Source organism: Cololabis saira, chromosome 15 (genome assembly GCF_033807715.1).
Source record: "Cololabis saira isolate AMF1-May2022 chromosome 15, fColSai1.1, whole genome shotgun sequence".
In the NCBI taxonomy this organism is placed as follows: domain Eukaryota; kingdom Metazoa; phylum Chordata; class Actinopteri; order Beloniformes; family Belonidae; genus Cololabis; species Cololabis saira.
In genome coordinates, this window is record NC_084601.1 from 33,118,048 (window position 1) to 33,190,136 (window position 72,089).

The following is a 72,089-nucleotide window of genomic DNA, read 5'->3' on the forward strand; positions in this document are numbered from 1 at the left end:
GACATTTTATCGCTATGTTGGTCTGTCCTAAGCCAGTAGGTCAAATAAAAGGAATAGCTGAGACTTAGCTCAGCCAGATTATTGCGGTCTTTGCTGCCAGAGGTCGGGAGTTCAAGCCTGGCTTGATATGCCAAAATTTTTGTCAGCAATTTTTGTGTTTTTTTTACATCAAAATGTTCGTCTCTGTCCTGTGACGGCGCACATTACTTTTCTCTTTCCCCTTCTTCTGATTGGTTGTCCCGATTTTCTGCCATAACTTTTGAATTTGAGTGGAGTTTGCGCGCGCAGCTCCCGCGGGGGGAGGGGCTGATGTTCAGCGCGGCCGCCATCTTGGTCGAGGCGCCGCATTGACTGCCTGAGAACGTCGGACGTGGCCGCCATCTTGGATCGGTATCGCTTTAAATCTAGAGCGTTCACTTCTATTGTGGAAGGAGGTGTCTGCATAAGTAAAATAACTATAACTCACTTGATTTTCAACCGATTTTCACGCGGTTTGTTTTGTTACAAACGGCAGACATGTAGCTATGATACAGGATGCTTGATGTACGTTAAATATGCAAGCTTTCATGCTAAAATACGTTCTGCAGGTAGTCACACTTCAGGTATACACACACACACACACACACATATATATATATATATATATATATATATATATATATATATATATATATATATATATATATATATATATATATATATACACACACACACAGACACACACACACACACACACACAATATACACAATACAAAGTACAGTATAGCATATTAATGAATGTATAAATATATTTGAATAACAGAGATAACAAGCTTAAAAACAAAAAACATAACGGATGACAGCATACAATTGTCATAATGGAGAAAAAAAAGAAACATTTGGAAGGAGTGTGTGTGTGAGGAATTGTATATTAGTGTTATAAATTGAAATTATATAATAATGCAATCGCTATGATATATAATTTTACAATATAATATAGTCAAAAATATATGAAATGAAGCAACATACAATGCAATAATACAATATGCTATATTACTGGGTACGCTAATATGAAATAACAACATGTAATATAATATGGTATAATAGATTAATATAATATCATACATTCTGGACCATGAGATACAGCTGTACTGTATGATCGTCGTTCATTTGAGTGATCTGATTTTTTTTTTCATGGTTTGCATTAATGGGCGTGTCCTCACGGCTCAACAGCGCCCCTTAGAATACTTTTTTCTGCCATAACTTTTGAAAGGTTTGACATAGAGAGTCGTGGTTGGTGTCATGGGACTCGGCATTGAGTCCTTGACCATAATTGGTGACAATTAGCCCAGTCCCTTTTTCTGATTGGTTGTCCCTATTTTCTGCTATAACTTTTGAATGTTTTGACATAGAGAGTCGTGGGTGGTGTCATGGGACTCCGTAATGAGTCCTTGATCTTCTTTGCCCTGAATTAGCCCCGCCCCTTCTTCTGACTGGTCGTCCCTTTTTTCTGCTATAACTTTTGAATGGTTTTACATAGGAAGTCGTGGGTGGTGTCATTTCTGATATGCTTATGGGGGGCGGTTGACGTGAGTGCGAGGGCCCGTTCATTGCTGCTTGCAGCTTTAATTATTATTATTATTATTATTATTATTATCTTTATGGCTTCTATGCAGGTGAAAATCTCTGGTTGACAACAGGGATTTTCACCTGCACTTTATCAACTTTCCTGCAGCGTGATACGAATTCCACCAATAGGTGGCAGTAGCGGTTTAGTCGTGTGTAACTGGGTTGTAACCACTGCGTAGAACAGTAGGAAAGCAGCGTAAACGTAGAGCAGCAGCGTCAGCAGCAACACAGCAGTTTCTGCTTATTTTGGGCTTTTATTTGTTGTCGTTTGTAGTTCAACCTGCAATCGATTCAGTTGCAGCCTGAAAGAAAAGTCTCCTGATTCAGCGTGTGCAACACATGCATATGACAAATACAGATACAATATATACACACACACACATATACAAATAAAACATAAAAATTAAGCGTGCAGCAGTTCATAAAAGGCTTTCTTGAAGAGGTTAGTCTTCAAGGTCTTTCTAGGTTGGATATGTGTCTGTAATCAGCAGGGGCTTCCTGGTCCAGGGTGGGGGAGAGGAGACGGTGACTGAAATTGTTGAAGAGTGTCTGCGTTCACCAGACTCACCATGTGCTGTTGCAGGGAGGCAGCAGTGGTCCTGGTCCTGCGGGGATCATGGAGATCGGGTGCTGGACTTGGACTGTATTGTAACGAGCGGTCAAGAACCCCTGACCTGTCCCTGCAACGTGGAGTTGAGACCTGGAAGATCCCTGGACAAGACTACATTTAGAGAACCGTAGTCTTTACAACTGATTGTAAACCACTGGTGTAGATTCTAGTAGAGGAAAAACAACTGTCTATGTTTAAGAAGATTAAAAATGAATTCAACTTACTTTAAAACAGAAAGATTTAGATTATTAAAAACTTAAATGAAAGTTAAATGGAATTTAAATGATTTTTCTGATCCATTAAGACCTTTAGACTCCTCGATGAACGCAATTATTTATCTTAATTATTCACAAACATTCATGACAGTAGACAAAATTGCGGGTAAATTAAGATTTAGACGACTTAAAGTATAAATTAATCAAATAATGTAGGAGATAGGGTCGGATCTGACCATCTAACTATTTATTGCTCCTCAAAATAACAAGACATGAAAATAAAACCAAAATGTTTGAAGGTCATAATTCAAAGTCCCTAGAGATGTAAAATGTGAGGATGTTGTTAAAATGATGAGGTTCAGATCAGAAATGTGATGTCACTGATGTGATCTTCTGCATTTTCAGGTGTTTACATCGTACATGGAAGAGAAGCCTCAAGCTTTTAGGTTTTATTCTAACATTACAGAACATTTAGAAGAATATTTTATCCAAAGTGACTCACATCAGAGGACAACAGTCAAGTCACAGTAACATGGTAAAGTGAACAATAAGTTAATAAAGCATTCAGGGGTGAGTTAAGACATTACAGCGTTTACATAGTTTACGAAGGATTCCTGCAACAGTCAACAAAACTCCCTAAAATAATAATCATTACAAACAAAGTTTAATATTCCATGTAAACTGTAGTCATCAGCTTCTAAACAGTTCTTGATGGCAGTGGTGGGATTTGAACCCACACCCCTTTTGAGACTGGAGCCTTAATCCAATATAATATCCAATAATCCAGTACTTTTACAGGAACATAAAAAACTGGATAACGGTAGAAAAAGAGCTTCTTTATCTCGTTTCTGATGTTCTTTGTCATAAAGTCATTTCTAGATGTTGGAATCACATTTTCAGATCAATTCTAAGTCTGAGGAAAGTCCATAAAATCTCCTCATTAAAAGTTAAAAGACAGATAAGTGTGTGATTCCCTACCAGGTGCGGTGGCGCGCCTGTAATCCAGGTTACCAGGAGGTTGAGGCTGCTGGATCGTTTGAGCTCAGGAGTCTGAGCTGTAGTGGACAAACCACCAATATGACACTTTACTTTTGCATTTTTTGTTTCACAGAGAAAAGGTCTGCATTTCAGAGAGAATCTTTGCGCCACATGATTATTATCAGGATCATAGAAATTAATTGATGACTGAACTTTTAAAGACACCAAAGTGATTTTACATGTTTTATTTAGTGTAGGCTGGATTACTGGAACAGCCTTTTTACTTGTCTTAACCAAAACTCCCTGGACAGACTACAGACAGTTCAGACCTCTGCTGCCACGATTTTAACCACAACAAGGATATTTGATCATATTACACCCATTTTAGCATCATTACGCTGGCTGTCGGTATATTTTTAGGATTGATTTTAAGATTTCATTGATTACTTTTAAACACTAAATGGTCTTTATAACCGAGAAACTGAAAAAGTGGCTGTGATGTTGTAGCTGATCAGTTTAAGTTTTAAACTCAGCAACTTTCTTAGAAATGGAAAAAATAAAACAGGTAACACACTTAAGTTGAAGATGGCTTCTTTATTACAAATCCTTGAACATTACGAGTTCAAATAATATAAACTTGATGTCAAACTGACAAAAGAGAGTTTGCTCATCCACATGTTCTTGTATTTCAGTATCTTTAATAAACACTTTCATGTTAAAAACATCTAAATTGTAACTTCAGACTTTGTGTCCTGCAGAAACATTTAATACAAACGCTGTTGTCAAGTTTCCTTGTTTATTGATTTTTTTCCTTTGTTCCTGAAATACACTTTGCATTTTGTTGATATCATTTCTGATGTTTTTTTGGGGGAAAATGAAGCAAGACGACACATTTTTATGTAAATGTAGCAGAATACAGACAATTATTTTAACTGATAACTCTTCATTCTTTGCACATCAAATTAAAACAACACAAATAAACAAAGTGAAGTAAAGCTGCATTTATACTTATTTACAATAATTATATTTTACTTCAGCATTATCAAGTTCTCCTGTAGTTCTGATGACAGCTTCACTACCCTGTACACATGATGAAGGTCAGAATAACACATATATAAATGACACACGAAACAAATTAAAGAATTAAATCTTATTTTTTCTTCTCACAGATCCAGTTTTTATTGTTATTGTAATATGAATGTTTCCATTTCCCTTCATTAGTACAACACACTGCAGGATATTGACGTAGGTCATGCGGATTTGGAGACCATTCTACAGCCCAGAACCTGTGAAGTATTAAAACAACATGTTAAGTTGAGAGGAAAATCAAGATTATTTTCATTTTCTTTCTTTCTTTCTCAAACGGACACTTTCTTTAATTGTTTTACATAAATGTTCACTTTTTAAAGATCACAAGGAACTTTTGGTCTGATTCCAGATGTTTGATGAGGTCTTCATTTAATACTCCAACATGGTATCCATTCATTTATTCCAGTGAAAGCAGCTCAGTCTGCACATCTTCCACAAATCTCTTCTCTCCTGCTGATCTGCTTCCTGGTTTTTCATCTCCCTGCACATGCTCATTAGTGTCTCTGTTCCCAACCACACTCAGCTCTGCTGAAGACGTCCTACTGTGAATCCTCTCAGACACTAGAAACACTGTCAAGGTTTTCAGTCTCTAAATGTTCATGTTTCATTGGTGAGAAAGGAGTCATAGTTGAGCTGTTGTTTTACCAGTTTGTGCAGCAGTTTTACAGACAAAACCTTGAAACGGTTGTCCGTTGATGTTGGTTGAACCAGTTAGTCTGCAGGAAAACTTTGTGCTGAAGCTGCTCTTTTATTTCATCCCAGGTTCTAATGTTCACGTTCATGTGTTTCATGTTTAATGTTCTTAAAGTCACCAAAGAGGTAAAGACCTGAATTCTGTCATTCTGCTGTTGTTCTGATGGGTCAAAAATACAGAAACACAAACTAAATACACTATTTTAAAACTGTTGAGAACGAAGGTTTGAAGTCTCTTTCATCAGAATTCTTGTTGAGTTTTTATGAAATAAATTCATCACAGACTGCAGATGAAGAGTTCACGCAGCTGTTCATTTGAATAAATGTGTTATAGAAATCCTGATGATACAGTTTTTAACATGATCTGCTGTTTTACTTGTTAACAATTTGAAACAAAGACTTTGATGAAATTGTAAAAGAAACACTGTCTTACGTTGTTGTCAGCGGTGATCCGTCCACCCATTTCCATTCAAATTCCTGTTTACTTCTCGACCGTTCAGCTTTCAGACCAATCCAGGAGGTTTCATTTGTGTTCAGTCGTCCCACAAAATCCTAAATGACGAGACAAAAGTAGTTTCTGCAGTAATTAATCTGCATATCTGTATCAGTATCCTGATGATTGTGTTTGAAAACAATCTAAATTATTTAAAAACACATTTCTAACTGAAAACCATAAGGATGGAGACAGAAGCAGCACACAGACTGACAGCAGGTGGAGAATACAAGTAACAGAAAACTGCAGTAACATCAAATACACTGATACAAACACCCACCTGCTCCTCTTTGCTGTTTATGATCACCAGATCAGCTCCTCTTTTCACACACTCCCTCCTGCTCTCAGACCAAGTTTTACTCTCAGTGAATTTTTTGTAAAAACTGGATCCAAATCTTCTCCATCCATCAGGACACTCTCCTTCATATCAGATATCAGACAGACAAGTTTTTAGAAAGATTTAGCATCACATTTATGAGTGTTCTTTCAATATTCAGATATCTCTTTCAGGTGTCACTTTTACCTTTCAGATTATTTGTTCAAACATTTTAGCTCTAGATTTCTGTCTTATTTATTTTTAATTAAGTTACACTAATAGAAATAAGAAGTTATGAAGGCTAACACTGAAGTTCAAATTTATTTATTTGGTAATAAATCTTTCTTACCATCAAGTTCATTTTTGAGCTGGTTATAAGTGTTGATCAGTTGGTCGTGTTCCCTCTGCAGCTGGTCTTTGTCCAAAGTCATATCTGGTTAGAAGTATAACATGAAAACAACTCAGTAAAATATCAAAACTTGTTTCAACCTGTGTAGGTTAAATATCTGATAACATGTGTTGTGGTTGAGGAGCAGGTGGTAGAGAGACTGGATGTTGGAAGGCTGATAAAACATAAAATAAATTAACAAGAACTGGTCAAACAGACATTATGTTGAAAAAATTAATAGATGATAAAAAAAATTGACAAATACTATTATACATTACTGAAGAACAGAAATCAGACTAAATGTAAAAAATGAATATGAAAGATGTAAATAACAGAAATAACGCAGCAAAACTGTAACCCAGTGTTCCCAAATCCAGGTCCCCGAGGGCCACAGACCTGCATGACCTGTTCATGTGAACATGTCAATAACAGGATTGTGTAGACTTTGATGATAAGATGATGGTGAGCTTTTAATTTGAATCAGTGTGTTGGAGAATATAAACATTTAAACGTAAAGGGAAGTGGAGTCCTGAGGACCTGGATTTAAGAAAACGGATCTATGAAGGAGAAACATGAAATAAAAAGGAAAAAGTGTCATGTTGTTGCATATATCGACCGTTAGATGGCAGCGTTGTAACTGAATACAGTTTCAGCCTCCTGGACATGTGCTCGCCCCACATGTGCACGTGTGACCGCGCACACATTCAGAAAGTAAGAGAGGAAACAACTGAACATCTATCTCTGTTACTATCACTCACTTTCAGATCTTTTTTAACATTATCCTCTGATGTTTGTCTATATTTCTAAAATGTTTTCATCGTATGGGATGAAAAAATATCACAAATTTATCATTCAGTCCGTTTTCTGACTCTTTTCTCTGCTGTTTGTCTCTTTCGTTGGACAAAATGATCATCATAATTACCATGCCATGAAATTTTGGTAAACAAATTAATGAAAGTTAAATATTTTAGGTGGTGATTGTGTAGCTTGAGTTTTTTTTTGCTAATTTAGCCATTTTAAATTTTTCTTACCAGAAACATTGTTGAGCAGCTGATTGTAGGTGTTGTTCAGTTGGTTGAGTTTGGTCTTCAGCTGGTTGACTTCCAAGGTGACTAAAAGAGCTGTAACACACATTAAATTTGCTTTTAATAAACAGAAATAACTTACGTTAAGGTTTTTATTGGATAATGCTCTACTGTTACAAATTGTAGTTATATGTTTTAATTCAACAAGCAGTGCGGCGTAATGTCAGTGAATCTGATATGCTGAGGAAATTATTATGAACTGAAATTTTATAACTGATTATTTTCATCACTGGGATGTAACGGTGTGTGTTTGTGTGTGTGTATATACAGTATATGAAAGTCAAGCATTTTCTCAGATGTTACCTTCTACAGCAGTGGTTCTCAAATTGGGATATGCGTACCCCTGAGGGTACGTGAAGGCACTCCAGGGGGTACGTGAAATTTTAAAATATACATATATTTAAAAAGTAGCATCCATGCAAAAATCCTTTAAAAATAAATATTTCATAAATAATTGAGGAAAATATAAGTCTAATATAAGTAATAAAATTCATAAAATGAATTTTATCTTCAGGAGTAGGCTATTCAACTTATTATCCTAAAACCGCAGAGTACCAGGATGGTTCCACCTAACCTGTCAATCACCTGGCTTCACCTGTCAATCACTTGGACCAACGATGGAGTCGTGGTTGAAGCGTAGCAGCAATATTTTTATGTTTAATAAATCAGTTACTGATGGCACAGTGCTCTGTTTAAGGTCTTTTTTTTAACAACCAAAAGTGCTTTGCGCTGGATAGGGGGTACTTGGCTGAAAAAATATTTCACAGGGGGTACATCACTGAAAAAAGGTTGAGGACCACTGTTCTACAGGACTGTCTCAGAAAATGTCTCCTGATGACACAGGGCCACTTGATGCCCTTTTTTTTTTTTTTTTTTATTGATCTTTTTAGAAAAGAAAACAACATACAATGACAACATGGACACAAATAATCAAAAATACGAATTATGCATTATACATTGTCCCCTTTTTTTTTTTATAAACACACAGAACTAAGAACAGAGTCTCTGTAGAGTTAAATAAAAAAATAAACAGATGAGCAACAAATGAACAATGGAGGAGAGTATGGATGAGCAAATGCGGCATACAAAAACAAATGCAGTGATAAATGCAAATGCCCATCACTAATATCCCATTAACTGGAAATAATTAAAAAAAAGCAAGCAGCATAAAATGCAGCATAAATAACAATAATCAAAACAAATAAATAAATGAAAGAAATGAAAAGAAAATTAAGGTAAGGGGGAGGGATCAGTCGGTGGGTAGAGTCTTCAATGAGTTAAAAAAATCTACGAAAGATTGCCATTTACGAACAAATTTAGATGAGTTGCCTTTTACTGAATATCTCACCTTTTCAGATTTTAGAAAAAACATAACATCACTAAGCCAAAGAGCAATAGACGGAGACTTGGGGGATTTCCATGAGAGTAGGATACGACGTCTAGCTAAAAGAGATGTGCAAGCCAATACTTCTGACTGTACGGGGCTGATATGTGAGGAGTCAACCGAGAGTCCGAATATTGCTATGAGGGGGGCCATAACAACATTTTTCACCAGAACTTTAGACATGATCGCAGAATAGTCACTCCAAAATTTCTGTAATCTAGGACAGGAGAAAAACATGTGACTTAAATTGCAGGGAGAGCCCTGGCATCTCTCGCACAAGTCTGCAGCATTGGGATATATTTCGGATAATCGGGATTTTGATAGGTGGGCTCTATGCAGTACCTTGAATTGAATAAGTTCAAGTCTAGCGCAAGGCGTGCTAGATCGTATGCTACGGATAGCTTTATCCCACAGCTCCCCTGTGAAGTCCAGGCCCAACTCCCGTCCCCAACCCTCCCGAGCTTTATCTACAGAATGACCATCAAATGTCATACACAGTGCATATATCCTAGATATGAGAGACTTTTGACTAAGTTTCATTGTTAGAAGATCATCCCACGGTTGGTTAGCAGGAAGGGAAGGGAAGCATGGAAACAGAGCAGAGGCACAGTGTCGAAGCTGGAAGTAGCGAAACAGATGGGAGGCAGGCAAATTGAACTTTGACCTCAGATCTGAAAATGTGGAAAAGATCCCATCCTTATACAGATCCCTGAAGTGCTTAATGCCCCGGCTGTGCCAAATCATAAAGTGGTGTCTATTAGTGATGGAGGGAACAGATGATTCTTAGTAACAGGTGTATAGGCGGATGGAGAAGCAAATTTAAAATGGCGCCTAAACTGTGACCAAATCTTAAGGGAGGAAAGCACAGGGCTATTTGTAAACTTAGAGGGATTCAATGGTAAAGAGGAGGAGAGTAGGGCCGTTACAGAGGATGAAGAGAGTGACTGAGCCTCCAATCTGCACCATAATAACTCAGGAGACTGAAGCCAGTAAATTAGTTTGTGAATATGCGCTGACCAATAGTAAAGCAAAAAGTTTGGTAGTGCTAGACCCCCATTAAATTAAAATTTTTGGAGAAGCGAATACCTCACTCTGGGTGTCTTACCAGCCCATAAAAAGTTGGAAACAATTTGGTCAAGTGATTTAAAAAAAGATTTTGGTAGAAATAAAGGAGTGCATTGGAACAAAAAAAGAAATTTAGGCAGTACAGTCATTTTCACTGTGTTAATTCTTCCTATCAGCGACAATGGTAGGGAGTTCCACCTCTGTAAGTCCGCCTTCACTCGAGTTACCAGTGAGGAAAAATTAGCGGTGAAAAGAGAGGGCAGAGTGCGGGTCACATTAATCCCTAAGTATCTAAAGCCCGACGGGCTGAGTTTAAAGGGGATATCAGATTGTTTGAGTAGTTAAGCAGAAGTGTTTATGGGGAAGCATTCACACTTGTGAAGATTGACCTTATAGCCGGAGAAGGATCCATAATTCTTCAACAAAGATAATATTGGTGCAATGCTGGTTAAAGGGTCAGATACATATAAAAGGAGGTCGTCTGCATAAAGTGACAATTTGAGTTCCACATTGGACCTAGAGATTCCGCGAAATAGAGGAAGAGTTCTTAAAGCAATTGAAAGTGGTTCGACGGATAGAGCGAAAAGCAAAGGGGAGAGAGGGCAGCCCTGTCTCGTGCCACGTGATAATGTAAAATAAGTGGAGTAGTTGTCATTGGTGTGAATGCTGGCCTGAGGGGAAGTGTAAAGAAGTCTAATCCAAGATATAAACCTGTGTCCAAATCCGAATTTATGAAGTGTTGCAAAAAGATAGTTAAATTCGACACGATCAAACGCTTTTTCAGCATCAATCGCGATAACAACTTCAGGAAGTGGAGAGGAATCTTTAGAGAAAATCACATTTAGAAGTGTACGAACATTATAAAAGAGCTGGCGTCCCTTGATGAAACCATTCTGCTCCTCAGATATGATGCTAGGAAGGATCTTATCAAGACGAATTGCTAGTGCTTTGGATAAAATTTTGACATCCACATTCAGTAAAGACAAGGGCCTGTAAGAAGTGCATGATTCAGGGTCTTTGTCCTTCTTCAAAAGGAGGGCAATGGATGCCTGCATTAAGGAAGGAGGCAATGAGCCATGATCAAGGGACTCATTGTACATTGAGAGTAGAAGGGGGGCTAATTTGTCTTTGAATTTTTTGAAAAACTCAGCGCTGAACCCATCGGGACCAGGGGCCTTGTTGCTTTGCGTAGCTTCAATGGCGGCAGCAATTTCTTGCAAGCTAAAAGGAGCATCGAGGCCATTAGCCACATCCAAATTGATAGTAGGGACAGTGATACTTTCAAGAAAGGAGGTCATTTCTGCTGTGTCAAGTGGAGATTCTGATTCATATAGAGAGGAGTAGTATGACTTAAAAATTGTATTGATGGCGACTGGATCGGTGGTAAGTGTGCCAGTAGAATCTCTAATGCTGGGAATCAGTCTCGACGTTGCTTGCCTTTTTAATTGATGAGTCAATAACCTGCTTGGTTTATCGCCGTGTTCATAATAGTTGTCATGAGCGCGTAATAGGAGCCGTTCAGAATCGGCTGTCGCTATAAGATCGAATTTTGAATGCAAATCAAGCCGTTGTTTCAGTAAATTCGGACTTGGGTTAACTGAATTTAGTCTGTCTATGTCCTGAATTTTAGATGTGAGCTCCTGTAATTTAGCCCTGCGGATTTTACTGGCATATGCTGAATAAGAGATAATCTGTCCTCGCAAATATGCTTTGAGTGATTCCCATACTAGCGAAAAACTGGTAGAATCTGTTTTGTTTAATGCAATGAAATCATCTATTGAAGCAGATATAGAAACATTAAATGCATCGTCGGATAAAAGCAATGGATTAAACCTCCAGGGAGAAGAAAAACGGGGGCGCTCAGACAATGTTAAATTCAAAGTTAGAGGGGCGTGATCTGAAATAACAATTGGGTGGTATACGACAGAAGTAACTTTGGAAAGAAGAGAGCCATCAACAAAAAAATAGTCAATACGTGAATATGACTGATGTACTTGTGGAAAAAAAAGAAAATTCCTTATCTCCAGGATGTGAGAACCTCCACGGATCAACAAGCCCGTTCTTGACTGTAAAATCGGTAATAGATTTTGACATAGAGGATTGAGTCAAAGTACGAGGATTCGAACGGTCCAAAGAAGGATTAATAACACAATTCAGATCACCGCCCAGAATTGTAATATACGTATTTAAGAAAGGGAGGTTGCCAAACAGCCTATCTGTAAAATTGGGGTCATCAAAATTAGGGGCATATATATTCACCAACAATACAGGGTTACAGTATAGAGTGCCCGCCACAATAAGATATCTACCATTCTTATCGGATATTGTCCTGGAGACGGAGAAATTAACTCTTCTGTTGATCAAAATTGCTACTCCTCTAGACTTAGAATCAAAATTTGAATGAAAAATATCACCCACCCAAGCACGTTTGAGTCTGAAATGATCTTTATTACGCAATTGAGTTTCCTGAAGGAAAGCTATGTCAGTGTCCAAGCATTTCAAATGTGAAAAAATCTTTGATCGCTTAATTGGATTATTCACACCTTTAACATTCCAGCTAGTGAATCTGATGATTGATCCAGTATCAGGCTTGTGCAGATTACGATCGTTCATATAGGCATTCTTTGAGAGAAAATAAGACAGACTCACCCACCACAAGAAGAAATATAAGAAAAAGGGGTAAAAAGGAAAACCAAAACAAACAAAACTCAGGAGTATATACATACCTACAGAGACATAATCTGAAAGCCAACAACCCATAACTCCCGCCCACCCACCCGTCGCACATTTGATGATCCCATCCCCAAACGATGGAAACAGCCGTGCAGGCTTCAACGGAAGCCATTCTCAAAAAAAAAAGCTTTCGACTATAAAGCTAAATACAAAAACAAAAACAAAGTCAGCTCCTGCAGAGTTAAAACCTTAAAAAAAAAATAAATAAATAAAATATGAGGCATATAAGCCCAACAGTCTGAGCCATTCTGACAATCGCTGTCTTGTCAGGGTAACAACAAACATTAATTAAATTAAGGAGATCTTCGGCCTGTAGAACAATGATATATACATATATGCACTCACACACCCACACAGACACGCACACACCTACACACAAATTAAACAATAGACAGGGGTGTGTGCATATTTCTAATCAAGGCATCATACCAGAGAAATGATTAGGCCTTCAATTTTAAACGGTGCTGTTCCCATTGATAGTTAGAAAAAATAAAAATAAAAAAAATAAAAATTACAACATAAAGTCCCGTTTTATGAATTGACTCACTCACCCAGGGCCAGAGTCCCGCATGGACAGCAAGCTGGATAAATCGTCCCAGAAAACTAGCTGGTAGTCACTTTTTTTATTTTCTTGATGAATGCCAAGGCTTCATTTGGCGCCGTGAAGTCACGTTGCTGGCCGTCATGGGTTACACGCAGCCGGGCGGGATACAGCAATCCATACCGGACTCCTTCAATCTCCCGCAGCTGACGGCGCACGTCATTAAAGGCAGCGCGCGCCCGCGCTGTCTTGGCGGTGTGGTCTGGGAAGACGGAGATGGTCATATTCCGAACCGTTATCCGCTGCCGCTCTCTCGCCTTTCTCAGGATGTCAGCGCAGTCCGTGTAATAATGGAGCTTGGCCACAATAGCGCGGGGCCGGGCACCGGGCTGGGGTTTTGGCATGAGAGAGCGGTGGGCTCTGTCAACCACCGGCTCCGCGTCGAGGGAGAAGGCTTCCGATAAGAGCCTGGAAACACCGGCTGCAGATGAAGAGTCAGGATCCTCCTCCAGGACACCAATAATCCGTATGTTCTGCCGACGAGACCTTGACTCCAAATCCTTGCATCTGTCCTCCAGCCTCACACATTCTTTCGACAAGTGATCAACTTTTTTCTGGAGAGCAACGATGTCGTCTGAACAGTTGGAGAGAGCCTGCTCCATCCCCGCAACCGTGGCTGTGAGTCCCGCGACGTCCGCCTTCATGGAGGAAATACTGCCGGAAAGATCCGCTTTAAGTGAAAGCAGCTCGGACTTAATAGAAGTTAAATTGTCACTCAATGCTGCTTGAAGCTCTGTCTTAAATATGGCCGCAACATCGCGCGGAGAGCAGTTCCTTTTTGAGCTGGCTGAACTCTGCGGCGGGAGTCAGCGCGGCGCAGGTGCTCTCCGGAGGAGGAGAATCACCGCAGGGCGAGGAGACAGCGTGAGCAGCAGGCCGCGGGTTAGCTGGAGGGTTATTCCCCGCTTTGATGGACTTTGGAGGCATTTTTCTGGTAAGTTCACGATGTAACCGCGTTGAAAAAAAAATTAGTTCAAACCCAGGCCGTGGGAGTAATTCAAATAGAGAATTACATTAACTCTGCAGGAGCTCCGCTAAGCACGTATCACCCCATGTATAGCTAAGCCGGAAGCCCACTTGATGCCCTTTTTAACTGTATTTTAGATATTAAGTCATGGATGGCAGATCATTTCCTACAGCTCAACCAGGACAAAACAGAGGTTTTAGTTATTGGTCCTGAAGGCCAGAGAGAGAAACTTTTACCAAAACTACAAGATTTTAAACCTTCGCAATGTGTAAAGAACCTGGGTGTTATTTTTGACTCTGAGCTCACTTTTATTCCACACATAAAGAATATTACGAAGATAGGTTTTTACCATCTTAAGAATATAGCCAGAGTCCGCCCGTTTCTCTCTCAGGCCAGCACGGAGGTGCTGATGCATGCTTTTATCTCATGTCGTTTAGATTATTGTAATGCCCTGCTCTCTGGTCTTCCTAAAAAGAGTATTAAGAACCTACAACTAATACAGAATTCAGCCGCTCGCGTGCTGACGAGGACCAGAGGGCGGGAACACATTACACCTGTTTTAAAATCGCTGCATTGGCTCCCCGTCCGCTTCAGGATTAATTTTAAGGTTCTTTTACTGGTTTTTAAGTGTCTTAACGGTCTTGGGCCATCTTATTTATCTGATCTGCTTTTACCATATCAACCCTCACGGACCCTGAGGTCCTCTGGCACCGGCCTTTTAACCATTCCCCGAACCGCGACCAAAACCCACTGTGAGGCTGCATTCAGCCACTATGGCCCTTATTTATGGAACAGCCTGCCAGAGAACCCCAGGGCCGCAGAGAACGTTGATATTTTTAAAAGGAGGCTCAAGACACACCTTTTTAGCTTGGCTTTTATCTGATCTCATTTACCTAGTCTTTTCAGCTATTTATTAGGGCCCGAGCACCTTCAGTGCGAAGGCCCTATTGTATCTGTAGGAATTTTTTTTCTTTTTCTTTTTCTTTTTAGGGCCCGAGCACTTGCAGTGCGAAGGCCCTATTGTATCTGTAGGAATTTTTCTTCTTTCTTTCTTTATTTCTTCTGACGAAAGGAGGGCCTTTTTGCCCCCCTAAACGTCCCCAAAAAGTCACCAAATTTTGCATGCAAGTCAGGCCTGGCGAAAAATTTGATATTTAATGGTTTGCATTAATGGGCGTGGCAAAATGGCTCAACAGCGCCCCCTTGAAAACTTTGTGCCTCAAGCCCCACAATACGGTTTGTCGTACATGCACGAAAATCGGTACACACCTGTATCATGGCGCAACTTAAACAAAAGTCTCTTGGGGTCATGCCCGAAACCGAACAGGATGTCGGCCATTTTGAATTAAACGTGTCATTTTGGCGAAATGTATGCCATTCCTTTGGCAGTTAATTCAGCCCGAACCGTAATGTGCACCCAGGTGTGTTATACATAAAAATGTGCGTCTCCATCGTGCGACACCACGCATTACTTTTCTCTTTCAAAAGCGTTACCGTGGAGACGCTAGACGCCAAAAAGCGCGCCCACCCTTCATCTGATTGGTTCAGACAGAAAAAACTTTGAGCCTCAAGCCCCATAATACGGTTTGACGTACATGAACGAAAATCGGTACACACCTGTATCATGTCGCAACTTAAAGAAAAGGTTGGTTCTCCTTGGATCGCCACCTTGTCGTGGTGGAGAACCTTGCGTGTTCCAATGAACCTGAGAGCGATGCCGTCTGGAGCTCAGGCTCCTGGTAGGTCCAACCATGGCGGTAAGGTTGAAGGGGAGGTTCCAGACCAAGGGCGATCCAACCACTGTGCTCGGGGGCACACATAGGCAGACTCTGGGTAACAGAGACACTGGCAGCCCCCTGCAACCTCACTCACCTGAAGGTCGTCTCGAGTCTTTACTCTTGCCACTGGAACCGGATGGGTGTGGCCAAGCTTGTGGGGGAAGGGACCGCGCGCCCCATCCGTCACACTAAATCAATTAGCAGCGCAGGCTTCGGCTTCCACCATAGAAGTCCTCTGGCGATAGGATAGAGTGACGGGGGCAGGTCAAGGATGTGACTGGAAGCTTCTAGCTTGAATCCTGCACAGAGGCGGCACGGGCCTGATGGTCGTCGCGAGGATGGGACTGGAACAACATCTTCCTTCGGCAGCATCCCGTGCGTCTGAGCAGCCCTATTTAGGGTCCACACTGCTCACCCCTTAATAGGGGAAGGGTCTAGAAAAGGTGACTCAAAAATTGTTTGTTCCGTTTATACCTGGGTGGCCTACCGCAGCCACCAAGGCATCCCTTTTCTGCGGTCGAAAGAACCACAATAAACCAAAGTCTATGACTATGAAGCTGGCTACCTGGAATGTCGCACCCTCCTTGATGCTCAAGACGGAACGGAGAGACCTCGAAGACGGACTGCTCTCATTGCACATGAACTCAGGAGGTATAACATAGACATTGCGGCACTGAGTGAGACTCGGTTTTCTGGTGAAGACTCACTCACAGAAGTCGGTGAAGGCTACACCTTCTTTTGGAAGGGTCTCCCAGAGGGCGAACGTAGACTCCGCGGAGTTGGCTTTGCCGTGAAAAGCAAGCTACTCAGTAACATCCCTGAGTCCCCTCAAGGCATCAGCGAACGGCTTATGACTTGGCGTATCCCCCTAGTGAAAGGTCGCTTTGCTTCCTTAATCAGTGCCTATGCCCCCACATTGGATGCTGACGAAAACACCAAGGATGCCTTCTATGAGTCGCTTGATGCCACACTGTCTAAAATCCCTGGCTCCGACAAACTTGTCCTAATGGGCGATTTCAATGCCCGTGTAGGCACTGACGACAAATTGTGGAAACAAGTCATCGGAAGACATGGGACGGGGAAAATAAATAGCAATGGTCTCCGACTCCTTTCTCTGTGCTCTGAGCATCAGCTGATCCTAACCAACACCATATTTCAGCTGAAACAGAAGTACATCACATCATGGATGCATCCCCGGTCAAAACATTGGCACTTACTGGATTACATCATCACTCGGCAACAGGACCAGAATGATGTCTGTATAACTCGGGCCATGCGTGGGGCTGAATGCTGGACTGATCACCGGCTGATTAGATCCAGTCTAAAGCTGAAAATTCGCCCACCACACAAAAAACAGCAGCCCCGGAAGCGTCTCGACTGCAGGGCTCTGGACTCTCCACAGTGCGTTGACCGCTACCGCAGTAAGCTGGCAGAGAGGCTCGCCACCCTGGAGGAGGATGACAGTGTCCTTGATATTGAAAGCGAGTGGGCAAAACTGAAGTCAGCAATACATCAAGCTGCCTCAGAGACCATCGGTTTCACGCAAAAACCACATCAAGACTGGTTCGACAATAGCTCCACTGATATACAGGAGCTTCTTGGAGCCAAGCGTAAAGCCCATGCCGCACTGCTCTCCAACCCCCACTCTCCATTTCTCCTCTCTCACTATAAAGCCATCCGCAGTGAGACTCAGAAACAACTTCGATGCATGGAGAATGAATGGTGGCTCAGAAAAGCCCAAGAAATCCAAAGGCATGCAGACAATAACAACTCATTCGCTTTTTATGATGCTGTTAAGTCCCTGTATGGTCCACAAAGGCAAAATATCGCGCCAGTAAGATCCGCAGACGGTTCTGTTTTGCTCAAGGAGAAACAGCAGATCCTTGAACGATGGGCCGAACATTTCAACTCCCTGCTGAATAAAATAAATCCCTCGGATCCCTCTGTCCTCAATGCTCTCCCAGAACTTCCATCAGTTCCCTCTCTCGATGAACCACCCAAGTTCACTGAGGTTCTCTCCGCAGTCAGGAGTCTCAAAAACAAGAAAAGCCCTGGCCCTGATGGACTTCCCGGCGAGGTCTTCAAGAAAGGAGGTTACCTCTTACTGCGACAGCTCTACCATCTTATCTGCAAGATCTGGCAAAGTGAGACACTTCCCCAGGAATGGAAAGACAGCAACATCGTCACCATTTACAAAAAGAAGGGAGACAGGTCATCCTGTGGTAACAGTCGTGGCATCTCTTTGCTCTCTATTGCTGGCAAGATCCTTGCAAAACTAATGCTGCTTCGCCTAACAACACACATCACAGAGGACATCCTCCCGGAGACCCAGTGTGGCTTCCGAAAGAACCGAAGCACACTGGATATGATTTTCACTGCACGTCAAGTCCAGGAGAAATGTAGGGAGCAGAACAAGGACCTCTACATAACCTTCATAGACCTCACTAAGGCCTTTGATACAGTTGACCGGGAGATCCTCTGGACTATACTGCAGAAGTTTGGTGTTCCTCCCAAATTCCTCAGCATCCTGAAGCAGTTCCACAGTGGCATGCAGGCATCTGTGCTTGTTGGCGGCCAGCAATCTCTCTCCTTCCCTGTAAAGGTTGGAGTGAAGCAGGGCTGTGTGCTGGCCCCAGTGATTTTCAATCTCTTCCTGACGGCAGCCACACTCCTCTTCCACAAATCCATCCAGGAAGAGGGTGGTGTGAAAATTCAGTTCCGCCTTGATGGTAGCCTGTTTAACATAAGACGCCTACAGGCCAAGACCAAGACCCTGGTTAGCAACATCTATGAGCTCCAATACGCAGACGATTGTGCTCTCCTGGCCCACAGGCTGGCTGCTATGCAACAAGCCCTGGACACCATGTCCTCTGTTTACGGCTCGCTCGGCCTTGTGATGAACATCCACAAAACAGAGATCATGACACAAGAGCGACCTCCACCCCCCGTATTTAACATCTGCGGCACACCCCTCAAGACTGTCCAGCAGTTCTGCTACCTCGGAAGCATGCTGACCCCATCCTGCCAAATAGATGATGACATCCAAGCACGCATCAACCAAGCCTCCAACTCCTTTGGCAGACTGCGCTCTCGCGTCTTTGAAAATAACCATCTACGAACACAGACGAAAGTTGCTGTCTACAGGGCAGTGTGCGTGTCTACACTGCTATATGGGTCAGAAGCTTGGACTGTTTACCGACGCCACGTCAGGCGCCTTGATGCATTCAACATCAGATGCTTACAGCGCATCCTTGGCATCACTTGGCAGGACCGTGTCCCGCACACTGACATCCTCCACCGCACGGAGTCCATCAGTATAGAGGCAGCACTAGCCCTGAGGCAACTTCGATGGGTTGGTCATGTCATCCGGATGCCTGGATGCCGCTTGCCTCGTTAGGTGCTTTATGGACAGATTTTATCAGCAAACAGGAAGCCCGGTGGCCCAAAGCTGCGGTACAAAGACCAGCTGAAACAGACCCTGAAGAGATGCAACATCAAACCCAGTGATCTGGAGTCAGCTGCAGCTGATCGGCCATTTTGGCGTTCTTTATGCCACGAAGGGGTCTCACAGCTTGAGGAGAGACGCACTCAGCAGCGGACGGTGCGGCGCCAACGACGACACCAACATACTGTCCCAGTACCACTTCAGCCTCCTGACCCAGGCCTCACATGTCCTGACTGTGGCAGGATCTGTGGCTCCAGAATTGGGCTTCATAGTCACCTACAGTGGCATCGTCGCCAGCACCGATAGCCACTGCCCAACACACCACAGCAGAAGGAAGCTACGTCATCTTCGACTACGATGGACCGCCGAGAGAGAATACGGCCCGAACCGTAATGTGCACCCAGGTGTGTTATATATGAAAATGTGCGTCTTCATCTTGCGACTACGCGCATTACTTTTCTCTTTCAAAAGTGTTACCATGGCGACGCTAGATGCCAAAAAGCGTGCCCCCCTTCATCTGATTGGTCCATATTTGATAGTTCTCCAAAAGTCACCAAATTTTGCATGCAAGCCAGGCCTGGCAATAAATTTGATATTTCATGGTTTGCATTAATGGGCGTGGCCTAACTGCTCAACAGCACCCCCTAGAAAACATTTCCTCTGCCATAACATTTGAAAGGTTTGACATAAAGAGTCGTGGGTGGTGTCATGGGACTCAGTCAGGGGCGGAGCAGGGGTCCCAGCCCAGGGGGGGCGAAGCATTCTAGATGGGCCCTTGTGGCCTAAACATCCCCGTTAAAACATAATCGATAAAAAAATGCCACAGATCAGCGTCTCTGACACACAACCACAGCACGCAGCAACACGGTCAGAACCATCACATGAGGTTCTAGCACCATGGATTTTGCCACTTATTATGCCAAACCTAATTATAAGCCTAATGCAGACTTAAAGATATAGGGATCAAACTGGAGATAAAAATCAAATGACATCCAGTGATGTCTATGGAAGCTCATTTCCGCCAGTAAAAAAAATAAGATGAAATCTTAGCCTTAAAAATAAAAATATCCCCACGGTAAGTCATAATTATGACATAAAAAGTCATCATTTCGACTTTCTATCTTATAATTTCGACTTTTTATCTCATAATTATGACTTATCGTGGGGATATTTTTATTTTTAAGGCTAAGTTTTCATCTGAGCCATAGATGTCCGATTCGCCAAGTAGCACAATTCAGACACACGTGTTCAACCTACACGACAACAGTTTACAATGTGCAACGACATGTATTAAACACAATCCGACACGGCGGTCAAACAGTAACAAACAATATAGGAAAGGTCATATATTCAGCATTATGACAATGTTATCAGAAATAATTAATATTATGACAGCTTACCAATGATGGTTTCATCCAGCGATGGGCAGAAAACCACAACAAACATATTTGCATCCGGGAGTAGCACATTGAACGATCCAAAATGCAAAAACTTTAATTTTAAAACTTGTTCAAATCCGAACTATTTCCGAACCATCAGCCGGTTCTCCATCGCCACAAACCTTTCAATCACTTTGCTCTCATCAACGGCGAAGTCTCTCTCGATTGAGAGATAGTCTGGCCTCATCCATGCAGCCTCATCCTTAAAAAGTCTCAAATTCAATTTTTGCTAAAATAAGGCATTTAAATGTCTTAATTTGTCTTAGATCTCAATCCACGGGTCTTCATTTTATTCATTAAAGAGTTTATTTCATCGTTTTGAGGAGAATCTCCTGCGGATGTCCTAAATCTGTGTTGCCAGGTTGGGCAGGTTTCAGCCCAATTGAGCTGAAAAATATATATTTGGGCTGCTTTTCCTGGTTTTTACTAAATATTTAGGAGAAATTATTAACAAAAAAAGTTTCCATTATGGCAGAGAAAAGTAGAAACTTACACAATAAATTCACTGATAATATATTTGCTTTAACCTACTCAATTTTATTGTAGTTTTTGTTTGGAGCCTGAACTTTTTTTTAGGGTATTTAGTAATGTGAAGATGAAATGTATTACGCCTTTAATAATTTATAGTTTTAACAGAGAATGTAAGATTCGGGCTGGTTTTTCATTTTTTCGGTGGGTTTTACGTTGCATTTGGGCTGGAACCTGTCAGATCTGGCAACCTCAGCAGTGGATTTCTTAATGACTCGTCTTTTTGGTCACAATAAACTTGCTCTCATCAACGGCGATGTCCCTCTGGATTGAGAGCATGGTGAGGTTTGATAGTCTGGTCTCATCAATGCAGCCCGGAGAGAGTTTTTAATCAACTTCAGCTGCTGAAACTCAGCATGAGTTTAAGGCTCTGATGCGACAACTGGCTCGACGCATTGCTACGGCGTAGCGCACCCTACGCCGTAGGCTCTGCGTTAGTGTAACGCGGAACCATAAATCAGCCTTAAACAGACAACATGCGCCTGCAAACCCGTGCATGACAGGGAGACACACACGGAGAGAAGGGACTATTTCTTTCATTTTTATTTTTTAAACAACTTTATCCTTATGAACACAAGTTTTATACAGTCCAACTTTCCTTATTCAGAACACTTTTTTTTTTCCTCTTCGGAGTGGGCCCCCCCGGAGCAGTGGGCCCGGGGCGGCTGCCCCCCCAGCCCCCCCGCCTGCTCCGCTAGTGGACTCAGTATTGAGTCCTTGACCATAATTGGTGAAAATTAGCCCCGCCCCTTCTTCTGATTGGTTGTCCCGATTTTCTGCTATAACTTTTGAATGGTTTGACATAGAGAGTCGTGGGTGGTATCGTTTCTGATATGCTTATGGTGTTTATGGTGCTTATGGTGGTCGTGAGTGCGAGGGCCCGTTCATCGCTGCTTGCAGCTTTAATTGTATTTACTTCTTTAGCTTTTTTATTATCTTTAAACCTTTAATCCATTTTAGTGACTTTGTATTTTATGTTATTTATTATTCATCTTAAGTTTTGTATAGATTTTTCAAAAATGTTACACTTTTAGGCATTTTTTACTTTCTTTTAATCTTTTAGTTTTTAGCTCCAGTGTTTCCTCAGGGGGGTCATCCACACTGGGAGGTGTGCCTGCTCTGCCCATGGGGGTGTCGTCGCGGGGGTCCCTCAGGCCTGGGTAGCTGGGGGTGGGACTCCACCTTCTGTGTGGGGTCTGTCCTGGTCTGTCCGGGTTGGGGGGTCTCTGTGGCGATGCTCCTTGTGGTCATGGTCGGTGGAGCCTCTCGGTGTGGACGGCCACCCATAGGTAGTGTTTCCTCACCTGGATCGTTAGTGCTAAGCCATGTCACCAGTCCACTTACTGTGTGTGTGTGTGTGTGTGTGTGTGTGTGTGTGTGTGTGTGTGTGTGTGTGTGTGTGTGTGTGGGCGTGTGAGTGTTGTGCACATGTGTATGAGTGTGAGTGAGGGTGTGTGTATGCGTGGGGGGTGGGGGGTGGGGTCGTATGGGATGTTTTAAATTGTATTTTTGATTGTTATTTTATTTTGTATGTAAAGCACCATGTGTTGCATTTATATTGCATGATTTGGTGCTATATAAATAAATAAAGTTTGAAGTTTGAAAGTTTGAAAATTAGAATATTGTGATAAAGTTCTTTATTTTCTGTAATGCAATTAAAAAAACTAAAATGTCATACATTCTGGATTCATTATAAATCAACTGAAATATTGCAGGCCTTTTATTATTTTAATATTGCTGATTATGGCTTACAGTTTAAGATTAAGATTCCCAGAATATTCTATTTTTTTTAGATAGGATATTTGAGTTTTCTTAAGCTGTAAACCATGATCAGCAATATTTAAATAATAATAGGCTTGCCATATTTCAGTTGATTTGTAATGAATCCAGAATGTATGACATTTTTGTTTCTGTAATTGCATTACAGAAAATTTAAATATTCTAATTTTCTGAGACAGTCCTGTATATCATGTTTATATCCTTTTAGTGTCTGCAGAAGTTTAACCTTCTCCTCAAACTTGAACCTTATTGTGATGAATAGGATTACATGTCCCAATGATCTCTGGAGCTTCGTTGTTTTGGGGGAATTTCCACTTGATCTGTCTCTCTAGGCAAACTATAGGAAGGATCAGATTGTGGTTTGTCTGGCTCTGATGGTTATTTTAATATCAGACTATTGTAATGCACTATATGTTGGCGTCTCCAAGTCATTAGCCGCCTTCAACTAGTGCAGAATGCAGCTGCCCGTCTTTTAACTAACACTAAAAGACGTGAGCACATTACTCTGGTCCTTTAGTCAATCCATTGGCTTCCTGTCCATTTTAGACTTGATTTTAAACTTTTAATGTTTGTTTTTAAAGCCCTCAACGGCCTTGACCCCCCCCCCTGTTTATCTGAGCTTTTAACGGTGCGTGAGCATGGCAGGGCGTTGAGATCCTCAAACCAACTGTCGTTGGAAGTGCCCAGGTCAAAGTTCAAGCGCTGGGGTGACCGAGCTTTTTCAGTTGCCGCCCCCAGGCTCTGGAACAATCTCTGACCTGGGGCTTTTTAAATCAAGGCTTAAAACCTATTTATTTAGAAGAATGGCTTTAAATATCCAGTAGTGTGGTGACACTTTTTACTTTTTTTCTTTTATTCTATTTATTTTTTTTGCTCTGTCTTATGATTGTATGTTGTATTTCTGTATGTTTTATTCTGTAAAGCACTTTGGCTCACCTAGAGGTGGCTGTAAAGGGCTATATAAATAAAGTACATATACATTTACATTTACATCAGCAGCTCAATGAGATGTGGTACTTCGGCTGCCGCTTGGATCCAGACAGAAAGTCTGGTTTAGTTATTAGTGTGTCACACTCTGAATTGTTGTGGTGAGTTCACTCACCAGCGTGTCACACCACCTCAACAGCTTCATGTCATGCCAGCATTTAAGCTGCACTGAGGCCTCATGTGTGGTCAGGTTGTCTTTGCAGCATGCACTACTTTCCAGCACTAATGGTGCTTTTCCACTAGTCCCTTCTCAGCCCGACTCGGCTCCACTCGGTTTGGTTCTTTACCACTAGGGGTCTACCCGTACCGAGTAGATACTTTTTCTGTAACCACTCTGCCGAGGTTCTATTGGCACTTTTCCACTAGCACCTACTCAGCTCGACTCATCTCAGCTCGACTCAACTTGGCCTGGTTTCTTTTCCACTACAATTCAGCACCTGGAGCAGAAGTAGGAGGTTGGAGCGAAGCTGCTGTGATGTATTTGATTGTGTGATCTAAACGAAGAAGACAACACTAAAGATGTAGAACCTGGAGGAGATGATATATGTGCTGCTGGGTCTGTGGCTTGTGTTCGATATCAAGTTAAAAATGAGAGTGAGAGAAGCTTCAAGCAGCAACGCTTTTTAATTAGGGCCCGAGCTGTAATGTGAAAAATTTGATATTTAATGGTTTGCATTAATGGCCGTGGCAAAATGGCTCAACAGCGCCCCCTTGAAAACTTTGTGCCTCAAGCCCCACAATACGGTTTGACGTACTTGCACGAAAATCGGTACACACCTGTATCATGTCACAACTTAAAGAAAAGTCGTTTGGCGCCATGGCCGAAACCGAACAGGAAGTCGACCATTTTGAATTAATCGTGTAATTTTGACACGATTTATGCCATTTCTTCGGCCGCTTCTTCGCCCGAACCGTAGTTTGTGAGGTCAAGCATTTTATCTTACCGTATCTGAACAAGATGACGACCACGACTAAAACCACTATGCACAACACTCCTAGACACAGTTTTGCACCTCTGACAGGTATTTTTTGGAGAGCACGATGCTCCTGAGTCTGTCGTCCTGCAGAACCAGAGATCATAATCTTTGCCGCTACACATGAATGTATAATACCTGAATATAATTAACTCTAAAGTTGAACTTTATTAACTCCATGTCCTTTCCTTACCTTCTTCCTGTGACTGGAAAACAGTAAGATTATTCCCAACATCATCAGCAGTCTGATAGATATCCACCTCCATCTCCTCCCATTCTGCTCCGTCTTCTTGCTCATTTCTGTTGTATCTCACCTTTGTTGATAAATCTGGTTTAGAATAAATATCTGAGGACATCCTGAGAGGACAGAGACAGCTGGACAGGTGCTGTACTTGACTAACTGTGGATCTGCTGTTGAAGTGCTGATCTTCTCTTGTACAATGTTCAATGTGACATCCGTGCTGGTTCAGCTGCTGGTGCTTCTTGTTCAGCCTTCTATGTGGTTTGATGACACTTTGGAGGAAGTACTGCCATTTAAAAATACAAACCTGCTAAGATTTGTCCATTTCCTAGTAAGTAACTCTTGACTTTGAGGGCTGCTCTACTTTAGAGGTTTTTTTCAAAACCATTCTCAGCAACATGTTCGACTTCAAAGGATGACACTAACACCTACGCTGCAGAATGACCATCCTGTACACAGGATGAGGCGTTATCTTGCTGGTTTTGTTTCTCTTGTAGAGAGACTGAAAGTGTTTTAACCGTTATTTTAACGAGGACAGACAGACCACACCACCAGGGTCGGTACCACAGTCCCACCAACAACTGTGTTGTTGAACTTAGAGGGAAAGATCTTCTTCTCTGTTCTGGCGAGGAGGTTGACCAACTTCCCTTGGAAAAAGGATATACTGACACCAGCTGTCAGAAAATGGAATCTCAGGCTACCCTGAATGCACCGAGAACTCTTCCTTGATGTGGGACCAGATCCAGAGTGCCAAAAGATGTAGAGCACGACTTAGTAGTGTGGTGAATACTTGCCAATCCATATGGCTCAGTACCACACAGGTTGATAAAATAACTCTCACTTTGAAATCTATGTCCCAGGTTGGATGCAGAACATCATCCCCAGATACTTCATGAGACTGGGAATTAACAAGGGGGACTGAAGTGCTCTGTAATGTTAGGAAACAGTAGGGCCTCACACCAAAGTAAGGACCAAACACAGAGCGGAAGCTTCAGTGGTTTTTAAGAGCTCAAAATACCATGTTTTTAATCTTTTAATCTCTAAATGTTACAAACTGCTTCATTCTGGTCCTCATTCATCCTTCTACAGACACATGGAGTTTCTTATAAAATGTTAATTCAGTGTATATTGTTAAATTGTGTTGTTTGTCCAGAAAGATTAAAGTCTGGTGTTAAACATGTGATCTGCAGAAATGTGGTTAAATGTTTAGCTCCTAGGAGATAGGGTCGGATCTGACCATCTAACTATTTATTGCTCCTCAAAATAACAAGACATGAAAATATAACCAAAATGTTTGAAGGTCATAATTCAAAGTCCTTAGAGATTTAAAGTGTGAGGATGTTAAAATGATAAGGTTCAGATCAGAAATGTGAAGTCAGTGATGTGATCTTCTGCATTTTCAGGTGTTTACATCCAGTACTCAAGTTGTAAAAAACAATCAGGGGGGATGGTGGATTTTATCATATGGGGACAGATCATTTGTGCTGATTACAAATAATATAATATATTACAAATAATAGCACTGACAAAAACACCTGCAGAAATACTGCAGGAATGACATAGCAGCAGTTAAATGCAGCCTTCTGTAAGCTTTAAATATCCACTGGGCTTACATCAAATACATCAAAACACAACAATAAAAAACAGTTTTCTGAACTTATTAATATGACTGTCCTTCACAGGATAAGTAAAATGGATCACTACAAAAACTCAAAATCTTATCAAGAATATTTGTCTTATTTCTAGTTAAAATGTCTCATTTTAGTAAAAAAAATCTCATTACACTTAAAACAAGACTCATCACTGGAAAAAACAAAAATTTTCACCTGTTTCAAGTAGATTTTCACTTAAAATAAGTAGAAAAATCTGCCAGTGGAACAAGATTTTTTTGCTTGTAATGAGAAGATAAATCTTGTCCCATTGGCAGACTTTTCTACTTATTTCAAGTGAAAATTTACTTGAAACAGGGGAAAATTGTCAAATAAGTTATTTTTCTGGTGTTATTTTTCTGCTGATGATTCTAAATGTTGAAATAGCAGTAAAACCACATTCATTGATGAAATGACATAAGGGATGGAAAGGAGGGATGGCAGTTTTACAGGGGGGATGATTTTGACCATTTTTATTTCAGGGGGGATGCCATCCCCCCTCATCCCCCCTCAACTCCAGTACTGTTTACATCGTACATGGAAGAGAAGCCGGAAGTTTTTAGATTTTATTCTAACATTACAGAACATTTAGAAGAATCTTTTATCCAAAGTGACTCACATCAGAGGACAACAGTCAAGTCCCACTAACATGGTAAACTGAACAATAAGTTAATAAAGCATTCAGGGGTGAGTTAAGACATTACAGCGTTTACATAGTTTACGAAGGATTCCTGCAACAGTCAACAAAACTCCCTGAAATAATAATCATTACAAATAAGCTTTAATATTCAATGTATGTAGTCATCAGCTTCTAAACAGTTCTTGATGGCAATTTGAACCCACGCCCCTTTTGAGACTGGAGCCTTAATCCAATATAATATCCAATAATCCAATCATTTTACAGGAACATAAAAAACTGGATAACAGTAGAAAAAATTACTTCTTTCACTCTTTTCTAGTGTTCTTTGTCATAAAAGCTGCAACTCATTATTAAAAGGAAACTGTTAAAGGGGACATATTATGGCATTTAATGTATATTATAAACAGGCCTTGAATGTCTTAAAAACAATCTAAAGCTTGTTTTTCAGAAATTCAGTGGGCCATGTTTTTATTTTTTCCGCTTCTAAAGCCTTTTTCTGTGGTTCATTTTCAGGGCGGGGGGGGCTATGATAATGAGGCTCTGCGCTGATTGGCTGCTTGAATGACATGTAGCAGGGGAGGAGACAAAGCGTCGCTCCGGGGAGAAGAGCAGCTGCTGCGTAGCAAAGCGTGTCCCCGGTTCTGCGTTAAATCGACACGTACCTACGCCGTAGGCTCTGCGTTGGTGTAACGCGGAACCATAAATCAGCCTTTAGTCACCTCGTCTTCACACAGGAAGATTTAATTGAATTCTAAACAGGTACGCCACGGTTATTTACTCCAATTCCTCGTTTTCTGAAGGTGTCTGAACAGCTTCAGGTGCTTGGAAGATCTGAAACCAGACAGAAAAAATGTATTACTAATTTACCTAATGAGTGAGTGGCTCCGTTAGGGAACACTGGAGCCGGGCCGGTCCGTGAGCAGCTCCGGCAGCTCCCTATGCGGCGCCGGGGCTCCGGAGCTCAGCTAAATACTTAGCCCATGCAAAGATCATACAAATGTAAATAAAATTTTAAAAAAAGGAACTTACCGCTGACTTGTGTGCAGTTGCCGGGTCCGTGCTGTGGGAACTGATCCATTTATGAGGGTAAATGTCGATGCAAAATCTAATTTCTACTCTCCCTCGCTGTTCAAACAGCCACCGCTTCTAAACAATGGTGGAGCTCGAGCCGACGGAGAGAGCTGGTTGTGGGCGTGGTTTCAGCAGCGGAGGCCGAACCTCTGCGCCTCGGGTGACGTCACCCTAGGCGCAGATTCTAATCGGCTCAAAAGAAATCACGTGACACTGGGGGATTCTGTAAGGCGGGGGTCAAAGACCTTGCAGAAATTCATGGTATTTTGTCTCCCCTCTGCTGGCAGGGTGAGGGGAGACCACTTTATATATGTTAAAACAAGAAAAAACGTGTTTTTCATAATATGTCCCCTTTAAGTTTTTCACTGGATTCATTTCTAGATGTGTATGTTGGAATCACATCTTCAGATCAATTCTAAGTCTTTTGAGGATCAAAATGACACTTTACTTTTGCATTTTTTGTTTCACAAAGAAAAGGTCTGCATTTCAGATAGAATCTCTGTGCCACATGATTATTATCAGGGTCATAAAAAAATAATTGATGACTGAACTTTTAAAGACACCAAGGTGATTTTACATATTTAAGTGGAGGCTGGATTACTGGAACAGCCTTTTCACTTGTCTTAACCAAAACTCCCTGGACAGACGACAGACAGTTCAGACCTCTGCTGCCACGATTTTAACCACAACAAGGATATTTAATCATGTTACACCCATTTTAGCATCTTTACGCTGGCTGTCGGTATAGTTTTAGGATTGATTTTAAGATTTCATTGATAACTTTTAAACACTAAATGGTCTTTATAACCGAGAAACTGAAAAAGTGGCTGTGATGTTCTAGCTGATCAGTTTAAGTTTTAAACTCAGCAACTTTCTTAGAAATGGAAAAAATAAAACAGGTAACACACTTAAGTTGAAGATGGCTTCTTTATTACAAATCCTTGAACATTACGAGTTAAAATAATATAAACTTGATGTCAAACTGACAAAAGAGAGTTTACTCATCCACATGTTCTTGTATTTCAGTATCTTAAATAAACACTTTCATGTTAAAAACATCTAAATTGTAACCTCAAACTTTGTGTCATGCAGAAACATTTAATACAACAGCTGCTGTCAAGTTTCCTTGTTTATTGATTTTTTTTCCCTCTTGCACATTGCATTTTGTTTATATCATTTCTGATGTTTTTTTTAGAAAGATTAAGCAAGACATATTTTTATGTAAATGTAGCAGAATACAGACAATTATTTTAACTGATAACTCTTCATTCTTCACACATCAAATTAAAAAAACACAAATAAACAAAGTGAAGAAAAGCTGCATTTATACTTATTTACAATCATTATATTTGACTTCAGCATTATCAAGTTCTCCTGTAGTTCTGATGACAGCTTCACTACCCTGTACACATGATGAAGTTCAGAATAACCACATTTATAAATGACACATGTGTTAGGTTCCTAAATCAACATACATAAATTAATAACTTAGGAAAGACACAGAGACTGTTAGAAATGATTTTCAGGCCTTCTGCAGAAGTCTGGGGAAGAGAGCTGAGGAGTGTAGGGCACACTGGCCCTCATAGAGAACTCCCAAGCTCTTCTCCCAACTTGCTGCTTCTGCAGGACGCTTTTTATTTGAGCAAACGGTGACAGGAATGACCATATTTGGTAAACAGACGTTGGGGGTAAAAGACACCCAATAGTAGATAGTTGAATGGACAATGGACAGATGGAGAACAGACATGGTATCAGATGATGGTTAAAAGGGTCACACCTATGACTTTTCAGTTAATAAGTAACTTATCTTGTGGTGTGCAGAGCAACAGACATCCTTTTAAAAAACTCAAATGGTCTTGTCATCAGATGGTCCAAATAACCCTTAGCTAACTTTTAAAGAAAATGAGGCAGCTGTCAGTCGACCCCCCTGACAAGAACTCAGGAAGTGGCCTGTGATCTGCATGTGATAGCATGTGGAAACAGCCAGCTCTCCAAAGCTGACCCGACTCTGTTACTTTCACAATGACAACTTAATTCAAAACTTTGATTAAAAACATGGATCAACCACAGAATCCCAGTGTGCCCCACGGTATGTATATTAGGTCACCTGGGAGACACTCAAATAGAACCTAATTGGACACACCGGGTTCTCACTGCCTTATGTATCGCAAAGAAAACCATTCTAGTAAATTGGAAACAAAAATCCAGTTTATGTATCAACCATTTTAGGAATCTTTTATCAGATCATATTAGTAGTGAGATAATGTCTGCCTCCACTGAACAACATTCGGCTGAATTGCACTCTCTGTGGTCCCCGATTATTGGCTTCGTTACCTAGTGGGGGCGGGGGGGTGGTGATCTCGTAGCCCTTGGGGTTGGGGGTTGGCTTGGGGGGTCTGGGGCGCGGGCCTCCGGTGGCCCCTGGGGGGCGGTGGGGGGGGCCGCGGGGCCCTGTCCCTGGCCGGTGGGGGCCGGTGGGGGCCTATGGGGGGGGTTGCCTCATGGCGATGGGGGGGGTGGCTGGGGGGGCTCGGGCGGGGGGCTGTGGCTTGGGCGTCTCCGGGTCTCCCGGGGGGGGCTGGGCCGTGGACGGGGGGGTCCCACTCGGAGGGCCCGGCCCTGCCTGGGTGGGGGGTGGCTGTCTGCGCTGGGGGGGCATTGCTGCCTTGGTCCTCCGTCGCTGGGCAGGGGCCGAGTGCCCCTGCGGATGTGGGGACTCCGTGACCCTTGGGGTGTCCGCCGGGGTGGCCTCGGGGGGGGGTGGGGCCGGGTCCGGGGATCGGGCCTCCCCTGACCGGGGGGTGCACGGGCGGGCACGGCGGCGGGGTGGCACCATTCCCAGGTGTCTATGTCTTATGTTGTCAGTATGAATGGGAGGATGTTGGACTGTTTCCCCCTCCGTCTGGGGGCTCCGGCGGCGCCGGGGGCGCCCGTGGAGGTACGGTGGGGCCCTGGCCCGGCTCGGAGGGCCGGCCCCCGTCTACTGGATGGCCGGTGGGGGGACGCGGGTGTCTTATCAGGGCCGGCTTTGCTGGTCCTGCTTCCTGGCTTCGCCCTCCGCTCCCCCTCCTTCCCCCCTTACACGATTCATACGCACATAGGCGAAGGGCGGGGGGTCCGGGTCGTGGGGGGCATTGTCCCGCGTGGCCCGGCACTCCCCGCCTCATGGTTTTAACAGCAAAATAGACACTGCACATTCAACACTTAATAAATACATTTGACAAGGACACGTAGTTCGGGAGGGGGGGGGGTCGGTGTGAAATCGATACTTGGCCCTCCCCCCTCCCTGTTTTTATGGCATTAATCACATGCACTCAACACCAGGGGCGGGAGGGGGTCCCACATCACCCGCGTTCCCTCACCGGCCTGGGATAGGTGGGTCGGGATACCCGGGCCTGGCGGGGCTCGCCGTGCAGCCTGGGGCGCCATCTGGCGGTGCTGGACTCCTCCGGGGAGGGGGAAACGGTGTGTGATTGTGTGTCTGTGTCGGTGAGAATGCGGTATGGAAGGGTCCTGCCATGGAGGATTCGGGCCTCCATTGGCAGGACATCAAAACTTAATAATTTATCATTATTATATTATACAAAGATGGGTATTATTATTATTATTATTATTATTATTATTAGTAGTAGTAGTAGTATTATTATTATTAGTATTATTATTATGTATAGTATATCATATTATTATTAGTATAGATATCGGATAGGTGAATGGATGAATGAATGGGATGCCTGGGTCTGGGGCCCTCCGTTGTCGGGCCTGCACGGGTGTCGCCTTGTTGGGGGGTTCCCTCTCTCCGGGCCCGTCCCCGGTCCCCCCCGCTGCCTCTGCGGCAGGGCTCCCCTCTGGTCTTGGAGGGCCACTTCGTGGGGGGCGGGTGCGCCTGCCCGCGTCGGCGGCCGGGGCGGCTCTGTCTCTCCGGGCAGGCTGGCCCCCTGCCGGGTGGGGGTCGTTGGCCTGAAGGGTGAGGGCCTCCTGGCTGCGTGTCCGGGCCCGAACCGGGTGGCCGGGGATTGCCTGGGTCGCGGTCCGCCGCCGCGGGATCCCTGGCTGCTTCTTCCCGCGCCGTGGGGGCCCCGCCCGCGGGCCCCCACGGGGGGGGGGGGGGGGGGTCCTCGCAGGCGGTGGGTTGCCTCCCTCCTACTTCTCCCCTCTGTGGGGTTGCCGGTGGCCTGGGTTCCGGGCTCTTCCGTGTCGGCCTCTGGTCTCGCGGGTGGCGGGGTTGCTCCCCCCCCTCCCCCACTATAGATACACTTCAGGTGGAACTTTGTTTGGTTTATTACACACACACACACACACACACACACACACACACACACACACACACACACACACACATAGTCACTTAGTCACACGCATATACACACACACACACACACACACACACACACACACACACACACACACACACACACACACACACACACACACACACATGATCATATACATACACACACACACATAGACATACACACTGGCTTGTTCACCTGCATGCTGGCTCTCTAGTTTTTGGGTTTAGGTAGCGGTAGCGATAGCTTAGCTCAGACTGCTATCAGATCTCAAGATTTAGGTCGATTGCTGTTATTGTTTTGTTTGCTCCGTGCCGGTTTCGTGCTTTGTTTGTGGTTTTTTGTTGCAGATTTCCAGTGCTTGACGTGTGTTTCCATGTGTTCCTGCTTCCTGGATTGGCAGTGGATGTCGTCACCTCCCACCCCCAAAAAAAAAAAAAAAAAAAAAAAAAAAAATCACTGGGTTTGTATGTGTATATTTATGTATGTGTACGCATATGTATGCGTATATATATGTATATATATATATTAAATATAGTAATAATGCACATATATATACTTTTGGTTTCTACCATCATGGTATCAATCATTAATATGTGTGCAGACAAGGGAGAAAAAAAAAAAAAAAAAAAAAAAAAACTTTGATTAATCTGACAACATGAAACACAATAAATTAAAGTGACCAAATGTCATCTGAAGTTAATCAGGATCCAACAATGACATCTTGATCTTTCTTCTCACAGATCCAGTTATGACTGTAAGTGTAATATGAATATTTCCATTTCCCTTCATTAGTACAGCACAGTGCAGCATATTCATGTTGGTTATACTGACGTTGAGACCGTCCTGCAGCCCAGAACCTGTGAAGTATTAAAACATACAAACAGCTGAGATGAAAATCAAGATTATATTCATTTTCTGATCAAACTGACACCTTCTTGTTTTAACAAATGTTAAAACATTTGTACAAATGTTCACTTCTTAAAGATCACAATGAACTTTTGGTCTGATTCCAGATGTTGGATGAGGTCTTCATTAAATACTCCAACATGGTATCCATTCATTTATTCCAGTGAAAGCAGCTCAGTCTGCACATCTTCCACAAATCTCTTCTCTCCTGCTGATCTGCTTCCTGGTTTTTCATCTCCCTGCACATGCTCATTAGTGTCTCTGTTCCCAACCACACTCAGCTCTTCTGAAGACGTCCTACTGTGAATCCTCTCAGACACTAGAAACACTGTCAAGGTTTTCAGTGTCTAAATGTTCATGTTTCATTGGTGATAAAGGAGTCATAGTTGAGCTGTTGTTTTACCAGTTTGTGCAGTTTTACAGACAAAACCTTGAAACGGTTGTCCGTTGATGATGGTTGAACCAGTTAGTCTGCAAGAAAACTTTGTGGTGAAGCTGCTCTTTTATTTCATCCCAGGTACTAATGTTCAAATTCAAGTGTTTCATGTTTAATGTTGTTAAAGTCACCAAAGAGGAAAAGACCTGCATTCTGTCATTCTGCTGTTGTTCTGACGGGTCAAAAATACAAAACACAAACTAAACACACTATTTAAAAACTGTTGAGAAAGAAGGTTTGAAATCTCTTTCATTAGAATTCTTGTTGAGTTTTTATGATAAAATTCATCGCAGACTGCAGATGAAGAGTTCACTCAGCTGTTCATTCAAATAAATGTGTTTTTAACATGTTCTGCTGTTTTATTCAATTCAATTCAATTTTATTTATATAGCGTCTAATACAACAGATGTTATCTCTAGACGCTTTCCAGAGATCCAGAACATGAACATAAACATAAACATAAACCCCCGAGCAATTATTATATATATATTATATATAAACAATGGCAGGTAAAAACTCCCATAGTGGGAGAAAAGCCTTAAGCCAAACAGTGGCAAGGAAAAACTCCTCTTTAGGAGGGAAGAAACCTTGAGCAGGACCAGGCTCATAAGGGGGGACCCTCCTGCCGAAGGCCAGACCGGGGGAGTCAGGGACGTCAGCAGCACACAGCAGGCAGGTGGAAGCAACAGCGGGATGACCAGAGGTGGGGGCGTCAGCAGCACACAGCAGTCATGTGGAAGCAGCAGCGGGATGAACAGAGGCGGGGGGGGGGACATAGGCAGGTGGAAGCAGCAACGGGATGACCGGGGATGGGGGGGGGGGCCGGGAACACAGGCCAGAACGCAGCTCCCGAGGCTCCAGCCTGCAAACATGCAAACATAGTAGTAGTAGTAGTAGAGTTTATTTCGAATATGAATCATAAAAAAAGAAAGAAAATAAGACAATCGTCTTAACATGAGACATAACAAGTACATATTCGAAAGGGAGTGAGAAGAAGTAAAACTTATAAACTCTCACCCCCTCTCCTTAAATATGACTAGCTAACACATGCGAACATAACTTTATGCAAACATAATAAAAAAAAAAATATATATATATATAAATAAAAATAAATAAAAATGAAAAAACAAAAACAATTAAAACAAGACAATAAAAACATTGTAGCAACATAGCTACTGACTAGTGTAAGAAAATAAGGATAAAAATAGATAAATACAAAATAAACACTGTATCATTGCACCCAAGCATTTTGCTCATCCCTGTACCTCTGAAAAATAATATCTTTGTATTTTATTTTAAACGGTTTAATATTTGGACATTGCTTTAATTCCATTGAAAACTTGTTCCATAGCCTCACCCCGCTGACTGAAACACAAAAACCTTTCCTGTTTGTGCGTATTAATGTGACATTAAAATTACTTTTGCCCCTTAAACCATATCTTCCCTCATGAATACTAAATAATTTCTGTATATTTTTTGGTAACAGATCATTTTTTGCTTTGAACATTATTTGCGCTGTTTGATAGCCCACAATATCCATAAATTTTAGTATTTTGGACTTCAGGAATAATGGGTTTGTGTGTTCCTTGTAGTCAGCATTATGGATTATTCTTATTGCTCTTTTTTGCATTATGGTTAATGGCTGTAGAGATGTTTTATAATTGTTGCCCCAGATTTCTGCACAGTATTGAAAATATGGTGAGACCAGGGAACAATAAAGAGTGTGGAGTGATTTCTGATCCAAGACCTTTTTAACTTTATTTATAATGGCAATGGTTCTTGAGACTTTACTTTGTACATGTTTGATGTGTGATTTCCAGTTGATTTTATCATCTATGATTACTCCCAAAAATTTTATTTCATTAACTCTTTCTATTTCAACTCCATCTATTTTTATTATTACCTTAGTATTTAATGTATAATTGCCAAACAACATTATTTTAGTCTTACTCAAATTTAATGATAATCTGTTTCTGTCGAACCATTCTTTCAGTTTGTTCATTTCTATGGTAATATCCTCTTGTAGCTTTTGTAAATTATCCCCGGAACAAAAAATATTAGTGTCGTCTGCAAATAACACAAAATGCAATAACTTAGAGACCTGACATATATCATTGATGTACAAAATAAAAAATTTAGGGCCCAAAACTGACCCCTGGGGTACCCCACATGCAATGTCCAAGGATGGAGAAACACAGTCACCCAATTTCACAAACTGCTGTCTCCCGCTTAAATAACTTTTCACCCAATCCAACACTATTCCCCTGATGCCATATTTTTCCAGTTTCTTGATTAGTATTTCATGATTGATCGTATCGAAAGCCTTTTTTAAATCAATGAATATCCCAACGGCATACTGTTTGCGATCTATTGCATTTGTTATTTCTTCTATTGCCTCTATTAGTGCCAATGATGTAGATCTGTTTGATCGAAACCCATACTGATTCTCTACAAGTATTCTGTTCTTCTCTAAAAATGAATCCAGTCTGTTGTTAAAGAGTTTTTCCAGAATTTTTGAGAATTGTGGTAACAAGGAGACAGGTCTGTAGTTTGTGAATTGATGCTTGTTTCCAGCTTTGTACAGAGGTATGACTTTAGCTATTTTCATTTTTTGAGGGAATGAACCAGTTTGAAATGATAAGTTACAGATGTATGTTAATGGCTTTGAAATTCCCCCAATGACCCTTTTAACTAGTGACATATTAATATCATTTAAGTCAGTGGACTCTTTATTTTTACACTTCTTAACAACACTCAAAATTTCATTTTCATCCACTGCTTGTAGGAATAATGAGTTAGGATTCCTCTCTACCACGGATTCATCATATGTACCTGAGTCAGGGATTTCTTTTGCAAGGTCAGGTCCCACCCTTACAAAAAACTCATTGAGGCCGTGTGCCACCTCTTTCATGTTATAATTTTTAATATCCTTATCCATAAAATAGTTAGGCAAACTATTATGTTTAGAGCCCCTATTTATTATATTATTTAATATTTTCCATATTCCTTTAATGTTATTTTTATTATCATCTAATAACCTCTTATAATAATCTTTCTTACTTGCTCTTATAATAGTGGTTAACTTATTTTTATATTTTTTATATCTATATTCTGCCTCTTTAGTTCTCTTTTTTATGAAATCTCTGTAAAGTGTATTTTTCTTTTTACAGGCATTTTGTAGACCTTTTGTAATCCAAGGACAATTGGTGTTGCATTTTCGGTTGTATTTTTTGATTGGACAATGCTTATCATACAATGAGGAGAATATTCTCAGAAATTCATTATATGCACGGTTTACATCCTTTTCTCTGTAAATTACTTCCCAGTTATACTCCACTAATTCATTTTTAAGAGTGTTAATGGCTTCTTCCGTTTTCACTCGTCTATATACTGTTTGCTTTTTTGATCTTATACTGTGATTGATATTATAAACTGTAAACACTGGCAAGTGGTCACTTATGTCATTGATTAGCAATCCACTAATTGATTTGCTCTCAATGTCATTAGTGAAAATATTATCAATGAGAGTGGCAGAATGAGATGTTATTCTGCTAGGTCTGGTAATTCTTGGGAATAGACCCATACTGTGTACTGTATTTATAAATTCATCAGTAGTGTGATGTTTATTGGGATTCAATATATCTATGTTGAAGTCCCCACATACGAAAATTGTTTTATTGCTTCTTTTTGAGAATGTGCTTTCCATCCACTCATTGAATGCATTCATATTTGACCCCGGTGCTCTATAAATACAGCTAACAATAACATTTTTATTTTTTCCCATGCAAAGTTCAATTGTCAAGCATTCAAGTAAATTATCAACCACAGTTGTCATTTCCTCCAGTACCCTGAGTTCTATTGATTTATGAATGAACATAGCCACTCCTCCACCACCCTTATTTTTTCTGTTTTCATACCTGAATTCATACCCCTCTAGTTGAAAGTCTTCACCTTTTTCCCCGTCAATCCATGTTTCCGATATTGCTATTATACTGAATGGTTTATCAAATGTGCGTAAATAATTCTTTATGTTGTTGAAATTTGCGTGTAGGCTTCTGCTATTGAAATGAATAAGTGATAATTTTCCCTCAGATTTAATGTTCTGATTGTACTGCTCATCTGTATAGTAATAGCAATTATTTTCTAAGGTGGTAAAAAAATTATTGTCTGGATCTATATCCTGTTCCAAGTCCATCATGTTGTGCTCTGTGTGTTCAAATTCTTCCAGTTCCAGATGTTGATATTCATCTATCCATTGTGTTATGTGACTGGATGTAGTTCTGTCACTGTTTGTCATAGTTGTGTTCAGTTTGTCACCTCATAATCCAGTTCCCCACCTCCGTCCGGATGATGACGCTCTCCTGTAGTGCAGGTCATGCCAGTCATTTATATTTATCCAGATCCGCGATGTTCCTGATGCAAATCACCTTGGCTTCCTCAGGGCTCCCGTTTAGTTTGATAAAGATTTTGCAGTTTGAAGTCCAGGTGTTCTGTATTTTCTTCTGTTTCCTGAGTTGCCTTGCTTCTTTGGCTATTTCAGCATTGTGTTTGGTTAGGTGTTCATTTATGAAGACATCTGTTCCCTTTAGCTTCCTTCCTTGTTTCAGGAGTGCGCTCTTGTATTTCCTATTTGTAAACCGCATTATTACGACTGGTCTGTCGCTGGGCTTCTTCTTTGGCAGAGGGTGGCATGCTTCAATGTAGTTACGGTCCAACTTAATGTTCTTGGACTGTAGAAAGTCAGCTACCTGTTGCTCTGCGGAGTCAGCAGCATCCCACTCACCGGGCTCTCCTCCCTCGTCCGTGGCGACCGCTCGGGCGTATGACCGGGGCTTAATCTGGAGACCGGTGATGACCACATCATTGATCCTCGAATACTGTTCCAGGTCCGCAACTCTGCCTTCCAGTTCAGTGATGCGCTTATCTTTTTCAGCGTTCAGCAGCTTCAGAGCCTTCACTTCCTGGACCAGGTTCAGGATACTCTTTTGCTGCAACCGAACAGCTGACACTTCCTCCGAGATGAAGTCTAATGATCTTTTAATATCATCAACTTCCTCTACCGTCGGACACTTCTTCGGACCCATGTTGCCAGTTTTTATTGGCACAGAAAAGCGTTTTGTCCGGTAACCCTGCCGGCCCCGGCAAGGTCCGTAGCTGGTGTTGGAGCTGCTGCTGGTGCTAGCTGCTGCTTGTTGGAGCTGCTGCTGGTGCTAGCTGCTGCTGGTGCTAGCTGCTGCTGGTGCTAGCTGCTGCTTGGAGGAGCTGCTGCTTGGTGGAGCTGCTGCTGGTGCTAGCTGCTGCTGGTGCTAGCTGCTGCTGGTGCTAGCTGCTGCTTGTTGGAGCTGCTGGTGCTAGCCGCTGCTTGGAGGAGCTGCTGCTTGGTGGAGCTGCTGCTGGTGCTAGCTGCTGCTAGTGCTAGCTGCTGCTTGGAGGAGCTGCTGCTTGGTGGAGCTGCGGCTGGTGCTAGCTGCTGCTAGTGCTAGCTGCTGCTTGTTGGAGCTGCTGGTGCTAGCCGCTGCTTGGAGGAGCTGCTGCTTGGTGGAGCTGCTGCTGGTGCTAGCTGCTGCTGGTGCTAGCTGCTGCTTGTTGGAGCTGCTGGTGCTAGCCGCTGCTTGGAGGAGCTGCTGCTTGGTGGAGCTGCTGCTGGTGCTAGCTGCTGCTAGTGCCAGCTGCTGCTTGGAGGAGCTGCTGCTTGGTGGAGCTGCTGGTGCTAGCTGCTGCTAGTGCCAGCTGCTGCTTGGAGGAGCTGCTGCTTGGTGGAGCTGCTGCGGGTGCTAGCTGCTGCTAGTGCCAGCTGCTGCTTGGAGGAGCTGCTGCTTGGTGGAGCTGCGGCTGGTGCTAGCTGCTGCTAGTGCTCAAAGTTGTTCCAACTTTGAGCTAGTGCTCAAAGTTGTTTCTCTTTGCATGCAAACATGCAAAGAGAAAAAAGGGGGGCCGGCACAAGAAACTACAGGAACGATGGACAAAAATGATAGCTATGAGATATTTATAATAAATAAAAATGGTAATGGGGAAGAGAGGCAGGGAAAAGAAGAGGAGAAGAAGGGTGAGAGGCACCGCCCAGCGGATCATGTCGGTGCCCCCCTGGAGCATAAGCCTATAGCAGCATATCTACAGCGAAGCTATATTTGAGACTAACTATTATAGTGTTGTTCTATAGCTGCAACTATGACTACTGACTCTAACACACTAGAGTTTACACTACCTAGAGATTTACCAACACCAGCTAGAGGTTTACTAAACACTAACTATAGGCTTCACTAAACAGAAAGGTTTTAAGTTTAGTTTTAAAGGTGGAGGTGGTGTCAGCCTCCTTAACCCAGATTGGAAGTTGGTTCCAAAGTAATGGTGCCTGATAGCAGAACGCCCGCCCTCCAAATCTACATTTAGATACTCTAGGAACTACCTGCACCCTGGGAGCGGAGAGCACTGCCAGGAACATAAGGCACAATCAAATCTTGTAAATACTGCGGAGCTAAGCCGTTTTGGGCTTTATATGCAAGTAATACAATTTTAAATTGAATTCTGAATTTTACAGGTAGCCAATGGAGCGACGCTAACACTGGAGAGACGTGGTCTCTCCTGCTGATTCCTGTCAGCACTCGTGCTGCTGCATTCTGGATCAGCTGGAGCCTATTCAGCAAATTACTTGGACATCCTGCTAACAACACATTACAGTAAACCAGTCTAGAAGATACAAACGCATGAACTAGTTTTTCTGCATCACTCTGCGAGAGGATTTTCCTAATTTTTGCAATATTACGGAGATGGAAAAACGCTATTTTACAAACCTGATTAACATATGGTTTAAACGACAAATCCTGATCGAAAACAACACCAAGGTTTCTCACAGTTGCACTGGAAGCCATCGCAACACCATCTAGTCCCTTCCTAAGATGCTCTGGACCAAGAATGATAACCTCTGTTTTATTTGAATTTAGAAGCAAGAAATTTCTGGACATCCATTCCTTGATGTCCCTAAGACATGCCTGAAGTTTAACCAACGGTTCTGTCTCTTCCGGCTTCATAGACAAATAGAGCTGCGTATCATCAGCATAGCAATGAAAGTGTATGCCGTGATTCTGGATTATACTTCCCAACGGCTGCATGTATAAACTGAACAAGATTGTCCCTAGCACTGAACCCTGCGGAACACCATAACAGACCCTTGACTGTTCTGAAGAAACCTCATGTACATGAACAAACTGGAACATGTCAGATAGATATGATTTAAACCAACGTAGAGCTGTCCCTTTAATCCCAACAACATGCTCTAACCTGTGCAGTAAAATGCCATGATCTACAGTGTCAAAAGTAGCACTGAGGTCCAGTAGAACCAATATGGACACTAATCCCTTATCTGAGGCCATAAGGAGGTCACTCCTGACTCGAACCAGTGCTGTCTCTGTGCTATGATGCATTCTGAACCCTGACTGAAAGACTTCAAACAGATCATTTCTATACAAATAGTCACATAACTGGCTTGCAACTGCTTTTTCCAGAATTTTAGATACAAATGGAAGGTTGGAAATTGGCCTATAATTAGCTAAGGTGTCTGGGTCAAGAGAAGGTTTTTTAAGTAAAGGTTTGATTACTGCCACTTTGAAAACCTGTGGTACATATCCTAAGCTTAGGGATAGGTTAATTTGGTCTAGTATTGTCGCACCAATAAGAGAAAATTTTTTTTTGAATAGTCGAGTCGGGATGGGGTCTAACATACATGTGGTTGACTTAGCTCTATTAACGAGTGAAGTCAGCTCAGGGAGGTCTATAGGATCAAAACAGTCTAGAGTCAAGTCAGAGCCTAGGGAAGTCGCTAAAGCTGAAGAAACGCCCACAACCGGCTGGTTGATTTCTTCTCTAATTCTCGTGATTTTACTGTTAAAGAAGCTCATAAAGTCTTCACTACTGAGAGCTGCAGGAATGCACGGCTCAACAGAGTTGTGACTCTTTGTCAGCCTGGCTACAGTGCTGAACAGAAAATGTGGGTTACTTTTGTTATCCTCTATCAACGTTGAATAATAAGCTGTTCTTGGCTAGAAACCCTCCTTTTCAAAGGAGCAACTTCATCTAAAGCTGAGTGCAACAGATCAGCAGTGTTACTAACAAGAAAATCAACATCAACATCAGAGGTAGAACCCAGGTCACTGGCCTCTATTGCTTCAGTAGAGGCTTCACTATTTTCCACTGTCGCAAGATGAGCAATGACCTCCTTAAATTTAGCAATAGCTTCATCAGACAAACATCTGCTAAAATAATACCTCCTGCCCTGCACTTCAACATCAACAACATTACATTTAAACGTTATTAAATAATGGTCGGATAAAAGGGAGTTTACAGGTAACACCAACAGATCATCAGTTTCAACACCGTAGGTGAGAACGAGATCGAGAGTATGATCAAAACAATGCGTCGGCCCGTCCACTTTTTGTGAGATACCCATTGATTCTAGAAGAGAATTGAAAGCTAATTTAAGATTATCGCTTTCAACATCCATATGAATATTAAAATCACCCACTATGATGAATGTATCTGTACTGATCAATAATCCAGAAAGGAAATCTGAAAATTCAGATAAAAACTCTAGATAAGCGCCAGCAGGGGGCTGATACACTACCACTAACACAACTGGCTTCTCTGATTTCCAGCTCGGAAATTTCAGACTAAGCGTGAGGCTTTCAAATGTATTATAATTGGACTTAGATTCAATTTTTATTTGGAGACTGGAGTTATAAATTGCTGCGACTCCTCCGCCTCGGCCCGTGTTTCTAGGAATGTGATGATTAAAGTAGCCGGGCGGAGTTGATTCATTCAAACTAACATACTCTTCCACCTGTAACCATGTTTCTGTTAAGCAGAAGACATCACTCCTACTCTCTGTAATTATATCATTTACTAACAGAGACTTGGAGCTTAACGATCGTATATTTAGTAGTCCGCATCTAATTTTTCGGTCTCTTATTGGTACCAAATGTGCATTGGTTTTAATTTTTCCAAGATTATTTTGGTTAACGCCTCTATAACGCCGCACCTGGTGAACTTGTGGAGGGCGGGGAACTGCATCCACTTCTATTTTGCTAGGCACCTGGCTAGAGTTACCAGTTACATCATGTAATCCTACAGTTTTGTTGGCAGGCGTTGGTCCTCGAGAAGCAGCAGAGAAGTGTGTTAAACTACAGCTCTGCATCCTGGCCTGGACCCTGTGATGTCAGGGAGAGGGTCTAATAAAACAGGCCAAATTACTAGAGACAAGAGCAACACCAGTCCGGGTGGGAGGAATGGCGTCTCTTCTAATCAGACCGGGCTTTCCCCAGAACGTTTCCCAATCGTCAATAAAGGCCACGTCGTTTTCTGAACACCACCAATACAACCAGCGGCAGAGCGAGAGCATGCGACTAAACATGTCATCGCTGGTCAGATTGGGGAGGGGGCCAGAGAAACCTACGGAGTCCAACATATTTTTGGCGTAGTTACACACCGAGACAATATTCATTTTGGTCACTTCCGACTGGCGAAGACGGGAGTCATTAGCTCTGACATGGATGATAACTTTACCATATTAACGATTACCCTTTGCCAGTAGCTTCAAATTTGCTTCTATGTCGCCCGCTCTGGCCCCCGGGATACACCTAACTATGGTCGCTGGAGTCGGCTTCACATGCCGGACTATGGAGTCGCCAATCACCAGGGTCGGCTTCTCAACGGGTGTGTCGCTGACTGGGGAAAAACGGTTAGACACATGAAGCGGGTGGTGGTGTTCCGTGCGCCCTTTAGGACTACGCTTCCTCCGAACCGTCACCCACCGTTCCTGACTGGCCGGCTGCTCGGGAGCTGCAGGGGAGCGGCTACCCTCAGCTGCTATGGGCCGGTCCGCTGCTATCTTAGCCTGGTTAGCTGAGGAGGCTATCGGACTATGGTCAAATTGGCAGAACCGGACCTCTAACTGTTACCTGTTACCTTTACCTGTTAACAATTTGAAACAATGACTTTGATGAAATTGTAAAAGAAACACTTTCTTACGTTGTTGTCAGTGGTGATCCGTCCACCCATTTCCATTCAAATATCCATTTACTTCTCGACCATTCAGCTTTCAGACCAATCCAGGAGTTTTCATTTGTGTACAGTTGTCCCACAAAATCCTAAATGATGAGACAAAAGTAGTTTCTGCCGTCATGAATCTGCATATCTGTCTCAGTATCCTGATGATTGTGTTTGAAAACAATCTAAGTGATTTAAAAACACATTTCTAATTGAGATCCATCAGGATGGAGACAGAAGCAGCACACAGACTGACAGCAGGTGGAGAACACAAGTAACAGAAAACTGCAGTAACATCAAATACACTGACATGAAACACCCACCTGCTCCTCTTTGCTGTTTATGATCACCAGATCAGCTCCTCTTTTCTCACACTCCCTCCTGCTCTCAGACCAAGTTTTACTCTCTGTGAATTTTTTGTAAAAACTGGATCCAAATCTTCTCCATCCATCATGACACTCTATTTCATATCAGATATCAGACAGACAAGTGTTTTAGAAAAAAATCATGTTACTGAGCATCACATTTATGAGTGTTCTTTCAATATTCAGAAATCTCCTTCAGGTGTCACTTTTACCTTTCAGGTTATTTAAAAAAAAAACATTTTAGCTCTAGATTTCTGTCTTATTTATTTTTAATTAAGTTACACTAATAGATATAAGAAGTTATGGGGGCTAATGTTGAAGTCCATGTTTATTTATTTGGTAATAAATCTTTCTTACCACCAAGTTCAATTTTTAGCTGATTATAAGTGTTGATCAGTTTGCCTTGTTTGACCTGCAGCTGAATGTGGATGGTATTTAGTTTTTCGTGTTCCCTCTGCAGCTGGAATTTGTCCAAAGTGATATCTGGTTAGAAGAATAACATGGAAACAACTCAGTAAAACAAACCTTGTTTCATCCTGTGTAGTTTAAATATCTGATAACATTTGTGGTGGTTGAGGAGCAGGTGGTAGAGAGACTGGATGGTGGAAGGATGGTAAAACATAAATAAATTAACAAGAACTGGTCAAACAGACATTCTGTTGAAAAAAATTAAATGATGATAAAAACAAAAATGGACAAATACTATTATACATTACTGGAGTACAGAAATCAGTGTAAATGTAAAAAATGAATATGAAAGATGTAAATAACAGAAATAATACAGTAAAACTGTAACCCAGTGTTCCCAAATCCAGGTCCCCGAGGGCCACAGACCTGCATGACCTGTTCAAGTGAACATGTCATTAACGTGATTGTCTAGACTTGAATGATAAGATGATGGTGAGCTTTTAATTTGAATCAGGTGTGTTGGAGCAGATAAACATCTAAAACCTGAAGGGAAGTGGAGTCCTGAGTACTTGGATTTAAGAAAACTGATCTATAAAGGAGAAACATGAAATAAAAAGGGAAAGGCGTCATGTTGTTGAATGTGAATGTGTTTGAATGTGTATGAATGTTTGGTGGTGGTCGGAGGGGCCGTTTGGCGCGATATGGCAGCCACGCTTCCGTCAGTCTGCCCCAGGGCAGCTGTGGCTACAAAACGTAGCTTACCACCACCAGTGAGTGAGGATGTGTATGAATGAATAATGATTTCTGTAAAGCGCTCTGGGTGCCTTGAAGGGCGCTATATAAATCCAAGTCATTATGTTGTTGCATATTTTGACCGCTAGATGGCAGCGTTGTAACTGAATAAACTCAGTTTCTGAATACATCTACTTCATTCAGTCAGGAGGCGAGTTTTGACGAAGTTCTGCCGTCTGTCATTAAAAACAGAGTCAGATTAGAAGTCCATTGTCATGAACATGCCATGTCCTTTTGATGAAGTCCCAATTGATGAAGGTGCAGCATTAATGCGCAGAGAATTAAATATTCGTCGGGAGATGGTTATCAGACCGCGTAATACATGTATATTACATAGTCTCATTACAAGCAAAGCAATATATGTTAATCCTTTCTTTGTTATAATTTTGATGATTGAATTGTTGATTTCATAATATATTATAATTTTCCGACCTCCACCTGTATATTATTACATAAATAAATAAGAATATGTGTCTGTATTGGTTCAATACGGAACGCAACTTTTAATTCCCAATCACGGAACAATTCCGTATTTCAAGGGACGGGGGGCAAGCCTACATAAACCTGTCCAAGCCATCAAGGGGTTCCACAGGATTGCAGGTGAATGATGTAGAGATCTGTTAAATTAATTTTCTATTATTCTGTGCTGCAGTGTTACTCTTTTTTCGAAAAACATGTTCAAATTCGCCGTATGCGCGCATTAAAATCTCTAATTCCATTCGGGTGAAAAAGGACACGGCGTGAAGTATGCAGATCTTCAGATGTAAACTAATGTTTCCTCAAAGGGATTTTGTAAATTGAAATGTTAAATAAAGTTTAAAAAAAAAAGAGAAAAAGTATGTGGATCTTTTGTTGTCGCCGATTGCCATGGTGAATCGTTGTATCAGGGCTCCATTGATGCTGGCTTTTTATAGTTGTGGTGCATGCGCTTAAAGCAGCACTATGTAACTTTTCCACCTTAATCTAATATTTCCAGAGTCATTGTGATGGTACATCAACTTCCAACAGGTTTAATGACACCTCGGTCATGATCTGAGGGGTCTGTATCGCCTTCACTGGCACTATGTAACTTTAAGGAGCATGGTAGGAACCCTGCCACACTACTGGTAAAGCACTACCGCTTTTGTCCAAAGGAGCCGTCAAACTCAACAAAAGCTGAAAGTTACATTGTGCTGCTTTAACTCCAGGTGAAACTACTTAGAGTTGAGTAAATTAACTCAAATCCGCTGTTCTGGAACCGAAAACTCAGAGTTTCCGATCTCAGAGTAGATCAACTAAGAGTTCAGGATTAGACTCAGAGTTTGTTGAACCTGCTTTGTGAAACGGACCCCTGGACATGAGCTCGCCCCACATGTGCACATGCAACCTGATCTCACAAAAATCTGTGAAATGCCAAAGACCTCTCACCACTATTTTCCGTGGTACCAACACGGAAAGTGGTATAATTCCGTGTGAGCACCACGGATATTGTACCATGCAGTGTCAATGGGATCCGTGGTCGTGATATATACACGGATTATGACATGATTATTATTATTTATATATTAATCTTTGTTATAGTGGCTAAATTATGAATTTTTATCACGCAAGGTACTGTTTGTTACTGTCAGTTTGTAAAAGCATGTTTTTAACGCTGTTTTAGCAGTGTTTTATTGAGGTTTTAATGGGAGCACCACGGATATAGTACTATGCGAAGTCAATGGGATCCGTCACCCGATTTGACTGCTGTCATACCATTGAATGAAGGACAAAACAATAACAATCATCCCATAGATATGGGCCAGTAGGGCCCTACTCTACCTACTAGTAGGCGCAGGAGGCTGTTATCACCCCTTTCTATGGCTAACCCCATGTTATTAATGCTTGCTATGGGGCTCATTATCGCCCCTTTCTATGGCTAACCCCATGTTAATAATGCTCAGTAGGCACAGAAGTTTTGTTATGAAGCTCACACCTCACCTCCCTTTTTTTTGTATTTAGCTAGAATTTTAAAACCTGAACAATAGAATTCAACGTAAAATGCCAGATCTTGTCCATTAACAATACTTTTTGGAACATAGTGTAACAACCACAGATAAGATAAGGCCTTGCCCACCTGGGTAACACATCAGCATTTGGCCGACTGGTTATTGCAGTTGACTGTGGTCTGGGAGACTGTGGTTCGAGACACACTCTGGGCACGACTTGTTCGCCACAGTATTTTCCTCATTGTGTTATGGTTTTCTTTTAATATCTTTAACATATCTAAACACAAAAACACGAAAGTGTCCTTGATAATTCAATAATACAATAGGTTCATGTTAAGGACATCCGTTTTAATTAGTTCTCCTTCGATTATGACATGTTATTAATGCTCAGTAGGCACGGCACAGTGTATTGTTATAGGTTTGCCTATGAGGCCTATTTCGTATCTATTTTTGCACAGTTCACTAACGCTTTGAGATTGGAGGCTGAAATTCTAGACTCTGTATCAGGAGGTGACTCTCATCCACTTGTAACCCATGTTAAAATATGACAAATAGGAATAAATAGTTGAATAAAAGCTGCATAAATAAGTTTGAAAGTTAAAGCTGATTTATTTAATGCCAATTAATTCATCAGAGTTAATTAAAAATGTTAATACAACAATAATTTAATGTTGAAGATCAAAAGTCTGTAGACAGAAAATAATGTTGCTGCCCCTTTAAGGGACCAGCGACACAGACGTGGGCTGCAGCACCTGCAGAGTGCAATTGAGAGAGCAGAGGAGAAAACGGGAGAACGAGCGGTGATTAAAAGCAGTGAAAAAGTTGATATTACAGCTGAAAAACATAACTTAACTGGTCGGGAACTGACGGGGATTTTATGAGAACTAAGCCACATCTTAAGGAGTGCAAGAATTCGAGAGGCATAACCCTGCTGTCAGTAGTAGGAAAAGTACTCGGAAGAATTATTGTGGATCGAATAAGAAATGGAATCGACTGCAGACTCGGGAAAGAACAAGCAGGATACAGGACAGGCAGGGGAACAACTGAGCAAGTATTCATACTGCGAAACATCATCGAACAGGTTAATGAGTGGCAAGAATTTCTCACCCAATACTCCTGGACCGCCTGGCTGGCATTGGGATCACTGGTGTTGCACTCTCCTGGCTTTCATCTTACCTCACTGACCGTCAACAGTTTGTCCAACTACAGAACCATAAATCCGGATGCACGGGTGTCACAATGGGTGTCCCCCAGGGGTCAGTACTGGGTCCACTTCTCTTCACCATCTACCTCCTACCCCTAGGTTCAATTCTCCGTCACCATGGGGTCCATTTTCACACCTACGCCGATGACACTCAGTTATATATCTCCTCCAACCCCACCGCTGCCATTCCTCCCGCTTCCCTCACTACCTGCCTACACGACATCAATACCTGGATGAGCAATAACTTCCTAAAACTCAACGGCAATAAAACTGAGGCTCTTCTCATCGGCTCCAAATCCACCCTCACCAAGTCACAACCCTCTCCCGCCCCTCCCATCATCATCGACGGCTTCCCGGTACCCTTTTCCCCCCACGTCAAGAGCCTCGGCGTCATTCTGGACAATACACTCTCATTTGCACCTCACATCCACAACATCACCCGGACTGCATTCTTCCACCTCCGCAACATCTCCAGACTTCGTCCAGCACTGTCCCAATCCAGCACCGAAATTCTGGTCCACTCATTCGTCACATCCCGTATCGATTACTGTAATGCTCTCCTCACTGGCCTCCCAACCAAACTCACCAACAAACTACAACTCATTCAGAACTCGGCCGCCCGGATCATCACCCGCATCAAGTCATCTGACCACATCACCCCCGTCCTTATCCAACTCCACTGGCTCCCAGTCCAATACCGTATCATTTATAAAAACCTCCTCCTCACCCACAAAGCCCTTCACAACCTAGCCCCCACCTACCTCTGTGACCTACTGAAAGAATACACCCCCTCCCGCACCCTCCGCTCAACCTCTGCTGGACTTCTTTTCACTCCCACCTCACACCTTAGCAGCATGGGTGCCCGAGCTTTCAGTTGTACGGCACCCAGACTGTGGAACTCCCTCCCCCCACACATAAGACAAATAGACTCCATCACCACCTTCAAAACGCAACTCAAGACTCACCTGTTTAAACTTGCCCATTCACTTTGACCGGTCACCACACACTACCTCCCACCATACTGTTCTGTTATCTGTACTGTTGCTCCTTGATTGTCTAATTGTATGTATTGTGTATGTGTGTATGTATTATAATTTCTACTGTATTATTATTGTATTTCCTTTATTGTATTGTTTTGTTTTTATTCTGTAAGGTGACCTTGGGTGACATGAAAGGCGCCGTTAAATAAAATGAATTATTATTATTATTATTAAGAAACACTATTCATTAATTTTGTAGACTTCGAAAAGGCTTTCGACTCCGTCCATCATGAAAGCCTGTGGATCATAATGAGGAAGTATGGAATCCCGGAGAAGATTGTGAGAATAGTCCAATCGTTCTATGAAGACTTCCAGTGTGCAGTGGAAGACCAAGGAGAAATATGCGAGTGGTTCAACCTTAAAACCGGCGTGAAACAGGGATGCAACATGTCCGGCTTCTTGTTCTTAAAGGAACTTGAGTCTCCTTTTAAGAAATGAGACTCTCTAGCGCCACCCTTCACCACGACGGCCGTTGGGGGTACTGCAGCCAACAGTGAAGCCGGCACGGGAGAACGGGGAGAACGCGCATGCAGCGTCATGTGACGTCACATCCGCAGCCCAGCGCGGGAAATTCGGGACCGAATTGCAGCACATTTTGCAGCACACAGCCTGTTCAAGGCAAAGGAGAGATACACTAGAGGGCTCATTCTTTTGGGTTTGGAACGCTTCATCTGACATTATTACTAGAAAACTTAAAATGTATACGGATTTTTTTCATAAATCTTGCCACAATCCAGCCTCATGCTCCTTTAATAGTAATGGATTGGATAATGCGTCGGACAGTTAAAAGAGGAGAAAATGGGATTCGCTGGAAGCTGACATCAAAACTCGACGACCTGGACTTTGCGGACGACGTAGCATTGCTCTCCTCCACAAAAAGACATATGCAGAGCAAAACAACACAGATGAATGAAGAGGCCAAGCGAGTAGGACTCAGGATCAATACACAAAAAACAAAAACTATCAGGATCAACGCAAGAAATCAGGAGAAAATCCAAATCAATGGGCAAGACATCGAGGAAGTAGACCAGTTCACCTATTTAGGAGCCACAGTTTGTAAAGAGGGAGGCGGAATGAAGGACCTAAAGAATACTGTCGAAAGCGAGAGGAGCATTTGTCAGACTTGGGAAGACCTGGAGCTCTAACAGTATCACCAGAAGAACAAAGCTGAGGTTGTACAAGACACCAGTAGTACCAGTATTACTATACGGATGTGAGACCTGGAAAATGAACAAAGAAGACATGAATGTCATGAAGACGTGAATGTTATAAAAGAGTGTGTAAGCTGTGTAAATGGAAGATTTTTGCAGTAATTAGTGCGGGAGACGGAGCCGTGACTTCAAAGAGACCGCTCTGCTGCCATTTTGAGTTAAGAAAACACCGTAGCAGTAATGTTACAACGCAGACTGTGAAGAATTTATTTGTGTAATTTAAGGATTTAAAGAGTTTTATTGTGTTTATGGCCTGTTACACAGGTCAGGTTTTTTTGCTTGGTTGAAAGCTCGGTCGGAGCAAAGATTGGTCTGTCATGTGCGGGCGTGCACATCCACAGACAGGATTCAAGATGGCGAGCCAGACCCAGACATTCAACCAATCTTCTCCATCACACCAGTGAGGGGTTCTCCTGCGTGTGGTAACTCGCTGCCAGAGTGGTAGGAGTATCAGGAACTAGTCTGAACTGAACAGAACTGATTGAACTATTATTTTTGGACTGAAACGAACTGAAACTTTTCATTGAACTGAACACTTGGACTCACATTTGGACTTGAACTTAAATTTAAAGTGCCATACTTTTATTTTCCTATGTTTACATTTTGAATGTGATTTGAATAACTGTGGTCCACCTTGATTTAATTGTGTTTTGAAGGTATTTTCTTACCTGTAAAAGAAAGGAAAAAGACTTAACTCAGGAAGAAAAATAGGAATCCTAAAAAACTATGGTGCAACCTAGGAAAAAGAGACTGGTCTAACTAACTCAAATTAGTCTGACTAAAATAACCTAGGAGAAAAAGAGACTGGTCTAATTAGATTAGCTTTACTAAAATAAATTAGGTGAACTAAAGAACAAAAAGAAAGAGTGATATACTTTTTTTCATTTATACTTTAATATTAAGAACCTGCAGGGTATTTTTGGTTTCATGTACTGTGTTTTATGTTTTATGTGTGTTTGTCATTCACTAAATTGGCGGCCTTTTCTACTGGTGTCATTATTTTTGCTCCCCACTCCTTAGAGCCTAGAACTGGTCCAGTGGCGCAGTTAGTGGTGTGATACCGGTGCTACACACTGTGCCGAGTTTCAGATCTGTGTGACCTTCAGAAGTGTCTAAGGTCACCGCGTGTGTTGCTTTTCGGGCCTGCGAAGCCTATTTCGTGTCTTTTTTTGCATATTCTAATGCATTCACTAATGCTTTGAGCTAGGAGGCTGAAATTCTAGACTCTGTATCAGGAGGTGACTCTCATCCACTGTGCCGAAGTCCAGACCCGTGCGACCTTCGGAAGTGCCAAGTGTGTGGTGCCTTTTTCGGGACTTTTTTGTGTGTTTTTTGAATAATTCACTAACGCTTTGAGCTGGGAGGCTGATTTTTGACTATGTTGCAATGCAGAAGGCCCTTTGCTAGGATCTTTTGCTGTACGACTTCCACAGAGCTAGTTGGCGTTGCAGAGGGTTCACAGAATTGAGACTTGGCAAGCCCAATCTAGGCCCGATATGGAGGCCACAGGTCAAGTTTTACTTGGTTTGGTCAAATGTTGTGGCAACGGCGTCCGTTCGAATGTTGGAAAAGGTGAAGTTTCAAAGCCCCGCCCATCGAAAAGTAGAGGTCGGATCTGCACCAAACTAACATCTGTCTGTTCAGGGGATGCCCCCAAACAACATATACAAATAATAATAATGTCATAATCCGTGTATATATCACAACCACGGATCCCATTGACTTCGCATAGTACTATATCCGTGGTGCTCCCATTAAAACCTCAATGAAACACTGCTAAAACAGCGTTAAAAACATGCTTTTACAAGTGACAGTAACAAACAGTACCTTGTACCTAGAGGGTGTAGAAACGTATAGGTCTGAGAGCCTCCTGACTAATGGAACGGGGCCTATTTTGTGTCTTTTTTTGCATAGTTCACTAACGCTTTTAGCTAGGAGTCTAAATGTTTTATGTTTTGTTGTTTTACAAACTGACAGTAACAAACAGTACCTTGCACGACAAAAACTCATAATTTAGCCACTATAACAAAGAATAATATATAAATAATAATAATGTTATAATCCGTGTATATATCAGGACCACGGATCCCATTGACTTTGCATGGTACAATATCCGTGGTGCTCACACGGAATTATCCCACTTTCCGTGTTGGTACCACGGAAAATAGTGGCATTTCACAGATTTTTGTGAGATCAGGTTGTGCACGAGTGACCGCGCACACATTCAGAAAGTAAGAGGCAACAACTGAACTTATTTATAATGATCACTTACTTTCAGATCTTTTTTTTACATTATCCTCTGATGTTTATTGTCCATTTTTTTCAAGTGTTTTCATCGTGTCAGATGAAAAAATATCACATTTAAATGTATCATTCAGTCTGTTTTCTGACTCTTTTTTCTTCTGTGTGTCTCTTTTGTTGGAGAAAATTATCATAATTACCGTGCCATAAAATTTTGTTAAACAAATTAATAAAAGTTGAACATTTTAAAATTTTTCTTACCAGAAACATTGTTGAGCAGCTGATTGTAGGTGGTGTTCAGTTGGTTGTGTTTGGTCTTCAGCTGATTGACTTCCAAGGTGACTAAAAGAGCTGTAACACACATTAAATTTGGTATATATATAAAATCCAATCAAAAACAACTGGTGGAAAGACAAGTGACAAGACTAGGAATAAAAGGAGCATTTCAGCAGCAGAGTCTCTTAGTTGCAGAGCTGGACAGATCCTCTCACCAATATGTGACAAACTGTGTTAAATTGTTCCTCAATGTTCACATTGTACACAACGTACCCAACTTGTTAGGGATTGGGGTTGTAATTCCTCCGTTATCGCATGGAGGAAGGGGACAGTACCGCTGGAGTGGCAAACCGGGGTGGTGGTCCCTCTGTTTAAAAAGGGGGACCGGAGAGTGTGTTCCAACTATAGGGGGATCACACTTCTCAGCCTCCCCGGGAAAGTCTACGCCAGGGTACTGGAGAGGAGATTACGGCCGATAGTTGAACCTCGGATTCAGGAGGAACAATGCGGTTTTCGTCCCGGTCGTGGAACACTGGACCAGCTCTATACCCTCCGCAGGGTGCTCAAGGGTTCATGGGAATTTGCCCAACCAGTCTACATGTGTTTTGTGGATCTGGAGAAGGCATTTGACCGTGTCCCTCGTGCCATTCTGTGGGGGGTGCTCGGTGAGTATGGAGTCCGGGGCCCTCTATTAAGGGCTGTCCGGTCTCTGTATGATCGGAGCAGGAGTTTGGTCCTCATTGCCGGCAGTAGATCAGACTTGTTCCCGGTGCATGTTGGACTCCGGCAGGGCTCCCCTTTGTCACCGGTCCTGTTCATAATTTTTATGGACAGGATTTCTAGGCGCAGCCAGGGGCCGGAGGGGATCCGGTTTGGGAACCTCAGGATTTCATCTCTGCTTTTTGCAGATGATGTTGTCCTGTTGGCTTCATCAGACCGGGACCTCCAGCATGTGCTGGGGCGGTTTGCGGCCGAGTGCGACGCGGCAGGGATGAGAATCAGCACCTCCAAAACCGAGGCCATGGTTCTCCATCGGAAAAGGGTGGCGTGCCTTCTCCGGGTGGGTGGAGAAGTCCTGCCTCAGGTGGAGGAGTTCAAGTATCTCGGGATCTTGTTCACGAGTGAGGGAACGATGGAGCGGGAGATTGACAGACGGATCGGTGCAGCGTCCGCAGTTATGCGGTCGATGTACTGGACCATCGTGGTGAAGAGGGAGCTGTGTCGAAAGGCGAAGCTCTCGATTTACCGGTCAATCTACGCCCCTACCCTCACCTATGGTCATGAACTTTGGGTAGTGACCGAAAGGACAAGATCGCGGATACAAGCGGCCGAGATGAGTTTCCTCCGCAGGGTGGCTGGACGCTCCCTTAGAGATTGGGTGAGGAGTTCGGTCACCCGGGAGGAGCTCGGAGTCGAGCCGCTACTCCTCCACACCGAGAGGAGTCAGCTGAGGTGGCTTGGGCATCTGTACCGGATCCTCCTGGACGCCTCTCTAGGGAGGTGTTCCAGGCATGTCCCACCGGGAGGAGACCCCGGGGAAGACCCAGGACACGCTGGAGAGACTATGTCTCTCGGCTGGCCTGGGAACGCCTCGGACTCCCCTCGGAGGAGCTGGAGGAAGTGTCTGGGGTGAGGGAAGTCTGGGCATCCCTGCTGAGGCTGCTGCCCCTGCGACCCGGGAACGGATAAAGCGGCGGACGATGGATGGATGGATGGATTCCTCCGTTAGGATTTCTGGACTACTTGGAAACATTTCAGCCTCAGTAGCAAAGCCTTCAGCAGCTAGATGACATTTACGGAAAGTAATAAAATATTCCTTCAAATTAAACTAATATTTTAATATTTCATAAAAAACCTCCTTCATCAAAGAGAAAAACAGAGCATCCCAGCAAAATCCCATAAATGAGGAGGGATCCGTTTGAACAAGAATACATGGTTGACATCTTATCCGTCTCAGAGCAGTAAAACGACTCTACTTAGAAACAATTCATCCAGCTCATATGAATCTACTGTTTTTTGTTCTGCAGGTGTATGTTGTTATTTTACTGTTCAGGAACAATACTTACAAATGGTCCAAGACTAATGACAGATAACATGTACTGCAATGAAAACAATGATCTCTGACACTAACATGTAACTCTTAAAGCATTTGTCCACAGAACTGTCCCACATGTTGTAAGTAGAAAAACCCCAGTAGTTCTTGGGTTGGTTTACTGTCAAACAACCTTCTCTGTTTGATTTTTGGTAAAACTCAGCAATGTTTTATGAAAGTACTTCATTAGCACTTAAGATATAAACAGAATTTTCTTCTTCTTTGTGACCAAAATGCATCATGTAGTTTTTGAGGTGAAGCATTTAATCTTACCGTATATGAACAAGATGACGACCACGACTAAAACCACCGTGCACAACACTCCTAGACACAGTGTTGCACCTCTGACAGGTCTTTTCTGCAGAGCACGATGCTTCTTAGTCGGTCGTTCTGCAGAACCAGAGATCATAAACTTTGCAGCCACACATGAATATATAATACCTGAACATAATTATCTCTAAATTTGAACTTTAATAACTCCATGTCATTTACTCACCTTCTTCCTGTGACTGAAAAACAGTAAGATTATTCCCAACATCATTAACGGTCTCATAGATATCCACCTCCATTTCCTCCCATCCTGCTCCATCTTCATGCTCATTTCTGTTGTATCTCACCTTTTTTGATAAATCTGGTTTAGAATAAATATCTGAGGACATCCTGAGAGGACAGAGACAGCCGGACAGGTGCTGTACTTGACTAACTGTAGATCCGCTGTTGAAGTGCTGATCTTGTGTTGTACAAAACTGAAACTACCACCACAATGTGACATCCGTGCTGGTTCAGCTGCTGGTGCTTCTTGTTCAGCCTTCTATGTGGTTTCATGACATTTTTGAGGAAGTACTGCCATTTAAAAATACAAACCTGCTAAGATTTGTCAATTTCTTAGTAAGTAACCCTTGACTTTGAGGTCTGCTTTACTCTAGAGGTTTTTTTCAAAACCATTCTCAGCAACATGTTTTACTTCAAAGGATGGCACTAACACCTACACTGCAGAATGACCATCCTGTACACAAGATGAGGTGTTATCTTGCTGGTTTTGTTCTCTTGTAACTGTGTAGAGAGACTGAAAATGTTATAACCATTTATTTTGTTGAACTCAGAGGGAAAGATCTTCTTCTCTGTTCTGGCAAGGAGGTTGACCAACTTCCCTTGGAAAAATGATATACTGACACCAGCTACCACAAGCTGGAATCCCAGGCTTCCCTGGATACACAGAGAACTCTTTCTTGATTTGGGACCAGATCCAGAGTGCCAAAAGATGTAGAGCGCGACTTAGTAGTGTGGTGAGGCCTTGCCAATGCATATGGCTCAGTACCACACAGGTTGATAGAATAACTCTCAATTTGAAATCCATGTCCCAGGTTGGATGCAGAACATCATCCCCAGATACTTCATGAGACTGGCAATTAACAAGGGGGAGTGAAGTGCTCTGTAATGTTAGTAAAAAGTAGCACCTCACACCAAAGTAAGGACCAAACACAGAGCAGAAGCTTCAGTGGTTTTTAAAAGCTCAAAATACCACCTTTTTAATCTTTTGATCTCTAAATGTTACAAACTGCTTAATTCTGGTCCTTATTCATCTTTCTACAGTCACATGGAGTTTCTTATAAAATGTTCATTTGATGCATCTTGTTAAATTGTGTTGTTTGTCTGGAAAGATTGTCTGATGATAAACATATGATCTGCAGTAATGTTCTTAAATGTTTAGCTCCTACGTGATGATCGAAGAACTACTTCGGTATGCCTGAGTCACTTACGGTGGCGCAGCAGGTAGTGCAGCCGTCTCACAGCAAGAAGGTCCTGGGTTCGATTCCCGCCGGGGACGCTGAAGTGCGTGTTAAGTTCCCCCATTCAGCACCCACACCCTGGGTGGGGTTGGCGAAAGGGCCTTTCTGTGTGGAGTTTGCATGTTCTCCCCGTGTTCCCTCACAAAAACATGCAGCAGTCCGGGGCGTCAGATGGGGTGGGGAGGATAAGAATAACGTGATCCTTCCTCCTTCCACACGCTACGTCCGGCCGGAGAATCCTCCGTTTTCACCCTGCCGGTGAAAACAAGCGGTCCGTCACTCCTCAGGATGAGGAGGAGACCTGAGCTCAGTGCAGGGCCCTCCCGGGGTTGGCAGAGGGGAGCAATGCCCAGGACTGTTACTTAGTGTAACCTTGAGGATGTGCCGATACACAGGGGCTTCAATTAAAGAGGCCAAGACGGTCGTGGGTCAATCTGCCATTTATTTTACAATGAATAAAACTCTAAAATACCACAGTCAATGAAGGAAAAGAAGATAGACAGACATATAGACATATCACGACTGGGGAGCCAACCACTCACTGCCTAGGACACTGGGAGTAAAGTAAATATCAGAAATATCAAAGAAAATAGGTATAAACCTAACACACATCAAATGAAAACACCACACTAAATCAAAGTGCCACCACAAACCATATCACCACCTAAGTGAACTCCCAGCGCCTCGACCACACGGTGAATGGAGGACACCGCCAGCCGCAACACTAGAAAACAGGAGAAGACAGAATGTTAAAACTAAAATAACTAAAACATAAAATACTAAACTAAAATAATCAGCAGTCAGTGCTATGCCTCTATATTTTAAAACAGTGAAAGTTTCAGTCCTACAAACAGAGAGACCCACAATTAAAATCATTAAAATACAAATACCTCAGGGTGCATATACATGCACCCCTACGTTACCCTAACAATAAAACTACTACACATAAAATAAAACCATGCTAAAAACCCCTAAATCAGGGGTGTCCAAAGTCGGTCCTCAAGGGCCGGTGTCCTGCATGTTTTAGATGTGTCCCTTTTTTTATCAAACCGTGATACAAGGAGCTTGGTCATCAACAGAACTATCCAGACTTTGATGACGAGGTGGTGACGACCGTTAATTTGAATCAGGTGTGTTGATGCAGGGAAACAACTAAAACATGCAGGACTGCGGCCCTCGAGGACCGACTTTGGACACCCCTGCCCTAAATTTTCCTTACCACGGGGCAGAGAGTCACACACAGCCAACTCAAACAAAGGACAGAGAGAGAGTGACACCCTGCGTCACACCTGCTGTTAATCAGAGTTCCTGTGTTCCTCTGATTGGTCTCTCCGCTGACCTACTGCTAAATTAGGTATGAGCACTGGGTGATGAAATGGGTAAAAAATCGGGGATAAAAAAATAATTAAAAAAAAAGAAACTCTGAAAGCTACAGAGCTGAACAGAGAACAGAGACCACTGATCGGTCCTTTAACCACTTTTGTTCCAGTTTTTTCCACCTGATGGTTTGAGTGTCTCCCAATGGCCTGGTAGGTGCTACTTGTACAGTCTTTCTCTATTTTATTTTTAATCTCCTCCCTAAAGGGTCCATGGGAAAATGATGTGGTCTGAACCTAATGTGGCATATAACAGATCAGACATATTAAGATACAAATACTCACAGCGTATGATGAATCCAACCAGAACCAGAAGATAAAACACTCCCAGGAAAACTTTGAAAACTCTGAAACTGTTTCTTTTCACAGCTGGAAGGTTTTTCTGGTTGTTTTTCTCTACAAAAGCAAAAAAACAGAATCAACAGAATCCAATTTCTGCTGAATTTTACCATCAAATCTGGTGCAGTTTGAATTTCTGTTGACATCTTGAGAGGCAATCTGTAACTGACCTGACTACACTTTGTTTCTTTGTTGGTTAGTAAACTTTCAATAGAAAAAACCGTCAGGAAGTAAGAGCATAAAAACCACAACTACCTCTGAAATGTTTCATGCATCACCATCTGTGAGCAGTAAAAAGATGTGCAGGCTGTTGACTGGGGCCTTGTAAACTCTTGCAAACGTAAGTTACGGATGTAACTATGGTTCTGTGAATTCCTGGATGACTGCCAGTGGCAGTAAACAGAGTGGATATGTCTCCTCGCGCTCCGCGCAGGTCGAGATTTAATAACAACAGTGTCACGTGAGTGACGTGTAGGCTACCTGTGCGTCTATAAATACCGCCCGGTAGACTACATCCGGCCTCCCAGAATCTTCTCGCAGGAAGTTCGGAGTGACCGGTGTGACTGGCAGTCATCCAGGAATTCACAGAACCATAGTTACATCCGTAACTTACGTTCTGTTTCATTCCTTCCAGACTGCCAGTGGCAGTAAACAGAGTGGATGACTCATACCAGCACTGTCACGAGGAACAACACCCACCTAGTGGTCAGCCGCAGAAGCCAAAGGCAGAACGGCCGAAGCCAGCGTGGACCCAGAGGCCACGTTAAGGCGATAGAACCTGGAGAAGGTGCACGGCACCGTCCAGGATGCCGCTGCACAGATCTCAGACAACGGTACCCCTCTCATTGCCGCCCAGGAAGTGGCCACACCCCTGGTGGAATGACAGACAACGCCTGAAGGGGCAGGTCTACCTGCCACGTCATAAGCCTGTTTGATTGCTTCAACAATCCAGTGGGAGAGACGTTGCTTCGACAGGGCACGGCCCTTGTGCGCCCCCCTGTAGCACACAAACAACTGCTCAGAGCGTCGAAAGCTCTGTGTTGCCTGAAGGTAGAGCTGCAACGCCCGGACTGGGCACAGCAAATTAGCCCGCTCCTCCAGCCGGGACTCAAACGGGGGAGGATGGTATGCTGCCAACTCTATGGCCTGATTGGCATGGTCAGGGGGTAACACCTTTGGCAGGAAAGCGACATTTGGCCACAGGGTCACTCCTGAGCTGTCTGCCTTCCACCGAAGGCACGTAGGACTGACTGAAAGGGCGTGGAGCTCGCTCACACGCTTGGCAGACGTAACAGCCAACAGAAAGGCGGTCTTCCATGACGTCGTCCTCAAGGACCCCCCTGCCATAGGCTCAAAGGGTGCCTCGCCCAAGGCCTGCAGGACCAGCGGCAGGTCCCATGCTGCTGCACGCTGCACTCTGGGGGGGCGCAGTCTCCTGGCACCCCGCAGAAACTGTGCCACCCAGTTATGCGCACCAACTGGTCTACCATCGATGTGGCCATGGTGGACAGAAATAGCCGCTACGTGCACCTTCAAGGTCGAGGCCGCCCGGCCCGCCTCAAACAGATACTGCAGGTACCGCAGTACAATTTGTAACGGACAGGAGATCGGGTCAAAACCCCCGTCCCTGCACCAGGAGGAGAAAGCGGCCCAGCAATGCGAATACACCCTTCTTGTGGAAGGAGCTCTAGCATTCTGCAAGGTCTCACATACCGAGGGCTCAAGGTGCGTCAAGAATGACCCTTCCCTCTCAACGGCCAGGCCCAGAGTTGAAGGAGGCTCGGAGAGGGATGCCATACCTCCCCGCCCAGCTGGGACAGGAGGTCCGACCGTACTGGGAGCTGCCAAGGCTCCCCGTCCAACAGGCTGAGGAGCGTGGAGAACCAAATCCTCGAGGGCCACTTGGGCGCCACCAGGAGGACCCTGTGACCCGATAATCTCACCCTGTGAAGCGTGGGCATCACCAGGGGAATCGGAGGGAACGCATAAAGGAGGCCTCTCGGCCAAGTGTTGGCGAGAGCGTCCATCCCGAGCGGGGCACTGGTCTCTGCCAAGGAGAACCACAGTGGACAATGAGTCGTACACTCCGAGGCGAACAGATCCACACGGGCTTCCCCGTATCGATCCCAAATCATTCGCACCACCTGGGGGTGCAACCGCCAGTCCCCCGGGGGCAGCTGCCGGCGTGAGAGGGAATCCGCCACCACGTTGGCTCTGCCAGGGAGGTGCATTGCCCTCAAGGAGGCCAATTGAGGATGAGCCCACATCCACAACCTCCGGGCCTCGTTCAGGGAGTCCAGCGACCTGGTTCCCCCCTGGTGGTTGACATGAAACACTGTCGAAGTGTTGTCTGTCCGGACGAGGACATGCTTGCCCCTGAGAAAGGGCAAGAAGTGCCTCAGCGCCAAGTAGACAGTCCGGAGTTCTAGGACATTGATGTGCCGTCCCCGCCACAGAGGGCCCCAAACCCCCTGGACTGACCTCTTCTGCCATACCGCACCCCAACCCTGAGGTGAGGCATCTGTTGTCACCACCTCTCGCCTCGAAGGGACTGAGCCGAGAGGAACACCGTGCAATAGAAAGGTGCTGTCCCGCCACCGGTGGAGATGAATAAGGCACTGGTGGGTAACCTTGACCCACCTGTGAAGGCGAGGGTCCATCTGGAGGTTGTTGAACCACATCTGCAGGGGGCGCAGGTGCAGCAGCCCCAGAGGTGTCACAGCCGAGGCCGCCGACAGCATCCCCAGCAGTCGGAGCCATGCGTGGACGGGCAACCTCATCCCGAGGCGGAAGGACCGTAGCAGGTCCTGAATCCGCTGTAGTAAGGCGTGCCTGCATTGACACGGAATCGAGGGACAGGCCGATGAAGGTGGTCTGCTGCGTAGGACGCAACAAGCTCTTCTCCCAATTTACCGACATGCCCAGAGCCTCGATATGTGTGAGGACCCTGGATGTCATCAGCTCCGCCTCCTGGAGCGAGGGGGCGCATATAAGCCAGTCGTCCAGATATGGGAGAATCTTTACTCCCGACAGGCATAGCGATGTCAAGGCCGCCCTCATGCATCTGGTGAAGATGCGAGGAGCCAGGGACAGGCCGAAAGGCAGGACGGTGAATTGGTAGGCGTGGCCTTGAAAGGCAAAACTGAGAAACCGTCTGTGGTCTGGGTGTATTGGGACGTGAAAGTAGGCGTCCTTGAGGTCTATGGAGGTGAACCACTCCCCTGGAGTGACAGATTGAAGGACGTCGCGTGTACGCAGCATCCGAAATGGGAGGACCTTCAGGTACTGGTTCAGACCCCGAAGGTCCAGCACAGGCCGAAGAGAAGTGTCTTTCTTCGGAATGAGGAAGTATGTTGAGTAAAACCCACTGCTCTGTGTATGTGGGTGAACTCTTGTGATGGCCTTTTTGTCCAAGAGTTTGGCTATCTCCTGTGACAAACACAGGGCCTTCCCGCGGTCTCTGACCGAGGTTTCCCTGACCCCGGAGGGTGGTGGGGGCCGGCGGCGGAACTGCAACCTGTAGCCCTGGGACAGTGTTCTCAAAACCCATACATCTGGAGAATGGGCTGCCCAATAGGCCAGGTGCAGATGTGAAAACCTGCCCACCGCCGGCCCGAGGCCCTCATAGAGTGCCTCGAGGATTATTTGGGGGTTTGGGGGGACGCTGGTGTTGCCCCTGCACCCGCTGAGACCGGCGAGGTGGAGGGTGTGCGCCCCTGGGCTGATGCCCACCACCCCCAGCAACCCGGCTGTGCTGCCAGGGCTGCGGAGGGGGGCTCGGGGGATGTGAGCGGCGCAGGTCTTGTGCGCCCCGTCTCCTGGAGTGCTGAGCTGGGGGTCCCATGCTCGCACTCCGACGACCCCAGGCCTCTGATGCCTGACCCGACTGCTTCCTGCGCTCCAACGCCTGTTCTGCCTCTGGCCCAAACAACTGGCCCGGCACTACCGGAAGCTTCGGTAGCGTCTGCCTGCAATCATCAGACATGGGTGCCTGCGCCAGCCACACCTGACGCCGCGTCACCACCAGGGTGGACATCAGGCGGCCAAGCTCTCTGGTCATCAGCCCGAAGGCTTGGAGCGCAGCGTCGTTAGTGTCACCCAACTCCCCCCCCTCATGCTCCGACTGCAACATCTGGGACTGGGCGAGGAGGAGCACGGAGAGGGAGTTTCCAATGCGAGCCATGCGGCCTGCTGCATCATAAGCCGTCGAGAGAAGGCTATCCGTTACCCGGCACTGAGGCCTAGGACAGCGGGCCTTATCTTTGAGCGCCTCATCTGGTGAAAGGACCAGTGAGGCGATACACGGGTCCACGGGAGGCATGTGAACCAGGCCATGTTGCTCCGCCTGGCGCATGGAGGCCAAAGTCCTCGCATCCTTGCCATGGTAGGCAAACGCCTTTGGATCTGCCCAGCAGCGCCGCAGCTCCTGCAAAAAAGCAGGCGAGGGCGGGACATCAAAGGGCGGGGCTACAGGAGTCCGGCGAAAGAATGGGTTGCTCGCCGGTTGGGCAGCGGGCGCATCATCCAGCCCGACCTTAGCCAGGGCCGCACGTAGTGTTGCCTGCAAAGGGCAGGGGCCCTCTCCCAGCTCAGTGCTCCCAGAGCTCCTGAGGGATGTCTCCGAGCCAGCCTCTGCCTGTATGCTAGCTGGGTCAACCACCAGACACGGCAGCTCAGGGGAGGGATACTCGCCAGAGCTAAACACACTGTCACGGCCTTGAAACATGGAGTTTGAAGCCCTGGTAGACATAGCATCGTCTCCACAATCTGACTCCCAGGGGACCGCCAGAGGTGGGGAGGGCAGAGCCCGCTCCCTCACTAAGGCCTTAAGCTGCTCCAGTTCAGCCCGTAAATCCTCCATCTCACTGCGTGAGGGAGCATCCTTCGCCTTCTTCTGCGTAGGGCCACTGCGCTCGTCATGGGGCCCCGCTCTGCGCTTGTCCCGGTGCTTTTTGCGGGAACCTGCACTGACATGAGCGGGCCCAGAGGGTGGGAGGTCGCTCCTAAAGAGGAGGCCTTCCACCTGACGCAGCCGGTCCTCTCTCACCGAGAGCGGCAAAATGCTGCAGTTGATGCAGGGGTCAGACAGGGCCTCCCTCAGGTGCCCCACCCCCAGACACTGGGGGCACAATTCATGGCCATCCTCTACCAACAGTAGAGTGCCACATGATGTACAAGCCATCATCGCTTCCTCCAAAAAATAAAAGGGTCAAGTTAGGAAATCTGGGCGAGAACCGAGACTCGATCAGAACATCTAACAGACTCCTCACACCACTGTTCTTAATCCAAACAATTCAGTGTGGAGCCAGGCAATCCAAGCGAGAACTGTGGCCGCCACAGAACGCGTCCGGAACCTCTGGACTAGCTTTTTTTTTTTTTTTTTTTTTTTAATATATATATTTTTAAAATTTATATATATATATATATTTTTTTTTTTAAAGCTTAAGTAAAAAATACTCACCAAGCCAGGCTAGGAACCAACAGACGAGAGCAGTGGGCGGACCACTGAACGCGGCTGGGACATCTAGCATGTGGAGGAATCAGCTTAGCACAAACAATTCAAGACCGTTTGTGTGGCTGGGGAGCGAGCCAGCCCGACACACGGGCGCTCGGATCCTCCCGATGGAGAAAGGGAGAGGTAAGATGGCTTGACAGCCACAGCCTTAGAGGGCACAACGTGCGCTCCGACCAAGAGTCACAGGCAGGCTGTCAAACACCACCAACCAGAGTTGAGCTTACCTCCCCGAACCTGCAGAAAATATAGATCCGAAACACGGATCTACGGAGCGATTAACCAGCGATGTACGTCAGGTTAACAGCGAGAAGATTCAAGAGGCCGGATGTAGTCTACCGGGCGGTATTTATAGACGCACAGGTAGCCTACACGTCACTCACGTGACACTGTTGTTATTAAATCTCGACCTGCGCGGAGCGCGAGGAGACATATCCACTCTGTTTACTGCCACTGGCAGTCTGGAAGGAATGAAACAGAACCTGAGATAGTGTAACACTCATATATCTGTGACTTTAATAATGTATATACCATAAACTCTGACAGGTGAATTAAAAATGTTGGGACATTGTGTAAAATGTGAATACAAACAGAATACAGTGGTTTACAAATCTCATAAACCCATATTTTATTTCCAGTAGAACATGAACAACATATCAGACATTATGGCATTTAATGGAAAATATTAGCACATTTTGAATGTTATGGTGCCACGCCCCTTCAGCTCCCTGAATCCATTTTTGTCTGTTTATGTCTTTTTCATTCTCACTTCCCACTTTTATTTTGCTGCTCACATTTCCTCTCATTTCAGGTTTCCTCACTTCATGTGTTCGCTTCATCCTCCCTGATCTATTCCACCTGTACCTAAATGTCTACAAAGTGTATTTAAGCACACCTCTCCCTTCGTACTCTGCCAGATAGTCTGTTTCCCCCCCTTGTGTTTCCAGCTTTGCTTTTGTTTTGATTTTAGTGTAAGACTTGTCTGTTTTTTGGATTCTGTTTCAGCCTTACTTCATGAATCATGATCGTCAAATGAAGCCCCATGAATCAGTGGGTCTTTCCCGCTCGATGCTTCACCAGATAGTTCAGTCCTCGAGGTCTCATTGAAACAGCAAATACTTCCATCTGCTGTGTACATGGACATATGACAGGCAATGCTGTATTACCATGATCTGAGCAGAACTGCAATACAAGTGTAAGCACTTTTATTTTCGAAGGCCGCTCTCATTTAACTTGTATGTCCTACCAGTCTGTGGTTGCCAGAGTCGTTTTCTACACAGTTGTGCGATGAGGGTGTAGCATATCCAAGAAAGACTCCTCTGGGTTTGACAAACTGCTCAGATGGGCTGGATTCATGGTTGGAACAAAGCTGGACTCGCTGGTGACAGATGCAGAAAAGAGAACTTTGGACAAACTGAGAGGAGATGGGGTGATGATGTGATGATGATGATGGGCAAGGAAACTAAGTTCTGCCATAAAATATCCAAAAGAATGTGCTATGTCTGACCGCTGATGTGCAATTTTGTGACACCTGGGTCAAAAACTTGGTGTGTGAATGTGAATTTATATTTATTCTATTCTGTACCACTTTTTTATTACTGCTTATTTTTCTTGTGCTATCATTTTCTATATGACTGGATCTCAGATCCTGGTGACAAGCTGAATTGAAGACCCCTTATCTACAGTGTGTAATGTCAAAAGATTCAGAGAATCAGGAGGAATCTACGTGTGCAAGGGACAAGGCCAAAGGTCGACACTGCAAAGGGGATGAAACCATCAGATTTGCAGCTCTCAGCTTCTGGAATTAACTAAATGCTGCCATCTTGTGGTTTGAATGAGTAGCAAACAAAAGGAAATGAGATAAATTTGGGGATTTTTTATCTTTCATGCCTTCATTCATTCATTCATTCATTCCCTCTGCAATTTATTTCCTCCTTCCTTCATGTTTATGTAAAAAAAGAATCGTAAAAATGAAAGACAGAAGATTCCCACCTCCCTTCGATTTTAGTGACATTTTATCAAGGTAACTGGTGCAGGTTTGGAAATTTATCTAAAATAAGTGTTTTATAATAATACAGAGAATAGGTTGTTATTATTGAATCACTAGGCTTCTACAATATGTCACAATTTACACACTTACAGTAAAAACAAATTTGAACACTTTTTGTCTTTCATTGATTTGAATAATGGGGCGGCTTGATTAAACTTAGAAGCTACAAAGCTGTACAACATGTGCGGTCTGGAAACAAGATGCTTACAGACGACTCCGATGACACTGATGAAGGACATAAAACCCGAAACCTGTGGGTCAAATACAGTATGGAGGAAAAGTATGTGAACCCCTTGGAATTAACTGGTTTTCAGTATTAATTTGCAACAAATTGATCTCATCTGCAATACAAGAGTCACATTAATAAACTATCACAATGTGTTTTAGGCTGATACAAATACCTGTAAGTTCCCTTCATTAAACAGTGCTGCATGAAAAAATAACTGAACCCAAAGTATAATTACAGTAAATACTTTGCCACATATTCTGTCTCGTGCTGTGAATGACACTTGCACTGCAGTTAAAGAATCCACTCGTGAGTTATTCCTTTTTGTTTAAGCATAACCTAAATCAAGGTCACACCGGTGTTTCTGGTCAAATACATTTAAGGGATTGTTTGAGCAGCTCTACCAGCATTTAACCTGTTGGCCTCAATCAATTTTACTCAGTCTGAACATTTATTTAGCCTACAATTTAAATTCACCGTGGAAATTGGTTTTTAAATTTGAGTAATGTAGTATAAATCTAAAGTGAGTGGACAATATATTTAAGTACTTAAGCATCCATCAGTACACCATAAGACAAACATGGTACAATGAGATTAGGCAGCAACTCCATAAAAATGCACACATGTAAATATGTTAACAACAAAATAAGAAACAGGAAACATAAATATATATACACTATGAAAATGAATGAATGAGAGAATAACGCACATGAATGAGTGAAAGAATATTGCACTTGAATGGATGAAAGAATATTGCACATAAATGAGTGAAGAATATTGCACATAAATGGATGAAGAATATTGTGCAGTATGAGGTAGCTTATGAGTTCAGAAAGTTCCCAGCTTTGGGAAAGAAGCTGTCCCTGAGTCTGTTTGTTTGGGTCCGTATGGACCTGAAGCTCCTGCCAGAGGGCAACAGGTCAAAGAAGTGGAAACTGGGGTGGGTGTTGTCCTTTAAAATGTTCCTTGCCCTGCTGAGGCAGAGTATGGTAACACACTTGATTGTCTTTTAACCATGATTTTAACTAAATGAATGATATGTGTCATTGTCTCTGATATATGTTGGCAGATGATGTACAGGAGGGCGGGGGCGGCTCTCTTCCGGCTAAAATCCAGGATGAGTTCCTTGGTTTTGGTGATGTTCAGTGCGAGAGAGGGACAGAGTTTGTCTCTCTCCCTTCTGGGGGCGCTATAGGCTTCCCAAGGCCAATAGCAATAGGTATAAATTCTCTTTTATACCAACCGCTGTTAAAATGATCAACTCTCATAAATTTTAATATTTTTAATATATTTTTATCATTCTGCCTGCACTGATGAAAGCACTTTTGCTTTTACTCATTTATTATGGTTACTATGTCACGTTTTAATGTTTTAACTATGTAAACAACAAAATAAGAAGAAACAGTAAACATAAATATATATACACTATGAAAATGAATGAATTAGAGAATAACGAACATTAATTAGTGAAAGAATATTGCACTTGAATGGATGAAAGAATATTGCACATAAATGAGTGAGCCTTCTTGACCAGTGCAGTGCTGTTGACAGACCAGGAGAGGTCTGCAGTGATGTGGACGCCCAGGAAGGACTGCACTTGCTCTACACATTCACCGTTTTATTTATTTATTAATTTATTCAGTTTAAGATTACAGGGACAATGCACCTTAATAAACATTTCTGTAAATGTGCCAGTTTAGCCATCCTAGCTAATTTTCAACCGCAGTCCCTGGGCAGGTTAACTGCAACTACAAGACTTACAACAATACATTAAAACAAGGACAACAACACTGTACACTTCATAAGGGCACATAAGAACACAGAAGGGGGCGGCTCTCTTCCACCTGAAATCCAAGATGAGTTCCTTGGTTTTGGTGATGTTCAGTGCCAGGTTTTTCTGTGCACACCAGTCACCAGGTTTTAGGACCTCATCTCTGTAGGCCGCCTCGTTTCCCCCTGTGATCAGCCCCGCCACCGTTGTGTCATCAGCAAACTTGACAATGGTGTTATCTGGGTGGGCGGGGCTGCAGTCCGACGTGTAGAGGGAGTGGAGTAGTGGGCCCAGCACACCGCCCTGAGGAGACCCAGTGCTGAGAGAGGGAGTAGAGTAGTGGGCCCAGCACACAGCCCTGAGGAGAGCCAGTGCTGAGAGAGGGAGTAGAGTAGTGGGCCCAGCACACAGCCCTGAGGAGAGCCAGTGCTGAGAGAGGGAGTAGAGTAGTGGGCCCAGCACACAGCCCTGAGGAGCGCCAGTGCCGAGAGTGCGGGAGGAGGAGAGGTGAGGACCGAGTTTCACACGCTGGGGTCGGTTCACCAACGTCTTTAATCCAGGAGCAGGTGGATGGTGTGAGCCCCAGGGTGGATAGCTTGGGGATTAGAATGTCCGGTATTATTGTGTTAAAAGCTGAGCTGAAGTCGATGAAGAACGGTTTTTATCTTTGAATAATAAAATCTCTGAATATCTTACCGCTCCTGTTTCTGTGAACCAGAAAACCCGTAACAGCGATGATGATGATGGTGATGAAGACAAGAACAGCCATCACAGCTGGAATGTAGGACGTCTCTGATCATGAAGCAAAAATGAACACAAATTAAATTAGAGCTTAAAAACAAGTTTCAATTTATGATCCATCCATCCATCCATCCAACCATCTAACCATCCTCATTTCTTTCTAATCATTCCTTAGAGTTCAATCTGAAGGAATATAGCAAAAACTGACATTTTATTTCTGTCCAATGGTAACTGTAAATAATTAATTTGTTTAAGATCAGTGAGTGAGTACATATTTATTAGTTTGGTTGTTCCAGAATTTGTGAGTGATGTCAGAGAAGTGAAGCAGAACAAATGTTGGACATGTTTTAGTCCTGGTGTTGTGTAACAGCTTCTTTAAAGAAAGTGCTACAGTCCTACACAGAACGGTGACCTATGAGAAAGACTGAAAGCCCACACCAGTGGTGGATTATGAAAGAGGAGTACAGCACATGCCGATGCTCTGATGATGCAGATGATGTGAAAACTTTAACACTTTAGTCAGAATGCCTCTGTTTAATTTTCAATTCAATTTTATTTATATAGCGTCTAATACAACAGAGTTGTCTCTAGACGCTTTCCAGAGACCCATACCCAGAACATAAACCCCCGAGCAGTTATTACATAAACAATGGCAGGTAAAAACTCCCCTAGTGGGAGAAAAACCTTAAGCCAAACAGTGGCAAGGAAAAACTCCCCTTTAGGAGGGAAGAAACCTTGAGCAGGACCAAGCTCATAAGGGGGGACCCTCCTGCCGAGGGCCAGACTGGTGGGTCAGGGACGGCAACAGCACAGCAGGCAGGTGGAAGCAGCAACGGGATGACCAGGGGTGGGGACCGCAGGCCAGCACGCAGCTCCCGAAGCTCCGGCCCAATCAGCAAGTCCCAGGTTGGGGTGCAGGGTCGGGGAAAGGTTGAGAAGGGGCAGGGCCAGGGAGAGGAGTCTTGACGGACAAACCTCTCCCCCGCCTTCCCGGGCCGTTACCCTGCCCCTCTCACTCCCACGCTGCAGGTTCCGGTGTCCGGCAAAGGATGCTGCAACATGGACAAAAGAGAGAAAAGGGAGGAGAAGGGGGGGCCAGCACAAGAAACTACAGGAACGACTCTGGCACACTAGAGTTTACACTACCTAGAGATTTACCAACACCAGCTAGAAGATTACTAAACACTAACTATAGGCTTTACTAAACAGAAATGTTTTAAGTTTAGTTTTAAAGGTGGAGGTGGTGTCAGCCCCCTTAACCCAGATTGGAAGTTGGTTCCATAGTAATGGTGCCTGATAGCAGAACGCCCGCCCTCCAAATCTACATTTGGATACTCTAGGAACTACGAGTAAACCTGCACTCTGAGAACGGAGAGCTCTGCCAGGAACATAAGGCACTATCAGGTCTTGCAAATAATGCGGAGCTAAGCCGTTTTGGGCTTTATACGCAAGTAATAAAATTTTAAATTGGATTCTGAATTTTACGGGTAGCCAATGGAGCGACGCTAACACTGGAGAGACGTGGTCTCTCCTGCTGATTCCTGTCAGTACTCGTGCTGCTGCATTCTGGATCAGCTGGAGCCTATTCAGCAAATTACTTGGACATCCTGCTAACAACACATGACAGTAATCTAGTCTAGAAGATACAAACGCATGAACTAGTTTTTCTGCATCACTCTCCGAGAGGATTTTCCTAATCTTTGCATCTGTTTATGTCTCTCAAAGTTCGTCTGTTACCAGAGTGTCACAAAACAATTGATGACTTTATGAGATCGAGCTATTTTGGGATTGTACTTTTTAACAATAACATTTGTATCAAGATTCTAAACATAAATTTAATAGTTTTTTTTCTTACTTTCATCATGTGTACAAGCTTTTCCGTAGTTGCTCTTGATCACATCTTGGTCCAGTTTGGTGACGACATCTCGGAGACCAGACATCCGAAACACACATTCGTACTTCATCCAGTCTTCAGTTGGGATTGATGAAACGTTCAAGTCGACACTCATCTGGAAGGATTCATCCTGGTTGGGAAGGATGTTTCCGTGCTCCACACCTTCATGAATCTCCTCTCCATCCGTCCTCCAGAACATCTCGGCTCTTTTGGGGTAGAAACCTGTGGCGTGGCAGCTGACTGTAGAGGAACAGGTCTTCTGGAGGAGAGACACTGATGGGAGATCTGGAGAGATGGTTTCAGAATGTTGAGTGTTATGGCTTTTGTTTTAAGTTATTATTGCATGTTTTATTTCAAAAGTTGGTC

General features: G+C 43.6%; 2 protein-coding genes across 2 annotated transcripts in view; both read right to left on the reverse strand.

Moving 5' to 3' along the window:
* Positions 1–4,342: 4,342 nt before the first annotated feature.
* Positions 4,343–56,729, reverse strand: LOC133461280 (asialoglycoprotein receptor 2-like). The gene is made up of 7 exons (XM_061742140.1): positions 56,521–56,729; positions 56,298–56,414; positions 53,918–54,007; positions 45,151–45,276; positions 44,752–44,888; positions 5,627–5,745; positions 4,343–4,697 (listed from the first exon to the last, which is right to left on the reverse strand). Exons 1-7 carry the CDS (start codon positions 56,681–56,683, stop codon positions 4,562–4,564), a joined length of 888 nt encoding a protein of 295 aa, XP_061598124.1. The 5' UTR covers positions 56,684–56,729; the 3' UTR covers positions 4,343–4,561.
* Positions 56,730–68,946: 12,217 nt separating this feature from the next.
* LOC133461282 (major histocompatibility complex class I-related gene protein-like) overlaps positions 68,947–72,089 on the reverse strand; it is a 4,812-nt gene continuing 1,669 nt past the window's right edge. The window contains exons 4-6 of the mRNA XM_061742142.1: positions 71,685–72,008; positions 69,785–69,880; positions 68,947–69,683 (exon numbers count right to left, since the gene is read on the reverse strand). Coding sequence (XP_061598126.1) covers positions 69,640–69,683; positions 69,785–69,880; positions 71,685–72,008 — 464 coding nt within the window. The 3' untranslated portion in view covers positions 68,947–69,639. The remainder of the gene's footprint in view (positions 69,684–69,784; positions 69,881–71,684; positions 72,009–72,089) is intronic.

Excerpts from the sequence above, each read along its gene's own strand:
- LOC133461280 (XM_061742140.1), bottom strand. The coding sequence starts at position 56,683 with ATGTCCTCAGATATTTATTCTAAACCAGATTTATCAAAAAAGGTGAGA. Across the intron at positions 54,008-56,297 it reads CGTCATCTTGTTCATATACG|CTCTTTTAGTCACCTTGGAA; the intron begins GTAAGATTAAAT and ends TGTGTGTTACAG. Across the intron at positions 44,889-45,150 it reads GCTAAAAATTGAACTTGGTG|AGTGTCATGATGGATGGAGA; the intron begins GTAAGAAAGATT and ends GATATGAAATAG.